The 70270-nt window shown below is 39.0% G+C and overlaps 5 protein-coding genes and 2 long non-coding RNA genes across 14 annotated transcripts; 4 read left to right on the forward strand and 3 right to left on the reverse strand.

Moving 5' to 3' along the window:
* Positions 1-1451: 1451 nt before the first annotated feature.
* Positions 1452-3448, forward strand: LOC133737557 (uncharacterized). Its single transcript, XM_062165085.1, has 4 exons — positions 1452-1719; positions 1843-2566; positions 3101-3162; positions 3282-3448. Exons 1-4 carry the CDS (start codon positions 1452-1454, stop codon positions 3446-3448), a joined length of 1221 nt encoding a protein of 406 aa, XP_062021069.1.
* Positions 3449-14624: 11176 nt separating this feature from the next.
* Positions 14625-19151, forward strand: LOC133736584 (protein MITOFERRINLIKE 1, chloroplastic). 3 transcript variants are annotated; one of them, XM_062164127.1, is made up of 4 exons: positions 14625-15872; positions 17026-17255; positions 17336-17488; positions 17564-19151. In XM_062164127.1, the coding sequence occupies exon 1, from the start codon at positions 14669-14671 to the stop codon at positions 15776-15778; it is 1110 nt and encodes a 369-aa protein (XP_062020111.1). In that variant the 5' UTR covers positions 14625-14668; the 3' UTR covers positions 15779-15872; positions 17026-17255; positions 17336-17488; positions 17564-19151. The 3 variants fall into 3 exon arrangements, with proteins under 3 accessions (XP_062020111.1, XP_062020109.1, XP_062020110.1); XM_062164125.1 differs by having other exon boundaries at positions 17336-19151; XM_062164126.1 differs by lacking the exon at positions 17026-17255 and having other exon boundaries at positions 17336-19151.
* Positions 19152-25446: 6295 nt separating this feature from the next.
* On the reverse strand, positions 25447-33309 carry LOC133735227 (uncharacterized). The gene is made up of 4 exons (XM_062162636.1): positions 33093-33309; positions 32454-32541; positions 26498-26607; positions 25447-25570 (listed from the first exon to the last, which is right to left on the reverse strand). Exons 1-4 carry the CDS (start codon positions 33300-33302, stop codon positions 25454-25456), a joined length of 525 nt encoding a protein of 174 aa, XP_062018620.1. The 5' UTR covers positions 33303-33309; the 3' UTR covers positions 25447-25453.
* LOC133735601 (uncharacterized) lies at positions 30117-32159 on the forward strand. Its single transcript, XR_009859163.1, has 3 exons — positions 30117-30438; positions 30963-31023; positions 32063-32159. It is a non-coding gene; the product is annotated as an uncharacterized LOC133735601 (long non-coding RNA).
* A 584-nt stretch (positions 33310-33893) lies between the features above and the next one.
* LOC133735228 (uncharacterized) lies at positions 33894-35362 on the reverse strand. The gene is made up of 5 exons (XR_009858848.1): positions 35163-35362; positions 34952-35049; positions 34626-34668; positions 34240-34314; positions 33894-34020 (listed from the first exon to the last, which is right to left on the reverse strand). It is a non-coding gene; the product is annotated as an uncharacterized LOC133735228 (long non-coding RNA).
* A 3184-nt stretch (positions 35363-38546) lies between these two features.
* On the forward strand, positions 38547-44181 carry LOC133739303 (TMV resistance protein N-like). 5 transcript variants are annotated; one of them, XM_062167051.1, is made up of 7 exons: positions 38547-38720; positions 38826-38972; positions 39411-39958; positions 40147-41272; positions 41384-41659; positions 42065-43159; positions 43285-43432. In XM_062167051.1, the coding sequence occupies exons 3-7, from the start codon at positions 39444-39446 to the stop codon at positions 43294-43296; spliced, it is 3024 nt and encodes a 1007-aa protein (XP_062023035.1). In that variant the 5' UTR covers positions 38547-38720; positions 38826-38972; positions 39411-39443; the 3' UTR covers positions 43297-43432. The 5 variants fall into 5 exon arrangements, with proteins under 5 accessions (XP_062023035.1, XP_062023032.1, XP_062023031.1 ...); XM_062167048.1 differs by having other exon boundaries at positions 38550-38720; positions 38826-39015; positions 43241-44181; XM_062167047.1 differs by having other exon boundaries at positions 38550-38720; positions 43241-44181.
* A 9821-nt stretch (positions 44182-54002) lies between these two features.
* LOC133741315 (ABC transporter G family member 22-like) lies at positions 54003-58683 on the reverse strand. 2 transcript variants are annotated; one of them, XM_062169251.1, is made up of 11 exons: positions 58569-58683; positions 58079-58411; positions 57141-57238; positions 56802-57031; positions 56399-56554; positions 56117-56312; positions 55753-56022; positions 55311-55628; positions 54923-55207; positions 54608-54715; positions 54003-54493 (listed from the first exon to the last, which is right to left on the reverse strand). In XM_062169251.1, exons 2-11 carry the CDS (start codon positions 58398-58400, stop codon positions 54227-54229), a joined length of 2250 nt encoding a protein of 749 aa, XP_062025235.1. In that variant the 5' UTR covers positions 58401-58411; positions 58569-58683; the 3' UTR covers positions 54003-54226. The 2 variants fall into 2 exon arrangements, with proteins under 2 accessions (XP_062025235.1, XP_062025236.1); XM_062169252.1 differs by having other exon boundaries at positions 55311-55601; positions 56129-56312; positions 58569-58682.
* Positions 58684-70270: the final 11587 nt, after the last annotated feature.

A 70270-nucleotide genomic window follows, 5' to 3' on the forward strand; every position in this document is an offset into this window, starting at 1 on the left:
TCTACTGTGGCTGCTGTGCAGTGATTTCAACGAGATTGTGGATAGCAATGAGAAGTCTGGCGGTGGGGTTAGGAGGCTTGGGCAGATGCAAGCTTTCCGGGAGGCCGTTACAGATTGTTCTCTGATTGATATGGGGTTTTACGGCAGCCCGTATACATGGTCTGATCATCAGACAAAGGAACGATTAGACCGCAGTCTGTGGAACGTGGAGTTGAGCGATTTGTTCAGGCATTCATGCACTACACACCTCCACCCGAGTTCCTCTGATCATAGTCCACTCTTGATTGATATTTGTAATGAATCTATAACTCAGACAAGTCGGAAGAGGCATAGATTTCAATTTGAGTAGTTTTGGGCACGACATAGTGATTGTGAGGCTGTGGTTCAGAATGGATGGCAGGGGGCTACTGAAGGGGACCCTATGCAAAAGGTTTGTCAGCAAATTAAGAAACCAGGGAAGCAGTTGGCTACATGGCAGCGTAATACTTTTCTCTTTCGACAGACGGAGATGCGAGCTATTAGGGCGAGGCTGGATGAACTATTACAAGCCCCCTTTGATGCTGCAATGAATGTTGAGAAGCAGGAATTACATAGCAGGTTACAGGAGATGTTGACAGAGGAGGAAACTATTTGGAGTCAACGATCCAAGGCAATGTGGTTGAAAGAGGGAGATAGGAATACAACTAATTTTCATAGAAGAGCATCAAACAGGAGACAACGGAATACGATCAAGAGGTTGAAGAATGCAGATGGAGCTTGGGTAACGGAACCAGATGATATTGAGAATGTAGTGACTCAGTATTATCATCACCTGTTCTCTACGGAAGGCACAAATGAGGCAGCTTTGGAATTGATTTTGAATATTGTCCATCCCAAAGTTACATTTGAGATGAATCAGCAATTATTGGCAGCATATATAGATGATGAAATTCGGGCAGCATTATTTCAGATGCATCCTTCCAAGGCCCCGGGTCCGGACGGCATGTCTCCTTTCTTCTTCCAGAAGTATTGGGACATTGTTGGTAGTGATGTCTGTAGGGCAGTACATTCTTTTCTGGTTTCTGGAAATCTTATCAGAGAGGTGAACTTTACTCATGTCACTCTTATTCCCAAGGTGAAGGACCCAAAAGATATGACTGAGTTAAGGCCTATTAATTGCACTATGTAATGTGGTCTACCGAATTTGCTCTAAAGTGTTGGGCAATAGATTGAAGAAGATTTTGGGAGAGGTTATATCTCCACTAAAGAGTGCATTTGTACCTGGCTGATTGATCTCTGACAATACTTTAGTGGCAACTGAGGTGGCTCATTTTCTGCATAAGAAGAGAAGCGGGGAGGAGTATTTCTCTCTAAAACTTGACATTAGTAAAGCATATGACAGGCTGGAGTGGAATTTTTTGAGACAGATCCTTTTAAAGTTAGGGTTTGCAGAAGTGTGGGTGGATCTAGTGATGGCTAGTATCCAAACAGTCAGTTATTCCTTCTTAGTGAATGGAGAAGTTCGGGGTTATGTTCGACCATCTAGGGGTATTAGACAAGGTGATCCATTGTCACCTTATCTATTTATCTTATGTGCTGAAGGGTTGTCTTCTCTGATTGAGTTTTTTGCACAGCAGCAATGGATTCACAGTATCAAGGTTACTCCTACTGCACCGATTTTGCATCATTTATTGTTTGCAGATGATAGTTTTTTGTTTGGCTCTGCAACTGAAGAGGAATGTCAGCAATTCAGAAATATTTTATATGCATAAGAGATAGCTTCTGGGCAGAGAGTAAATCTACAGAAAAGCAATGTCGCTTTTAGTAAGAATGTTAGTATGGACAGGCAATTGTATCTGGCAGATATCCTTGGGGTGCAAAGGGTGGATAAACATGAGAACTATCTTGGCTTGCCTACCCATGTTGGAAGATCAAAGACAGCTGCACTCGCTTACTTGAAAGAGAAACTTACAAAGAAAGTCGTCAACTGGAGAGCCAAATTATTAAGCGGTGCAGGTAAAGAAATTTTAATTAAAGCTGTTACTCAAACCGTTCCAATGTATGTGATGAACTGCTATATGCTCCCTTTGGGTCTCTGTGATGATATGCATCAGTTATGTGCTGGTTTCTGGTGGGGGGATTCCGAGGAGAAAACTAAAATTCACTGGAGATCTTGGGAACGGTTATGTGTTTCTAAGAAGGAGGGTGGTATGGGCTTTAAGAACTTGCATTGGTTTAATAAGGCTATGTTGGCTAAACAAAGTTGGCGGTTGCTACAGAATCCAAATTCATTGCTAGCTAGATTGTATAAAGCTATTTATTTTCCTAATGATGAGTATCTCACAGCTGGTTTAGGGGATACACCCTCATTTTCATGGAGGAGCATTGTGGAAGCTAGGCAGGTGTTAGTACAGGGTCTCAGATGGCAGGTTGGGAATGGTGAGCGTATTGAGATATGGAATCATAATTGGATTCCAGATGTGTACCCCAGAGGGCCATCTTCACCTCCTCCGTATGATGCACCCCGTTTTGTTGAGGAGCTTATTGACCCAATTACTCGGAGTTGGGATGTAAATCTACTTGCCAGGTACTTTACCCAAACTGATATTGATTTGATATTAAGCATTCCATTGACAAGGCATGCACAGAGTGATAGACAAATTTGGCATTTTCACAAGAAGGGTTTCTTTACTACAAATAGTGCATACTTTGTTGCTCGTGATGTGGCTTTGGGTTTAATTTTAGCCCCCCCCCCCCCCCCACCACCTGTTGATTCTTATAAGGCAGTGTGGAAGGCAATATGGGATGCTAAAGTACCTAGCAAGGTAGCTTTACATGCATGGAAGACAGCGGTTAATATTCTTCCTACACGAGTGGGATTGAGTACTAAAGGCTATAATGGAGAGATGGGGTGTTTATTGTGTCCTCATACTTTGGAAAACAGTTTGCATGTTTTTGTTGATTGTCCATATGCACAGGAAGTTTGGCATAGAGTTGGGTTACAGCTGCCTACTGGGCCGAGCGACAATTTTATAGATTGGTTTTTGGGTGCAATCAATAGTTTGACAAAGGAGCAGGTAGCTAGGTGTTTGATGCTCTTGTGGGGGATTTGGAAAAACAGGAACAACCAATTATGGGAACATAAGAGACAACATGTATCTGAGGCTGTGTTGCTCACTATGGGTTGGTATGAGGAATTCAAAAAAGTAAATGTGCAGCCAACGGAGATTAGGAGACAATCGGTGAAATGGACAAGACCACAAGAGAATTGGGTGAAGGTTAATTGTGATGGTGCATTCCAGCCGGCAACAAGAAAGGGGGGGGTGCTGGAGTTGTGATCCGAGATGCTAATGGTGATTTTCAAGTTGGTGCTGCTAGACCTCTCCCTTTAGTAACGTCACCTTTCCATGCAGAATTGATGGCGTTAAAGGAAGGGATCAATTTGGCAGTGGCATTACAGAATGAGTAGGTACTGTTTGAATCTGATTGCTCTTTATTGGTTCAAGCTTTGCATTCAACTTAACCGGATTTATCTACAATGAGTATGTTGCTTGATGAGATTAGACTAGTGCTGCAAAATCATGGTGGTTATAGAATTAATTATGTACCAAGAGAAGCAAATACAGTAGCTCATGGATTTGCTTCTCATGCATGCTTTAAGAAATAGTGATAGTCAAACTTGGTTTGTCATAGCTCCCGAATTTATAAGGGATGCCATTAGAAACGATTGTAATCGTTAATTGATTCAATGAAATTTCTTTTCAAAAAAAAAAAAAATATATATATATATATATATATATTACATTGGAGGAAATCAAACTTAACCCAATTCTAAACCCCTTTCCTAAATAAAGAGTAAAAAATTAATGGGAGAATTTTTTAAACAATACATGAACTTTCGGCCACTGATAATTAAGGTTCCTCAATTTAGACACAAACCCGACCCAATTATTGTATCTGCTGTTAATAACACCGTTAACCTTATGTCATTTTTCATTTTTCAAAGGGTAGTTTGGTACCTCCCCTCCCCCCCCCCCCAACCAGCAACCCATATGGGAACTTTGACATTTTTGCTACTAAATTGATTATTACAAAATCTCTCCTAATTGATTCACCAACACTAGGATGTCTAACCTTAATTGCAACTACTATGGGCTTCACCTGTTGACCAGGGTATCGAAATTTCAAAGTAGCCCGATGCACTTGAGCAATACACCCAGATGCTACTGGTGTCTCTTCAAAAATTTCAGCCAGCCTGCAGCCAAATGATTTTCCAATAGTCTTCTTCGTGTAGGCAAAGCTATGTTGTTGGTGACGAAAAATTCCTTAGAGGATTTAGACTCACCAATGAATGCAGACTGGAGCGGGAGCTGATCAGGAACGATCGAGAAGCTTCCTTCGAGCTTGACTTGGAGTTTGACCACCAGCTTGAAGAGGAGGGGGGTACCTGCAGAAAACCCTCTGATGCCTAAGTCAGTAGCTTTCTTAGTTGAGTCAAGTCAAATGTGTCGGAATCAGATATCATACATGGTCGTCTTGCCCCCCCTGCTTATAGGTGTGAGGCGACTTGGGTCATAAGTCGTGATTTATTACCGCCTTTATACTTGTACTTGTTTTCGAGCTTTACGATCGTCATCATTGCCGCCCTTAATAACCGTCATCATTGTAGCATTTACAATCGTAATTATCACCGTATTCATGATCATATTTACTCGTATATTCATGTAATGGTTCAATCGTCATGATTGTAAGTCAAATTTATTGACCACCCCCACAATACCCCCAAATTTTCTCTCTGGACACTCGTCCTAAGAGGAAATTTCTAAAATCTGGCCCTAACCTGAGCCCAACTCAGAGGTCCTCTCTTTTTTGACGACGTACGATCTTCTTCTCCTTAAGTGTTCAACGCGGTCGCCTCCTTGAGAATTTTCCTTTTCGAGTCTACGCCTCCTCGAAAGTTCGCTTCCTAGAGCTTTCGCCTCTTCGAGAGTTCACCTCCTCGAGAGTTTTTCTTCTTAAGTCTTCATCTCTTCGAGAGTTCACCTCTTCGAGTGTTTTTCTTCTTGAGCCTTCATCTTCGTTTCTTCGAGAGTTTCTCTTGAGCCTTCATCTGTTCAAGAATTTGTCCCCTCGAGAGTTCACCTATTTGAGAGTTTTTCTTCTTGATCCTTCACCTCTTCGAGGATTCGTTCCTCAAGAGCCTTTTTATTCCCCATCTTGTCCTTTGTTTTTCTTTGTTGTGAACTTATAAGCACAGGAAGAAAAATAATTCATTGCCTATATATCACTGCCGCCCTTACTAAGGACCAGTGTTTACAAGAAGTTCAAATAATAATGAAAAAAACGAGTACATCCAAAGCACAGAGTTCGAAACTAAACCGTATATATTGAATTCTTGGGTTGCTTCTCAAGGCGAAGAGTTAGTCTCTGCATGGGATACAATGTTGCCCCCGCTTCAACTTCTCAAGGCGAAGAGTAAGTCTCTCTATGGGACACAGAGTTGCACCTATTTCCTTTCGAGTCTGATAGACAACATTTATTCATTTTGGCCACCGGCCTCAGGTATCTATTTCGGCCACCAACATCATATATTCATTTCAGTCACCGACCTCACACATTCCTCTTGGTTCCTCTTGGCCACTGGCCACACACATGCATTTCGGCAACCGGCCTCATGCACTCCTCTCGGCACCGGCCTCACACATACATTTGGCCATAGGCTTCCTGCATTCATTTCGGCCAACGGCTTCACACATATTTTTTGGCCACCAGCCTTGAGTTCACATTTTGGCCACCGGCCTCATGTATTATTTTCGGTCACTAGCCTTGCGTTTACATTTCAGCCACCGGCCTCATAAGTTTGTTTCGGTCACCGGCCTCATAAGTTTGTTTCGGCCACCGGCCTTGTGTTTACATTTAGGTCACTGACCTCATGTATCCATTCTGAAATGTGACGCTTATTCCGTCGGTAAGCGAACAATATTTCAGGCATTTCGGCCATGAGCAGCAAGCGAAATTTAGAAAAACGATTTCTACAAGAAAGAACATTAGTCTACATTTTCGGGATTTTTCCCTTTCGATGCAGAAAACCCTCCGATGTCTAAGTCAATAACTTTCTTAGTTAAGTCAAGCCAAATGAGTCGGAATCATATATCAAAACTGATCGTCTTGCCCCCTACTAATAGGTGTGAGGCGACTTGGGTCATTGGTCGTGATTTATTACTGCCTTTATACCTATACTTATTTTCGAGTTTTATGATCGTTATCATTGCCGCACTTAATAGCCGTCATCAATTGCAGCATTTACAATCGTAATTATCATCATATTCATGGTCATGTTTACTCGTATATTCATCATATCATTATTGACCACCCCCACATATGTTCAGGAGCTTTGGTATGAAGCTCGGAAAGCTTGGTGCATATATCTCTGGGGAAGAGTCAGCCAAGTTGACGAACAATGAATGTCAATTTCACGTGAATTAAAGGCCAAAGCATCTTCGCATTTCCACAACCAGGTGAGAAACTAAAATTTATCAGTTCGTTTGAGACGACAATCGACGTCAAAACACTTCGAGCCAATCTGTGGTTGCACATCCACAGAAACATGTCCTTCATCGCCCCTAACCTCATGGGTATTTTCTTCCAATTCTCTCTCTCTCATTGTCCGTCAAAGAACCAAAAATTTATTTGGTTATTTATTCTTATTTTCAATCGGAAACGTTGATCCAGATCCGGTCGAATCTGGAATACCTCAAGTTATGTCGTCATCGTCCTCCTCGGCGCCGATCGCCTTATTCAGAAATCCGAATCCACTCGGTATGGGTCGATAACTTCTATGACTGGCTGAATCTAATCCAAGTCGGCCTGACTCTCTCGGACCGCAGCGGGAATTTGCCGGATTTAGGATCAGAGAACAAGTATATTTGGGAATTCAATTTCAGAACAAGAACAGTATATGGATAAGTACTATATATTTATATGTGATCTTGTTTTGGTGTTTTGTCTGTACTAGTTTTGAAAACAAAAAAACAAAGAGAACATATGAAGAAGACAGAGACAGACCTTCAAGAGGTGAAATGAAAAAAAGAAATAAAAGAGAGGAAAAAAATAAATTTTAAAAAAGAGTAAGTGAGGGCATAATAGACATTTTCAGCAACTTTAACAGAAAATTTTGACGGCAGAGACCAATTGGGTGGAAATTGAGAGTTCAGAGACTTTTTAGGTTAAATTCGAAGGTCATAGACTGAAATGATGAAACTCTATAAGTATAGGGAGTAAAGGATATTTAATCCAAAAAAATTTCCCAAATAATTAATGGCATTGCAATACTGTTTTTCTATGGATATGCCTAACTTTGACAAATAATGTTTTTTAGGGTCAAATTAAAAAATGTAAATTAAGTGATATGAATATATGCAAGTGGATGCACTTTGCAGGACCCAAATAACGGTGATCTGTCTGCCTTATTCCTTACATATATGAACTTTCCTCTTTGTTTTTTCGATACATACTTCCCTCTTTGTTTGGTTATATTTAAAGATCAAAATTAACTTTAAATTTAGTATATTCACTTTGGAGAAAAATATTCCGCTTAATCGTAAATATCAGTATGAAACAACATTTTTCAAAAGTATAAGTAACAAGATTATGAATTAAATTAGGATCAGAGAACAAGTATATTTGGGAATTCAATTTCAGGGTCTGTTTTGGTGGTGGTCGAGGTTTTCGAAAGGATCTGCTTGTTCTAGGATTCTGGTGGACGGGTCTTGGTGCTGTGAATCGAGGCAGATCAGTCGTAGGTTTCGTCGGACTGGTACCGCCGTGCCTGGGGTTTGGGTGAAGGGCTAACACGGCGGCGTTGGACGATTGCTGGCGGGTTAGCAGATCGGATTCTCATCTAGTCTGGGTGCAGTCGAGGTCGAGGCGATCGACAATCGGAGTTGGAGGTCTACCGATCGGTAGGCACTGGTGTGGTAGTGCAGTGATGCTTCTGAGGATGGCTGTCTGAGGTGGACGACCCCCGGACAGGGCGGAGACGGTAGCAGCGACAGGCTGGCGGCGACATGATGCTCAGGCCAGCATCTTTGCTTGGGTTTGGGCCTCTGGGCCTGGGCCTGGATCAAATGGACCTAATCTCTCTTGGGCCTGTTTCAGTAGGTTTGAGAAGTGGGCTTGGGTCATTGGGCCGCTCCAACTTGGGATGGTTGAGTCTGCTACAGTTGCTTTGGACAAGAAGAACAAGACCAACCTGTTGCCGAGGTTGTTGGCTCCTAAAGAGGCTAAGGATGGTGCTGGCTCCAACCCTAAGGGGGAGGAGCTAGTATTTTCCTAAATCTCTGCTATTAGACATCTGGTTACAAGCCTTGTAGAGTTAGAGTAATCTCTATGTGTTGTTCTAAGATGTTTCTAGTTGTTATTTGTACCACAATGGCATGCTGGCAAATTAGACTGGATGAATGATTTTGCCTTAGAATAGCGAGGTTGTTTTTGCTCGTTGTAGGCTTGCTTTCCGGCGAGCGTCCCTTTAGACTCTAATGAGTTTAGTATTGGCTTAGATAGGTTCTCCGGATTTCACCGGATTCTTATGTAAGTGCATGTTAGACTCTGGCCTGTATTCATGGCTTTGATATCTAATAAAATCAAATCCTTTCAAAAAAAAAAAGATTATGAATTATATAATATCTCTTTATTACGAGAAAGAATTATATGTTTTCTTGATTGTCTAAAATTTGGCCACATTTTTGACATTGGCCAACAAATTCTGAGGTTCCCTTGCATCTGCACTCTTTTGATGCGCAAATTATCCCACTATCACTGTTCTTTGACAATATTTTTCCAACGGTGATCACATTTCGTGTTAAGTTCGATAGTAGGCTGATGATAAAATTTGTTGTCGCAATTTTGCTAAAGATGGTTATTTTGGCGGCAATGGAAGCAGTACATAGGCATATAGCTGGTGGTGGCTTGGTCGATGGTCTTCTTTGGGAGTTTTTAATTATATTAAGCCGTTTATTTTGTTGCTATCATATTTTAAGCGTATCATTATATTGTAAGTTAACACTATTATTAAATTAACTAGACGTCCTTGCTAATTATATATGAAATAGTATTGAGGCAGCAGTGTGTACCCTATCCTATATAGATAATCTAATATTATATCTAATTAATATCCGTAATATATGTGTGGAAAATTCTTCAATCTAGGATTCTAGAATATCTAGCTCTTAATTTCAAACACCTCCGGCCAAAATTAACATGTTTTCAATTTTGTGCTAGATTAAATGATTCCATTATCGATCCAGTGGTCCAAGTACATAGTAAGTTTCCAATTTGGGATGATGGTGATACTTCAATTTTTCTGCATTATTGAGTAGTTTGCTGGTTTTCTGGTTGTGTGCTGTTATCTTTAATTTGAATTAACTTCTTTATTAAAAGTGAAACACATGTAGTAGTAGCTAAAAGAACAATGACCTTGATGGTATTAGCCCTCCCACTCATGCCTCTTCTGCTTACCTTGATGACCTTGATGGTATAACCCGGCAAAGAAGAATCTCTGCCAGGCATGATGATAGGCCAAGCTAGTTAGCCTTCTTTTCTGTTTCTTTGTTTCTGGGTCTTTTGACCCCTTACTTACCAAAAAAAAAAATAAAAGAACAAGATTCCATTATGGAGGCACAGACACAATGTTCTGGCTTTTAAGCCTTTTATTGTTGGTAGAGAGAAACACAATCAAATGCGCACCAAACTCCAAAAGACAAGCAGACAAAACCTCAGTTTAACCATAGTTTGCCATAATGCCCTATTGATCACTCTCTTTCATTTAGGGCACGTCTTAATTCATTTTCTTGATACACCTTCCATCTTTTCCGTTGTCTCTTTTTTTCTTAAGGTTTCCTCTGCCCTTTCCTCTCTTTTCCTTCTCTTCCTGCCTTCCCGGCCAACTGCTCCGAGCCGCCCAGTCGCTCAGGTTTTTGGTGAGTCACGGGTAAGGGTTAACTGAAACGGTCGGGCCATGCATGGAAGAATCTCCCTCTACTTGCAAAGCCTTATTAATTAGTTCGCAATAATAACATGATGCCTCTATATCCAAAGCAGTTGCATTCTTCAGTAGAATAACTATGCATGCGTATCCAAGATAATGACAGAACCTAACACGATAAGACGGATAATACTTTAGCTAGGTTTAGGTTTGTAACTGGATCAGGAAAATCCAGAAATACGGTAAGTGGATAAAAAGAAGGACCACCGTTTGTCATACGGCGCAGGCACAGCTAACAGTACCTATACCAGGAAATCCAGACACCATGGACGAAGCTTTTGGCAGAGTACTTTGCCTCTGAAAGTTACTGGCTGACGTACATCACGATCAATCGATTAAAGAGAACGAGCAGCATGACGTAGCAATTTCAGTAACTTCATCTGCAATTCGGACTTTCAGTAATGAAATACATGCCAGCTAGGTTTTTTATTTGCGTAACTGTAACTATAACTCTGAACTGAATTTAGGTGTTTTAATATATAGGAAAGGTGTTAGTATTAAATATATATTGGCATTCCTTATTTTAACAAAACAACTCTACCCTTTAAGCCTAAGAGTTAGAAGCACAAGTATGAAGCCCAAGACCATGTTGTTTAATTGCAATCTTCTTCTCTATTGTGGTTGTGTTGCTGTCGAAGACCAAGTTTGAAGAACAGTTTAATTGCAGCTTGCTTCCCCATTATGGCTTGCTGTCTTGTCGAAGATCAAGGTTAAAAAATAAAAGACATTCTTCATACTCATGGCCAGTGGTGTAGCTAGAAATTTCATTTAGGAGGGTCAAAACATAAATAGATATTACATTGAAAAAAAAAAATCATAATAATTGCTCCATGTAAAATCTTTAAATAGTTGACTTATGCCTAGCTTTATAAATTACCTTATTAGATTGATTTATTGGAGAATATCGATTATGATTTCCTCTGTATTAATAGAAATTGAAAAAGGAATGTATCAAACATTAAAGGCAAAATAGCCAAATTACCCCCTGATTTTTCCCATGGCTGCCGATTTATCCCATGACATTTCAATTTTGATTATCTACACCCTCACTTTTCTAATTGTTGCCAATTTACACCCTATCGTTATTTTTTGGACTTTCCATCCAATTTTCCGTTAACTTGGTTAGCACGTGAGGGCCTTTTTCATCTTTTCAACTATCATAAAAAAAATAAACAAACCAACACATGGTTAAAGAAATAAAAAAATACAAAACTGTTCTTCGTTAAAAGAATGAAAAAAAAAATTGCCCTTTGTCGCTTCTTCATTGTACATCTCTTCTTCTTCTTCACTCCCTTTATTTCAAGGTTAGTTATTAGCTTGCAACTGATCGCTTAATTAATATTTGCTAGTCACATCAAATGATTGGATGGTCATATCACTCAAGGAGAAATTAACCATCTTTGATCATTTAGGTTTCTGGTTTTCTTTTTCTTTGAAGGCCAGACTGGATTAATATTTCAAACATTCATATGAGAATTTGATCTTCCATGTTTCCAATTGGAGGGGTTTGTATTGTGTATAAGATTGAGGAGCCATCGAACAAACTAAAATATTTATATGTATGGAATATGAAAATTAAAATTACAGCAAGCATGTGAAGGTCATCTTGATTGATCCAAGTTGGGATTGTGTTATATTGATCTCGATAAAAGGAACATAGAGGAAGAGGTCATGCTGAGAAGAAGATAATTGAGAGATAGACAGAGAAGAAGAGGAGAGGATGAGGAAAAAAAAAACAGTTGTGGGAGACGAATAGCAATATTTTTTTAATTTTTTAACAAAGTAATTTTGTATTTTTTTTCTTGATTTATTAATATATGAGGGTAATATTGGAATATTAGAGGCAAAAAAATTTACAGTTGGCCGGGGTGTACTAAGATTTTTGTTCGGTACAAATAGCAACACTCTTTTTTTTTTTTTTTGGGTGACAATTGCAGAGACGAAAAGACCTCTCACGTGCTAACTAAGTTAACGGAGAAATTGGATGGAAAGTCTAAAATTTAACTGTAGGGTGTAAATTGGCAACATTTAGAAAAGTGAGGGTGTAAATAATCAAAATTGAAATTTCAGGGGGTAAATCGTCAGTCATGAGAAAAGTTATGGGATAATTTGGCTATTTTGCCAACATTAAAACCGGAAAGTAAAGAGATAAAATTATGCATTTAATTGGGTTTTGTAAAGTTGAAAAAGCATTATTGTCATTTGTTAGGACTTAATTAGGAGGGTCATTATAATATTATATTATATTTTTATATAGAAAGTTCAACTAATAAACAATTAAGATGAAAATATGAGAAGGGTTAGCTGACCATTCTTGGCCCCCTCTCCCTACGCCCTTGCTCATGGCTCAGGTAAGCTCATGCATAGCATATGAAGGTTCTTAAATTGCCACAAAGTTATGGGTTTTTCAATGGCTTCCATTCTTGTGTCAGCCATGATTAAGAGATTTGGGTGTTGGCTTCTAAAATTGGTTTTTCCAATTGAAATTAGGGGTATGGGTTTACCTTTGCAATCTGAAATTAATTAAGGTTATGGTTTTACCTACTCCAACTGAGTTTAAGGGGCTCTTATGTGAACTGATTTTCTTCCTCCTCTATATATATAGAAAGTTTGTTCCTTCTTTGATTTATTGAAAATAGTTTTGGAATTCAATCCCTTTGTTATTCAAGAGTTATTCTCTCTGGTTTTCTGTTTTTAAAAGTGTCTTGTTCCATGTTGAAAACAATTTGAAAAACACAAACCATTCATTCATGCATATTCATCTCTTGCATCCTATGAGGTAATTTGGGTACTACAAACTTCAAAGGTGAAATCTCCAAGAAGAACTTGCTGCATTCATAGCTTATGTCTTTGCTGAGATTTTTAGGTGTATCACTTGTGTAAATAGTTACCAAGGAATGAGTTCACACGGTCTAGTAAGTTAGTCTAGTAAGGATTGCCACGGTCAGTGCAATCCTTGTGTTGTAAACTTGTAATTTGTTTTCCATTAGTGATTTAGTTTTAGTCTTTCAAGAGTTGAAAGCCACGCATATGTTTTCCCTCGATAAGGTTTTTACTGCATTAACAAAAATTTGTGTTTATTACTGCTTTAGTTGGCTTGTTTGATTTAACGTTCATTCTAATCAATATCAATACTCATAATTGATCATCCACTTGCAATCCCTGAAAAAATCAGGCTCCATCTAGGATCCTTCAAAAGGAATAGAACCCGTGAAGCAAGAAACAACTTAGACTACTTGATACCAAATGCTCACACTGGTTCTCTGGTACATGGCTCGATCGAACGTGTAGTGGGTGCACGATCAGTGATAATGAAAGTATATATGTTGTGATGAGAAATATCATTGTACACCAACTTAATTATAGTGAATTATTTCATTGTTGTTGGCATTAATATTTAGAATACGGTTAAACACTAGAAAATGAGTATATCCTCCTAACATGCACATTTTGCAGATCGAGGCAAGGAGGACAATATTGACGAGTTATGAGTAATTAGCCGGGCAGCAAATTAACCTTGCTAATTATTTAACATGAAATGTTAATAAGTTGGACAGTGAGAATATGAAGTGTTGTTCTAAATTGGTGTGTTGATTTCACGATCTATCAATTTTCAATTGATTTTATGTTGGATAGCCAAATTTCTTTATCATGTATTTGAAAAATTCAAAACATGACACGATGTTATGCTAAACAATTATTAGACTTCAAACATTAATAAAAGGATAGGTACATGTGATCGAAACATATAACTCATTAGTTAGAATTCCCTCCCACTATACATGTACACATGACAAAATAAGACTCGAAAAGTTATAATACTTGAACAGTGCCGCATGGAAGGATTTCTTTGTTCTCACATAGAGAAACTCATGTCTGTATGAAATGCATGCCACATAGTGAACTTAATACACCACCATTTAAATCGATCAACCATATGTATTCTCCACTTCAATTACTATTGTATGATTTTAATGATGCAGCAGATCCCACACTAGCTATCTGCTAGTACGTACCACATATATTATGTGGTTCCTAACATAAACACATATCTTTCGTCCATTGATTCTTTTCCAATGGAGACTACTGGCAAACAGAATTGTCGAGTTTATGTTGATGTCCATATGTATAAAACACAATATTGACCAAGAAAATAATCAAAATATATAACCTTGGCATCGAGTGATTAGGCCTCACTGCTTACCAGGGTATATTGGTGGGGATATAGCATTCTCTTTTATTGAATCCCGACTTGATCTTGATCGGATGTTACGATAATGATCTAGTAATTTTGGAATCATATAATGTATTGGGAATCCGAACAACTTGTGAACTTGTGGAAAGAAAAATAAACTTGATGGTTCCAATTAACAATCATTTTTCGTGGTCCAAGGCATAAACGTGGATGTCCCAAAGGTGTTTCGATCTCTTCATCTTTTTTTTTGAATCTTTTCACAACAACGTTAAGATATGTCTATGGATCAACAAAAACAAAACCAAAATATCGGCCCATATATGGCCATCACAAGCCCACTAACAACATCTAATGCTACACGCCGTACAGCAACAGAAACGACACCGTATCTATCCCATTTCCACGGTGCTTAAGATGACACCAAGATAGGAAAGGAAACTCGAGTCCCAGCCATGGAGAGCAGACTCTCCGCCTCTCTAGGCCTCCCCTCTCCAAACCCAGGCCACCACCATTCTCAAACCTCCGATGACTTCCACAACCTCTTCACCCACTTCGCCTCCCCAACCACATCTCACATCCCATTCTTCGCCTCCACCACCACCGCCACCAAATGGGCCTCCAACACCCGCCCGCCCAAGGCCAAGTCCATAATGAAGAACCTCTCCGTCTTCGAGCGGGCCCTCATCGGCGCCGGCGGCGGAGGCATCGCCGGAGCCTTCACCTACTTCTGCCTCCACCCCCTCGACACCATCAAGACCAAGCTCCAGACCAAAGGCGCCTCCGAAGTCTACGCCAACGCCTTCGACGCCGTCCTCAAGACCTTCCAGACCAAGGGCGTCCTGGGGTTTTACAGCGGCATCTCCGCCGTCATCGTCGGCTCCACCGCCTCCTCCGCCGTCTACTTCGGCACCTGCGAGATGGGGAAGTCGTTTCTCTCCAAATTACCCAACTACCCCCCGATCCTCATCCCTCCCACCGCCGGCGCCATGGGCAACATCGTCTCTTCGGCCATAATGGTGCCCAAGGAGCTCATCACGCAGCGGATGCAGGCCGGGGCCAGAGGCCGGTCCTGGCAGGTGTTGCTGAAGATCCTCGAAAACGACGGCGTTTTGGGCCTCTACGCAGGCTACTCCGCAACCTTGCTCAGAAACTTGCCCGCCGGGGTCTTGAGCTACTCTTCCTTCGAGTACCTGAAAGCCGCGGTCCTGAGCAAGACGAAGCAGGCCCAAATGGAGCCCATTCAGAGCGTGATTTGCGGCGCCTTGGCCGGAGCTATCTCGGCCTCCATTACGACGCCGTTGGACGTTGTGAAGACGAGGCTGATGACTCAGAATGTGAATAAGGTGGCTGCTTTCGTGCAGAGTGGGGTTTCGGAGACGGTGAAGCAGATTCTGAAAGAAGAAGGGTTGGTGGGATTCACAAGAGGAATGGGGCCGAGGGTTCTTCATAGTGCCTGCTTTTCGGCATTGGGCTACTTTGCTTTCGAGACGGCTAGGCTTGCGATTTTGAATGAGTATATCAAGAGGAAGGAGTTGCAAGAAATTGGTGATGCTCCGGCTTGATGATGTTTTTATGGGGTTTGAAATCTTCTCTTCCATATATCCCTTTTCGATTTTCGTTCTCCTTCCTTCTTCTGCTGGTTACATTTTATTCATAGTAAGTGAATTCTTGTTGCAATTTTCACTATCGGTTCATTTTCATTTTCTATGAGTAGAACCATTACCTCATTTTGTAATTCCAATAGGTACTATATATATATAAGTTCCTTCTTTTTAATGAAATGTTTACGGTAATAAAGGTCCTAATGCCTATCAATAATTCAATCTCATTACATTTATGACTCTGTATGCTTAAGTAAGAAGCATTTGTTTCCTCTTTTCTTTACTTGAGTAGCTTTGTCCATAGATGCTTAATTTACCTCAGGGAATGTGACTTTGTATTTCTGGATTCCTGGTTATTTTAGTAAGAGAGATATGGGTAAATGATTATCATGGCAAACGATTGAATTCGACCTCAGGGCCTTGTGATGTGTGGACTGTAGATGTCTTATAGGGAACTAATTAACCTGATTATATTCAAAACAGTTGTCAATGGTACAATTTCCTCATTATCTTTAATTTGCCGTACCAAATTAATTAAGGATCTTTCCAAATGGATTGCCCCGAACAGAAGAAGAAAAGAGTCAAACAGAAGAGTCTTCAGTTTAATTGATTCCTTAGCTGATCTCCTGCTCTCCTTTTTATATTCTCTACCTCTTCCCATTAATCTGCATTATATCTCTAATTACATTACCCTCTCAAGGAACACCTTTCTTTTCCAGTTATGTACTTGTCTGCCATTTGTTATGCATGTAGAAAATTTAATACGGTATTTGTGTCATTTTTTAGATCAGTGAAATAGTATTCAAGTATTTACTATCTTTGGGGAATATTGCTCTCAACCAAAAGTTTGGCAAATTGCTTACATAGTATTTTGGACAAAACTAATTGCATGTAATCAGTTTCTAATGGCTCTGAGTAGTTAAAGAGCATCATAGTCTAAGCTACCTGATTGTGTTATACAAACAACTATATATAGATAGGCCTACTGTTGTGTATGGTCAATGTCTTATAGAAAACTAATTAACATAGTTGTTTGGTACAATTTCATCATCTTCGATGGTATATTTTATCTTTTATTAGTAATGCAGCACATATTTCTGTGGAGCTATGAACTTTTGTAGGATTTGATACTGTAATAATAATAATCAAAAATGGAAAAGTAAAATTTATTTCATTTTCCCTTCGGGAATTTTCCAAAACTTGAAAAGGCTGAACTCTTTTTCCAAAACTGGAGCTCTTTAGAAGAACATGGACTTCCTTCACTGTCCTATTGTTAAACTATGCTTCTTCTATCTGGTGCGTGGATGAATTTTATTACGTGCATCCCTCCTACTCCCATCCCAGAAAACAAAGAGGGCCTATGATGAAGCCTTCAAAAAAGCACTCATAGTGCAATGGTGGGGAGCTGCCTTTACACAATGACCCAGTATGGCTATAGGTATTCTTGCATGATTAATTGTTGAGTTAATTTATGTCTTATAAACCTCGCCTGATGATTACTTTCTTTCTTGGTTGTAGGCATGAAACTGAGCTTATCCAAGAAACTATCAAGACAGTGCTGTAACAAAATACTCCTGCATTCAAATTGTGGTCGTTCTAAAAAGAAGTCATTGGAATTGATTTCAGTCTAAAGATGGTGCATTTTATATGAGGAATCGTGGGACATTTGGGGTACGTATCCCCTTGCTAGAGTTCCTTGTAACCAATTTCCCATAATTTAGAGTTTACTTGGTAATTTCTTGCCAGTGTCAAGAGAGGTTTTCTGCAACACATGGTCATCTGCAAAATCAACTTCTTTCCTCAATCTTGAAGGAAAATGTTATGGAACTACTAAAAGGTTCTCGTTGATCAATTAAAACAGCTGGGAAAATTGGCCAGAAAGACTACTTGGTTTGGGGAGTAAATTGTCTATTCAACCAGAAATAAACATTTTGGGGAAGGTGATACAGAGAAACCGTATTGTCAGCTAATCAATTGGGAAGCTTTCAGAAAATCTGCCTGCGGAAGGTTGTGATTTGGGATTGTGTAATGCTGCTTGAGGGTGTGAATTTCAACAAAAGGTTGATGATGAAGAACCTACCAAACTAGTTCAGTCGAACAACAATTTTGTTTGCCAAAGTTCAATCCAACGAAGATGTACAACTTGCAAGGGATTTTTAAGTTTGAACGTGAATTCTTCTCTTAAATACGTGCAAGTACATTGACTACATTCTGACCTAATTATGCTCCATTCAAGGTTTCTGCTGGCTGCAGAAGGGGGATTGACCACGCGCATCTGCCCTGCTGCTTGGTATCCCAAAAGTCTTTGTTTCTGTATTTGCCATCTTGCAGTTACTGTTAAAATGCTTTGGGTGGTTTTGGGCTCATCCTTACTGTAAACTCTGCTATAAGGTACAGGTTGGTTTAGAGAACACTCTAAATCCTCTCATCAGCATGACAGGACTCTGTTATAGCTCTGCAAGAGTGGAGCCAGGGAACACAAGATTGTTTTGACTTGATGTTGATCTAAATCTATGTCTTGTGTGTCACGAATCAGCAACTATGGATACTGAAGGAGGCTAATTTCTATACCTTCAAGTAAATTATATGAAGAATATGAAGTAGAGCAGCAAATTTATGTACAGTTGGTCGACAGACAAACATTTAACATGATCACGGAGGGAGTAAATAATGGTCACCACCACTGGCTGGTTATTAGAGCGCTCTCTGATTGTCGGAAGAGCGGATTGTTATTATTTCTCAGAGATAGAAACAGGGTGTGAATGAACAGGTATTCTCATATGGAATGGCCTTCCTAGGTTGCTGAAATGCCACTGGCTGCTTAACAAATGATGCATACATGGGTAAGGCTTAGCCGCTGTTTGAATCTGAGACCAGATAGAGGACTCATATGTTGCTCAAGTCTAAGATGTATTCTGGGTTTGAACAAAGGTCACTATCAGAAAAAAGTGGGAGAATTTAAGAAACATGGAATGCAGTCTTCAGTTTATGGGGCGAAGCATTGAGGATAACTGGCAAAGCAGTGGTCTTGACGATAATGCTTGCGAAGAGAAGAAGCTTGCCACTTCTGGAGTACAAATAACAGATTAGTATTCTACTGTTACCACATCAGTCCATCCTTTTTGACATCAGTCCATCCTTGGCCTGTCAAAAACCAAAAAAAGGAAATAGAAACTCAGAAATGCTTGTACGGTCAATTCCCAGTTTCTTGTTCTTTTTTTAGTTCCTGCCTTCTTGGTTATTTTTCTATCTTGTACCGAAGAGGTCAGGCCTCATAGCCTGTACTGTAATTTGCATCTTTAGTGCTAATAAGTGTTTCTTATGAAGTTTGATATGAATGGTTCCGTCTAGCTTTTATGAAGTATCTAGTTTTTTTTGTTTTTTTTTTTCTTTTGTTGTGCGACTAAAGCTCGAGATGTTGCAGAAGATTGAGTTTTAATGTGCCTTTACCAAACGAGGTTGTGTAGCCTAATTGTAATAGGGCTCTAATATTCTAAGATTAATTCTAGTAGGATTCTGTATTCCAACCAAACATGTGTAAACCTCTATTTTAGAGGTCTTTATCATGAATGAAATACAAAACGATTTCTTCCCGAATCATGTTCTCTTAAATACGTTATTAGCAACCCCGCACGGCCGCACCACGTCCAGCCTCGCCCTGCTACCTCCTTGCTGCCTAGTCTCGCACAACCCCTGCCCAGCTCGCCTAGCACCTGCACGCATAGCACAGCAAGCAGACTACGACGCCCAGCAGCTAGCCGCGGTCCCAGCATACCCAGCACCCTTGCGCTAGTCCTGCTCGCACGACAGCCCGCCTGCGTCGCATCTGCACGCTTCCCCTCGCTGCCTCACTGTTGACCACGCTGCTCGCGTACTGCACTCCTCCAGCCCTGCACACCAGCGCCCAACACCTCGCTCAAGCAGCCCAACGCTAGCAGCTTCTGCCGGACACAGCCCAGCAGCCCCTGCACGACGCCTGCGTATCCTCGGCCTCGCCAACAGCTTGTTTGCCTCGCCAGCAAGAAAGAAATTTGTTCCTGACCATTTATAAACATCATTGTTTTGGTTTAATCCAATAAATTCTTGGAAATCAATTTCTTGGCAGCGAATTACGCTTAGAAATTTATTTTGTTTTTCGAGGAAGCTTTTTTGAGCTCTGAAACTAACCTGTTCTTGTTTCCCTTCGCAGAATGTCAAACTTGAACAAGCTCGAATTTGCTCCATTGAACTCAACCGGTGTTGGATATCACAAATGAGTTCGTGATGTCCAGAATCATCTGACCGCCCAAGGGATCTTAGCATCGATCCAAGCGCCTAATCTTGATGTGATGGCGCAAAATGTCCCACCTATGGCTGTAACAAACAACGCCAAGGCACTCATTCTGATTACGTGCCATATGGACAAATCACTTCAACTTGACTATATGAATGAGTATAGTGCCAGAAACCTATGGGTTGCGCTTCAAGAACGTTTTGGGAATGTTTATGACTCCCTCCTTCTGGATTTGGAAGTGCAATGGCACAATTTCCGTTTCTCTGATTACAAGACTGTTATGGAGTTCAATTCGGAAGCTCTCCGCATCAGAACAAGTGATGTGGAAAGACTATCACAGAAGCTCAATTGATTGAGAAGACCCTCTCTACCTTCCCTGTCTCTACACTGATGGTTTCTAAGATCTATCAAATTGAAGTAAATGCGAGAAGGATCACAAGGTCACAACTATGTGTGTTGTTGAAAAACATGACAACATCGTTGTGAAGAATTATAATTTCCAATCCGTTGGCACTAAGGCTATCTCAGAGTCGAATTATAATGACGCCTATAAGGGAGGCCGTCGCGAGCGAAACCCTGAACATAAGGGTAATCACTTCGGACGTGCTGGTCCATATGATCACTCTGCTCTGGAAGGAAATCGCCGGAATGACCAGCGCAACAATCGCCGCTGCCGCGGACAGAGAGGAGCGGATGGCCATGGTGGAGTCGCCGCCAGCCTTAGGGGTCGTGGTTCTCGCGCGAATGCGCCTCAACCAAGGGAGAATCCTCCAACTCATAATGAAGTTTGTTTCCGATGTGGAGCATCTGATCATTGGGCCAAAATTTGCAAAGCACCTGAGAATGTAGCTGCTGCCTACAAGGCATATAGAATTGTAAGGGAAGCTCATCTCATGGAATATAAGATGAAGATGTCGAGCTGAAGGTTGGCGACTTCAAATCCGGCAATGAAGACATGGATATGGATGCCCAGGATTTTGATTAAAGTCTATTTATTTTCGAAGAACTATTGTAATGACATTTGCCATAGTTTTTTTTTTTTTTTAAGTTGCCATTGGTATGAACTCTTCTTCAAATAGGCTCATCCAAGAGTGGATACGATGTCTAGGCTAGAGGTGAGATATGGTACTTAAGCGAGCCTCGCTCCACCAACATCTCTTCTTTCTTACCTGGTCATGTTTAATTTGGAATTACCGGAAGAAGTTGAGTGACTACCTTTGTTTGCATAGATAGTTATTTTTTTGGATTAGGTCTTGTTTAAGAAACTTTGATATAGTTTGTTGACCTTATTGTTGAATAAAATTTAATTTTTTATTCTATCTCTCTCGATTCTACTTTAATTCGAGCATTTATTTATGGGAATGGACTCCAGAGAACTAAAATGTCTCGCGCGGATAGTGCAATTATGCACACTATATTTCGCCATTGGCAATTATGTTTAGAGATGTTGCCTACACATTGGTAGGAGTATCAACTTGGTTTAAGGTCATGGAATGTCCCAATTCTCTTGCCCAACGACAGCTTGATTACTGTCACACATACTCTCTATGCTCCTAGAGCTGGAAGAACCCTCTTGAGCTTTAGATATATTCGAGCCAACAAATATCATGATGAAACGCATAGTGAAAATGGGAATGAATTCCTTTACATAACCTCTAATGATTGCGGACATAAGCGCCCTTAGAGAAACTTATGTGTCTTTCTAGTGGATTTTATGTCACCACTATTTGAGCCATCGAATCTAACAATGTCATACAAAATGACTTATGAGATTCAGACACATATTGGGTTTGGCACAACAGATTAGGATATGCTGGTCGTGATATGATGATCCATATTTAAAAGATTTCACACGAACATTATTTCTTTCGAGATATGCGAAGCAAGGATCAAAAGTTGATCCAAGAGAGCTCTTGGACCGCCGCCATCCCCTTGCAGCCCACCACTATTATTCTTAACCCCAAAAATGGTGCCATCACCTCCCATTATGCTTCCAACGCCAATAATAGCGTCCTGACCCAACCAAAATCCTCATTGGTTGTTTCTAAGGGCCATTGCGTGTTCTGCAAAGTCTGTTTCTTAGGAAAATTAGGACCGAGACCATCCTATGCAAAGGATACTAAAGAACTTATCTCATTTTTACACAGAATCCAAGGGGATAGTTGTGGACCTATTCAACCACCTTGTGGACTATTTAGATATTTTATGGTATTGGTTGACGCGTCGACACGCTGATTACATGTCGCACTATTGTCCACACATAATGCTGCATATGCTAATCTCCTAGCACAAATTATTCGACTACGGACTCATCCTATTAAGTCAATATGTATTGACAATAGGGAGAGTTTACATAAAAAAATTTCGATGATTATTGCATGTTCATCGGCATCGATGTTGAGTATCCGGTTCCCCACATACACTCTCAAAATGGTCTCGCAGAAGCCACCATTAAGAGACTTCAAATGGTTGCTAGGACATCGGTAATGCGCACCAATCTCCTTATTTTGCTTGGGGTTATGCAATTTTGCACGCAACTGTCCTCAGGGGCAGATGGAGGTAGGAGTCCAGTGAGTCCTGTGTTCCACTCAATTTTTGTGAAAAAAATTATAATATATAGTATATTAATATTATATTAGAATATGATTTTGTTATATATTTTTAAATTAATTTTTCAACTTTGACTAGTCCATATGGACGTTCACATGCTTTTTTTTTTTTGTTCTTTTTTTTGGGATTATTTGAGGAGATGGACCAGCCAGCTCCCAACCTTCATAATTAATCACATTAATTTTGTATATAATATTTTTCTTTCCCAAATTATTTTAACATCAACAATGCAATTAGTTATTAGTTAATGATTCTTATTTTCTTATTACTTACAGATTTTCAAGTCCAATACAAAAACAATTAAAAAAATATTTTATTATATCAATAACATGTGTGTATATATATCATCAAGTAATGATTCTCAATTAAATTTTTTGTGAAGAGTATTTTCTACTATAAACATTGTGAAGACTCGTTTACGCAGTCAAATGAGTGACGAGTGTATGAATGATTGCTTGATTTCATATATTGAGAAAGACTTTTTTAATAGTATAGATGATGAGACTCATGCAACGATTTCAAAATATGAAATCTCGTTGAGGATAATTACTATTGTAATAGATAGAAATTATATTTAAAAATTTAGTATGTTTTTATATTATTATTATTTTTTGTGTCTGTAAATTTAAATTTCTGGCTCCGCCACTGGCTGTACTTATTCGTCTACGATCTACTGCCACCCAATCATCTTCTGCGTCACAGTTGGTGACTGTGTACGAGTCTGATGTCTCACACTACACATATTTGTGTGCGCGGTTTATGTGCCAATTATGCTGCCACAGTGCACCAAAATGGGTACTCAACGATAAGTGGGTATCTATGTTAGCTATGAATCTCCAACTATGGTTTGATATATAGAACTTTTGACAGGTGATTTCTTTACCGTTAGATTTGTGGATTGTCACTTTGAGAAGACAGTCTTCCCGTCGTTAAAGGGAGATAAGAATGTCAACGTTAAACAAGAATGACAAGAATTGTCGTAGTCTATCCCCACTTTGTCTTATCTTGATCCTCATATCGCACAGTTCAAAATTGAGGTGCGAAGAATTATAGATCTTCAAAACGTAGCAGGTTCTATGCTTGATGCGTTCGCTGACATTACTTAAGTGACGAGATCACATATACATGCTGCAACGTGCCTGCAAGGATTGATGGCCCCACAAGAGAACATGGCACCGTCAGAGATGGTGCCATTATGGCCACACAGGCTGTGGGTCTCGCTAGGAAGCGTGGGAGACCTATAGATGGATTCTTGCCCTAGGAAGAGAACAAGTTTGGCAAAACCCGATCCATTATCATTAATACTTAAAATATGTCTCATGAGAATATTTCGGATTATGGTTATGTCCAAGAGACATTGTTGGGGGACGCTGCAACGTCAGAGCCAATTCCTGAGATAGAGAGGTCTCTGTAAACTAAACTAGTAGACTTGGGACATGGGGTAGAAACTCCATAATCCTTATGATGTATTAGCGTAGTCTGTTGCACATGAGATTATTTATTTTAATGATATCGAAGCTCGCTCTGTTGAAAAATGTCAACGAAGAGCAAACTGGCTTAAATGGAAAGATGCGATCCAGGCGTAAATGGATTCACTAGCGAAAAGGAAGATCTCTGGGACAGTAGTGTCAACACCTCCTAACATAAAACCTGTTGGATATAAATGGGTCTTCGTTATAAACACTATGCCAAAAAAGCAATCAGACGACAGAGGAGATCTGTCGTCTGATGAAAAAAATTTCTGTTGTCTAGTACGATGCCATCTCTTGGGGCATCAGACGACAGATTTCCTCTGTCGTCTTATTTATCAGACAACAGAAATTTGTTAGGTCTTCTGTTGTCTGATGAAATCAAGACATGTGCTAACTGTTTGTACTAGTGAATTCAAATGACAGATAAATGTCGTGTGATCTGGAAACAAATAACAGTTCCTTATAATTTGTATGATCTAATGCTTATTCCAAAGACAGAAAAATGGTCATTTATGTGGTTTGAATGCACCAAAGTAGAAGATATGAAATCCTATCTGTTGTCTGAATGGAATTATAATAACAGTTTAGTGTTGTTTTATTCAAATTCCAATAACAGTTAACTGTTATTAGCATTCAGTTCAGATTACATTTATCTATCGTCTTTAGTAGCCTACAATAACATTTGTCTGTTGTTTTAGTGCACAAGTAACAACATATTTTTTCTTGTATCTGTTGTTCTTAGACATGTCCAACAACATATTTGGATTTCATTTTGTTGTTGCTTTTTATTTCAGATGACAATTTTCTGTTGTTTGAGTGCACAAGTAACAACATATTTTTTCTTGTTTCTATTGTTCTTAGATATGTCCAACAACATATTTGGATTTCATTTTGTTGTTGCTTTCTAATTCAGATGACATTTGTATTCTCGTTGTGCCACAATTATGTAAATCTGGAAACTACCCAATGCATTCATCAAATATGGAATCCATTCATAAAAATACCAATATTTGATTAATCTGTTACTGCAGCTATACATACATTCATAATGGAGCTAAACTTAGTAAACATCAGTTCAATAACCCATAGCAGTTGGCATGATCAACAAATGGAACCCAAAAAACACTGATATCTCATACTATTGATCATGTTTGGTGAAGGCAGATTTGAACTTGAAGCAACTCTGGCAGATCAGCACATCTTGGTGCAGCAAAACACACACTGGATATTGCTTCTTTCAAGTGTAGAGGGCACTCCTTATATCAAATCAAAGTTTAATTCTTAAATATCTAAAGATTGGGAAGTAATCAATAGCCTCCAAAAAGCAACAAAATTTACAGCAACTGAAACCATGGTTAAATCGACCATGCGGCAATGATTAATGATACCACATCTGTCCTGCAGAGTAAAAAGTAAATCAATATTTCTGCTACAGAGACTTTTGAAGATCAGAGCAATTATCCCATATATGCCACAGCGTAATCTTCTGTTAACCTTTTAGAACAAGATCACACCATATAATGCACAACTGAACAAAAAGCATGCTAGCTGAAAACAATGGTATTTGAAATCTCCCTTGTAAAACAAAGAGCGCCATTCTAAAATAGAAATTAAATTTCAAACAGCACTAAACAGCAGTGTATATTGCCATAGGTAAAAACAATTTTAGGATGATTTTGAAGGCCTCTAGTCAATTGATGACCCCAAAGTAACAACCAATGCAAATCCAGAATCTCGTCCTTGAGAAGCTAAAACAGAAGTTGTAATTTTAGTGTGAAGGAAGAAACATAGCAATAATCTTCTAAAGTTGAGGAGTGCAGGCTATGCAGCAAACAATAATGTCAGTAATTGCTCCTTGTGTCTATTTAGAAGGTAAAGATTAACAAGTTGAAGATAATTTGATTAAAAAGTTTAGCTTGGCACATACAGCATCGTGAGAGCATTGCATATAGTAAGCACTGATTAACAAAAACCAATTATGTAACTGATTATAACCAAATTACAGCAAAATATTCAACTGATTAACTCAAACACCAATCATTCTCAGCAACCACGGTGAATTTCAAGTCTGAACCAACTCTTTAATCAATACTAACCAAAACCCAAAATCACAAATCACACAATGGACTATTTTCCATTAGAAATAGAACTACAGTACTCACAAATGATCAAAAGAAAGCCACTTCTCCAACATAACATGCAACAGGTCAAAAGAGAAGAGAGAACACATAGAATCTGATTAGTATTATACATTTGGTGCATGTACAAATTGAAAAAGTGAATTTTGAGTTTAGGGTAGAATCTTGGTAGAGAAAAGGAGCTTACTTTCTTTGATATGTTCTCATAGCTAGGCCTACTTATGAGAGAAAAGGCAAGAAGAAAAATATCAGCTCCTCTGTAACTAAGAGGCCTCAACCTTTTATAATCTTCTTCACCTGCATAATATAGGTTACATTATATTCTTTAAGTAATACTAATTAACAGTATCAAGCACTCATTGATTAGAGAAGTGCTTTATAACTACTTCAAACAATATGATCATGTATGCATTGTATCCATATATGCTAGTGTTAATCAGCTCAGAAAGGTACTATATATGCATTAGGTGACAAGACCCGCCCCGGATTTCACCCCGAAATCCGAAGTGGCCCTGCGGGGCCCACTTTAGAAGAAATTCTACCAAAAATTTGGCGGAACTTCCCCTAAAAGTAGGCTACCCAAAACCTGTAGGAAAACATTTACACTTCTAAATCATCCACCCTTATTCTCCTGGAGCCATCTGCTCCCCAAATCACAACTCCAATTTCATCGGATGTCAGTCTCAACCCAAAGACAATATTAATCTCATAGATTATCAGAGCAATACTAATCCCCTAAGTAACAAAGAAAACAGAAATAGAATGAGTACGCGGAAGCAATGCTGTTGGCTATGCCTTGACTCCATGTACGCCCGACCTCAACTAATTTCGCCTGCAAACTGGGCATTTGAAACCGAAGGGCCCAGGGGAAAAGTATATAAAAACGTTAGCGTGAGTGGACAAAAATAAATAATTTAATATGAATAAAACAAAATAAAACTTCATACTTTCCCACATTTTTCGATATATAAAATCCGGATGCATGCAACATTTATAGAACACTTAAGAAAATAATCCGAAAAACGTTGAACTCCAGAAAACCGACTAGCCCCGCTAGTCAAAACAACAAAGTAAAAGATTGAAATTTCAATACTCGAAAATATAAGTCCAGCCCCGCTGGTTAAGAAAACTCAGACTAGTCCCCTCTAGTCAAAAATAGTATAAGTAGGGGAAGATGATAGCCATACGAATAAGCCACGCAGGCTTGGTTGGGTGATAGCCTCCCAGGCTAAAGAACTCCCATAACTCCCGTAATATACCCTTACGCCACTAAGTGTAGCGATAGGATACTGGGCTACAGAATTACTGTCACAGAGACAGTAACCTGCGCCACAAAGGCGGAAGGGCTACGGTGATCCCATCACCGCGCCACAAAGGCGGAAAATCAATGCTAGCATGATAAAATCACCCCTCAGTATGGCACAGGGTAACATAACCGAAAATCCAGTAAATCCAAAATACATAAGGCTTCCCCCATCTCTCGTAAAAGAATTTCCAACGACGTGTCCCACACGCCAAAGTATCTCAAATCAATAGCAAAAGCGAGAAATAATAATAAATCGTAATCCCCGTAAACCGAAACAAAACAAATTCTAAAATCATCATCAAGGCATTCCCAATGCCAAAATCGAAAGTCAATAAATAACAAGAAATATAATTCCATCGAAATCTCATTTTGAAAAATATTCCAGAAATCTCAAAACAACGAATAGAAATATAATTAATTCCGGAAATCACCTCGGAAAAATAATTCGTCGAAATTCAACATCAATTATAAATTCGAATCCGAGCATAACAAATTAATAACCGAAATTCACAACCGAGGTAAATCATAATCCATCTCAGAAAATCATTATTGAAAGCAAATCCATGAGATAGACCAAAATCAAATTCCAAAATCAATTCATATGCTCGAAAAGTAATATGTTAATTAAATAAAGCATTAATTCAAGGAAATAAACGCATGCATCATTATTTAAAACAAAAGTCCACTCACAGTACTATTCCGACGATCACGTATACGAGTTCCTTCATCGAGCCAGGGCTCGGTACGACATCCTGTACACGATTATATTCCGTGAATAATTATTCAACAATTTAATATAATTCCTAAACTCAATTCCTCATAATTTACATCTCCCATTCTCCTCGGATTCAGCCCAAATTATACCACTAATACCAATTCGTTAATTTAAAGGTTCCAAAGCAGAACCGAGAGATATCCGACGGTCGGATTCTCGTAATTCGATAATCGAAACCCTAAACTTCAAAAATTCATAATTAATTCCAAGTTTCTCCAAAAATCACCAAACTTCACATACAAGCTCTACAACATTTATAGAATTTAATGGGCTAAAAACTGGAATTAAAACACTGCCCTACACGCCTCCACGCGCCACCAACAGTGGCGGCGCGTGGGCCCCACGCGCCGGCGGCCACCACCTCCGATGGCCACCCAATTTTGGCAGTAGCTGCAAAACAACAAACCTAACCTCTTTCTCAACTACAACACATCCAAATAACAAGTAAAAACAGCCGAAATCATTTGATGAACACAAACCCAGAAATTTCCAAGAACCCTAAAATTTCATTTCGTCAATTCGACTTCTACACAATAAATCATGATACAAGGCCATAGGGGAAATGATCAGTGATGAAAACCAAACCTTCGACGGCGATTTGGTGGCCGGAGGTGGTCGGAATCGCCGGAAATCGCCGAAAAACCCCAACTGCTACAGTGATCTTCTTAGGTCAATTCCGAGCTTTTCCGGCCAAATCTTCGAAAACCAAGGTTACTAGCGTGTTGGGAGGGAGGAGGCGCTCCTCTGGTGACCGGTTGCACGCCGGCTGGTGGCCGGAAAGTGAAGAATCGAAGGGAGGACGAAAATGGCCGAACCGGAAAAGAGAGAGGTCGGGGGAGAGGAGAGAGAAAGAGCCGGGTAAGTTTCCCAAATTTGGAAACTTACCACAGTAACTTCCTATATTTATAGAAACTTACCGTGAACAGTAACTTTCACAATTTCGCTTATAACTTTCGCATATGAGCTCCGATTTTTACGTACCACATATGCACGTGCTCGGTTTAACGTCCTCTACAACTTTCATAAAGAACATTTTCTCAAATTTTGACCCGAACAAAAAGTCAACTTTTAGGGCCACTAAAGTTACCGAAAAAGAGTAAAAGTAAATCGAATTGTCGTTTACTGTCCAAATGACTAGTAACCGGTGAATTAAGATACGGGATGTTACATTAGGTGATTTTTTTTTTTCCTCCAAAGCAAAAGAGAAAGTTCATTGACGTTGTCTTTGATGGTTGTTATACATGGATGAGCTACCATCGAAATGCATTTGTTTTTTCCAATATATGATAAAAATTTCATTATGTTTTTCCTAGTTGGGACCTATTTCGGGATCTCCTGCAAGTGTGGTGTTCACTCCCATTTTTTCTCACATTACTCAAGCTTTGACATGTTTGAAACATCAAAATATCATTGTTACGTCCCGAACCCAAATTCACCCGTTTACTAGTCATTTGGACGGTAAACGACCTTTACTTTCACTTTTACTTTCGGTTTAGTACTTTTAGTGGCCCTAAAAATCGACTTTTTGTTCGGGTCAAAATTTGAGAAAATGTTCTTCATGAAAGTTGTAGGGGACGTTAAACCGAGCGCGTGCATATGTGGTACGTAAAAATCGGAGTTCGTATGCGAAAGTTATAAGCGAAAAGGGTAAATTTACTGTTCATGGTAGATAGTATAAATTTGAATTTTTACTGTGGCAGCCGGTAACTTTTCATTTCTCTCTTTCTCTCCTCCTCCCCGCGTCTCTCTCCCTTTTCTCTGCAACTCCGGCCACCTCACGATTCCGGCCACCTGGGGACGAACGAGTGGCACCGTTGGACTCCTCTACTCCTACCCAACCTCCCCACGGCGGTAACTCACGGCGGCTTGGCCGAAAAACGAAGCATCGGGTCCTTGAAGTTTCACTGTAGCAAATTGGTCAACGCCGGTTTCTCCCGATTCCGGCCACCTCCGGCGACGAACCATAATCATTTGGAAGCGGCTTGCGATGTAGATGATACTCCCCAAATATTTTGCAGCGATTTGAAGCATGGAGGAAGAATTGAAGGTTTGAAATTCTTGCACTATTCACGGTTTTGGGTTCAATGTTTACCTTAATTGTTGAACTAGTTCTAGACGTTTTCTGGCTTAGTGGTAGTTGAATAAAACGTTGGGTCCGTTGAGTAGGTGCTGCTGCCAAAGTTTGGTGGCCATCGGAGCTGGTGGTGGCGGCGGCGGCGCCGCCACTGTGGGCGGCGGTAGCGGCGGCTAGGGTAGCTTTTTAATTTCATTTTCTGGCTAGTTAAATTCTATAATTATCATAGAGCTTGTATGTGAAGTTTGGTGAATTTTGGAGGAGTTTGGAATTGTTTGTGAATTTCCGAAGTTTGAAGTTTTGTGATGGAAATTGTGGGAAATCCGGCCGTTGGATTTCCCTCGTTTTCATTGTGGAATATGTAGATTGAGGAATTGGTGTTGTGGAAGAGATTTGGGTGGAATTTGAGAAGTATTGGAGATAGAGATTTTCGGGTTTCGTTTAGGTTCGTATTTATTTTATCCGATTGCCGTTTACGGAAATATAATTGTGTACAGGGCAATGTTGCGAGCTACGGCTAGATGAAGGGACTCGTTTGCGTGGTCGCCAACTAGTACTGTGAGTGGACGTTTGTTTTTGAATATTGATGCATGCATTTCTTTTTCGAATTAATGTTTTATTAATTATCATATTATTTTAGTTTCGGATATGATTTCGGTTTTGGAATATTGCTTGGATTTTCCATCATGATTTTTGGAACGTGAGTTTTATTCGCTCGGATTTGAACTTGTGATTTAAGTGATTTTCGACGAATTATTTTCCGAGGTGATTTCCGGAATTTATTAATATATTTTATTCGTCGATATTGAGATTTCTGGAATATTTTTCGAAATGAGATTTCGATGGAATTATATTTTTTGTTTATTTATCGATTTACGGTTTTGGCATTGGGAATGCCTCATTGATGATTCTGGATTCAGTTTGGTTTCGGAACTGCGATTTATAATTGATCTAATTATTTTCTTAGCGTGTGGGACACGCTGTCGATTTATACGACGTTTTACGAGAATTTCCGGGTACGGTTGGGAATCGTACCCGCGTTTTTCTTTATTCGTGGGACATGGGGAAGCCTTAAGGATTTATTGGATTTTATTGGTTTTTACCCGCCATACCTGGGTCGTCATATTTATTGCTAGCTAGCCTATTAGTACTCCTCCCTGCTTACTATGTGTTTGTGGGTGAGTAAGAGCAGAGCATGGGATGCTCCAGAGTGTGGGACACTCCGACCCGAGCCTGGGAGGCTCCCTTCTTTCGTATGGTGAAACTTCTTCCCCATATTTTATCGTTGCTTGACTAGCGGGGCTAGTCCGATTTTCACTGTAGCCAGCGGGGCTGGTCTTATCTTCTTGAGAAACGAGATTTCGGTTTTACGATACATTATTTTCGAATGTTTTGACTAGCGAGGCTAGTCGGTTTATCGTTTTGAAATCGTTGCATTTAAAGCTAAATGTGTTTTACCATTTGTGCATGCATCGAGGTTTTTAATGAAATAAATGTGGGAAAGTATGAAATCCTTTTTTAAATTGTTTATTTTTGTCCACTCACGCTAACGTTTTTCGTCTACTTTCCCCTGGGCCCTTCGGTTTCTAATGCCCAGTTTGCAGGCGCTATTAGTTGAGGTCGGGCATACATGGTTCGAGGCATAGTTGATGAATAGCTTCCGCACTTCTTTGTTTGGCTCTGATCTATCGTAGCTTACTGTTTTGGGAAGTCCACTTTAGGGGTGACTCGACCAGTTCTCGGTAGGGTTATCTCTAAGGTGGGCCCCGCAGGGCCACCTCGGATTTCAGGATGAAATTCGGGGCGGGTCCTGTCAATCATTATGAAGGGAGTTGGAAAATTTATAGAATAGCATTAATCAATTACAGTTTTAATTATTCTTTGACTAATATCTAAACTTGGGATTATCAACTTCTACGGTTGGCTATGAAAAAGTACTTAACCTCCTTAAGCATCAAAATTCTAAGAGAGGTAGAAAGAAATAGTACCAGCAGTATCCCAGAGACCCAGATTCACAGTCTGCCCATCAACCAAAACATTAGCACTGAAGTTGTCAAATACAGTTGGAACATAATCCTGTCAAGAAAAAGAAAAAGTGAATGAAAACAGAAAGAACAAAGATCCTTCAGGAATTAAAACAATGAAGAAAACAACAATAAGGGAAAAGACATGAAGGAAAGAAACACAGTGCCATTAACAGAAATGACAGGACTGGGATTTATATGGGAGTTGAAGGTGAGAAACTTTATACAGTAGGAAAAGTGTTGCTAGTGTAAGAGATGAGAAGGCAAGTCTTTCCAACAGCACCATCTCCAACTGTGACACTAGATATTGAAAAAGCAGAGAGCAGATATTTTGACAAATTCTCTTTTCAGTGTGCCACATAAGTTTACTAGTCAAACATATAACAAAGATGTTTAAGTACAAGTATTCAATTGCCCTCCTACTATATATATATATATATATATATATATATATATATATATATATATATATATTAATCTTAGTGCATTTGCAAGATTTGAGTCATCAAGATCATAATATTTTCTTTGGATATTCCAGCATGTATTCAAATAACTCTCTAAACTGACTATTGTAATTAAGGGTATATAACACCAGAATAATACCTTTAAAATCCTCAACCCCCAAATCTTCATCCCAAAGGAATATGTAATCATAAATGGACACAACATCTGGATGTAGAAATCGTTTTGCAAACCACCTACAAAGACCCAAAAAGAAGAGAAATGAGAAAATCCAAGAACAGCAAAAGTAGGACCTGCTCTTTGATAACTCCAACTGTAAGAGGAGACAAATTGCATTATTTTTAGATACATTACCACATTTCAGCAAGATGATTCACACTTGAAATATTCAGACTGCTGCTAAACTTCAGATAAAACTAATATATATATATATATATATAAAGAATAAAAAGAATAGTTGCTTAATGCCAGAGAATTTCACAGAATCATGTTGCAACTGCTAACATACCACTTTGTTTGGTTTTGGGCAACTATGTGTATGGCCTGGTTACTCCACTCAAGATCCCACCACCCTTTAACATTCCCATCATAATGGAATAGTATAATCGTAAAGTTTTCTGGAAGAAACTGAAATTGGTAAATTTAGGTCAAGCATGTCTCTTGATAGCATTTTAAACACTGTGTAGAAAAATCTATTACCTTTTGCACAATATCATCAACACTATGTTTCTGCTTGATACCAGCTGCAATAGCCAGTAAATTGTGATTGCTTAATCAACCTGAATCATTATAACCACCCCAAAATCAGAGAAGTGTCATCATCAACACAATAATTACAATAAAGAAATTTCTGTTTATCCATTAAAGCCTACCAATCTAGCAATCATCTACCGGTGTTCAATTAAAGAGAGTACGCAGACATGCAAGAAAAAACATAAAAACAAGACAATTAGAGTATTACCGTTAACTTTGAACTAGTCAGCCATAAAGGCCTCAGTTCTAAATCCGACCTAGCTTGTATTATGCCACGAGGCAAACCGTCCAACTTTCTGGAGCTCAAAAGAATTTCCTGAAGGCAAGCATCAGAAGCACCTTAGAATATAATGAAGACAGACATACATCCAACATCTGATCGACATCCAAGAATTGTAATTGGTCTAGTTATTGCAGTGATTTCATATATAAGTCAATGATGAATAACTAATGAAGCCTTACTTTAAGGTGTTACAAAACACAGATGAAACGAAGCAAGAAAAATTGATTTGCATACAAGGATCTGAGCATTTACCTGATTAAAGGGATGCATTCTTTCTTCCATCCAATTCAGCAATGCTATAACAAGCAACAACACAAATCTGAATCCCTGAATTCATAAACCACAGCACCAAATCCATAAATTCAAAAACAACAAATTTCACTACCAAGACAAAACCCGAACACCTTAATCTATTTCAATATCCCCCAACCCAAATCAAAGAAAGACACCTAACAACTAAATGGAATTTTAGGAAACCCCAAATCAATTTCCAGAAAAAACCCTAAAATAGAAGATTGAACCCAACCAAAAATCCATGCTCGCATACAATCTCCTTGATAAAGATGGTAGACTTAAAAATTCTATTGCTAATTTCACAAAGAAACTCATATAAAACAACAAAATCGCAACAGCCATACCTAAAAGTTAACAATGTTTTCCGCTACGATACTCAAACTTTTCCTACAAAAGCAACATAAGAACAAACATAAATTACAAACCAAGCCAAAGTAGAAAGGAAGACCCACCTTACCAAATGAAAGTGAGCAGAAATACCATAATACAGAAAGCAGTGACCATAATACCATAACACTTTCTAAATCTTACGTTTATCTGTCTGCAACATCCATTGCACACAAAGGTTTTCAATAGGCTTTGAACTTTCTCAAAGTTATCGCACCCATTCAAGCCATAAAATGTAGAAGCCAAAATCTAAAAAACATAAGAACCTACATACCGAGATTACCTTTTAATTCAAATATTGCAGCCGCTATTGCAGTGTTGGGCTCCAAGATCCGCAAACATAAACTGATAAAGACACCCAGATTTGCCCAAATCCGCACTCTAATCATGAGAAGAAGAAAGAATCGCAAAAACATTAACTCAGAACAAAAACAAAAGCAAAAAACTGAAAACCCAAACTTCTAGATGAAAATCTAATTTCGAAAATCCCTCACCTTGACACTGTCGAATAATTGATGATGCGAATTGATGGTCTGATATGATTTCCGAACACTCGATGCTTGGATAGTTGATGTCGCTCTACCTGGTTTTGGCTTACCAATAACCCAAACGAAAAAATAATAGTCAAACCTCCTCTAATCTCCTGAGTCACTGGTGGAGAATTCCATTAAGCCAGACGCAAATGGAAACAGCAAGTATGTCGGGGTTGAGGGAGAGACTAGATTTGGGTAAGGATTCTCAGATTTGAGGAGTTTTGAGAGATATCGATGGCTGAGTTTTCCTCGAGACACCGTGAGCTTCGAGTTTTTGGTTGATGAAAGAGTTTTAGACAGAGTTAATGTTTGTGGGAATGAAAAACACGAAGGTTTTGTGTTTTGCCAAAAGAGACTTAAAATCAAAACAGTCAAACTCACCTCATTCAGACAACACAATTTCTTAGATGTGTTGTCTGAATATCACCCATTGACTAGTCAGCTATAGAGTTTGGGCAATTGAGAGGGAAAAAAATTTAATTTGTTGGAGGGAAATCTAAAATTTTTGCTAGGGTTCATTTTAGAAAATTTCCATCTTTTCAGACAACATTTATGTGTTGTCTGAATCTAACCATATATTTGAAATGGAACAAGTATGGTTTCTCATTGTATTCAGACAACACATTTAATTTATGTGTCATCTGAATGTCGTCTAAAAAACTCAGACGACAGAAAATGACCATTCTGTCGTCTGAGCTCTGTTGTCTGATAGCATTTTTGGCATAGTGAAAGCGTAATGAGTAAAACAAGATTGTAAGATATAAAACTGGCCTTGTGGCGCAAGGCTTCTCACAACATTCGACTATGAGGAGATATATTCTCCCGTAATGGACGTCAAAATGGTCTGCTACCTTGTCCAGTTTGGTAGTTTCTAAAAAATATGAACACGCAGCTTATGGATGTGGTTATAACGTATCTTTACAGGGATCTAGATACTGAAATATATATGAAAGTTCCTGATGGACTTCAAATTCTTGAATCAAGTACCTCTAGACCACAAAGTGCTTTTTAAATTAGATTGAGACGCTCACTGTATGGGTTAAAACAATCCAGACTCATGTGGTATGACCGTTTCTAGTGATTACTTTATCAAAAGGGGATATGTTAACAATGAATTATGCCCATGCGTTTTCATCAAGAAAACTAGTTCAGGGTTTGCTATTGTTGCGGTATATGTCGATGACATGAACCTACTTAGAACTCTAGAAGAATTAGAGGAAACCTCAAAGCAACTCAAATCCGAATTGGAGATGAAAGATCTTGGGAAAACACGGTTTTGTCTCTGTATAGAACTTGAGCACCGTGGCAAAGGAATTTTATTCATCAATCGGCTTACACTCAAAAGATGCTTAGGCGCTTTAATGAAGATAAAGTGAAGCTTGCTAGCACTCCCATGGTTGATCGGCCATAGTCTTACCCCTAAAAATGATCTGTTTCATCCCAAGGATGATGACGAAGACTTGTTAGAGGCTAAAGTGCCCTATCTAAGAGCAATAGGTGCATCACTGTACTTGGTACAATGCACAAGGCCGGATATCTCATTCACTATTAACTTGTTAGCTAGATATAGCTCTACACCAATGCGACGCCATTGGACTGGTGTGAAAAATATCTGAAAAATATCTTTCGATATCTAAAGGGTATGATAGATGTGAGTTTTTCTATCCATATAGAGAGAAAACAAAGAATGATATGATGAAATCAGACTCTCTTTTTTTTTTTTGAAAGGGAAACTAGACTCATTATACCCTAGAAGTGTCGCCGCCACTTCCACAACCGCCACCACCGCAGGCAGGTGATCTACCTCCCTCCACCAAAATTCAAATGATGTTTTGGTGGGTTTTGTTGATGCAGGGTATCTCTTTGATCCGTATAAAGGTTGTTCCAAAACTGGTTATGTATTCACTATGGGAAACACCACAATATCTTGGAGGTCTACAAAACAGACCCTTGTTGCTACTTCCTCGAATCATTCAAAGATTATAGCTCTTCACGAAGCTGTTTATGAATGTATATGGCTTAGGTCCATAGTTAGGCATATTCAAGATACATGTGGTTTATGAAATCTACCACAGATGAACCTACATGCATTTATGAGGATAATGCTGCTTGCATTGAACAAATGAAGTAAGGTTTCATTAAGGATGACAATACCAAGCATATATTGCCCCTAAGTTATTCTACAATTAGCAACAACAAACTCTCCATAAGATCAGAGTGATTCAAGTTCGATATGAGGACAATATGATTGACTTATTTACAATGGCCTAGCTAAATCCACATTCGTGAAACATGTGAAAAATATTGGTCTGCGAAAATTATCTGAATTCCCATGATCACTGCCATCAAGGGGAAGCTCAATGTCTACATGTTTTGATCTCAAAATATGAAGGGCGTGTTGTGCTTTTTTACCATTCGACCGAGCTTATTTTTGTCCCACTAGATTTTTGTTACTCGGCAAGGTTTTTAATGAGGTAACGTGAGGAGCGCTATCGACATTACGTTTGGACGACACAAGGGGGTGTGTTGCAAAATACTGAGTTTTAATGTGCCTCTACCAAACGATATTGTGTAACCTAATTGTAATAGGGCTCTAATATTCTCATTGATATCCTATTGATATGTTAGATTAATTGTATTCCAAGCAAACATCTATGTAATCTTCTATATATAGACTCTTATTTTAAATGAAATACACGACAATTTCTTCCCGAATCATATTCTCTTCAGGGGAGTGAAATTCAAACTCCTCATTTTACAATCTATACTCCATATTTCCTTTAGGGATTGAAATTCACACTTCTCATTTTACAATCCATACTCCAGGTTTCCTTTTTTAGTACGTTTTGTCTTTTTGTAGTGTGGATTGTAAAAATGTGATGTTAAGATACTCAAAAAGGAAACATGGAATGTGGATAGTAAAATTAAGAGTGTGAATTTCACTCTAATTTCTTTATTAGTATCTTACGTTTTGTCATTTTGTAATGTAGATTATAAAAAGTGATGTTAAAATATTAAAAAAAGAAACATAGAGTGTACGTGGATTTCACTTTCCAAATTTATTACAGAAAATGTCCTCTTGAGATTTTAACAACAGTTTATCAACAGCAGATTATCAAACATTATATGTTGATACACTTTAGGTGGAAGATGATTAAACTAAACAGAAAAGTGACTCTGAAGTGGTAAATGATTAAACTAGGTGCTAGTGTGATTGTGATCAAAAGCAATATTTGGAAAGGTATCCTTAGTCGGATACATTCATGATTTCTCTTTATTTTCTGTCACCGTGCATGTGAGGCAATCAATTCCAAGGAAACAACTTTGTCCAGACTCCAGAGCACTAAAGAAAAGAAAAGAACAGAGAAAGTAGAGAAGAAAGAAATATAGTTTCATGCACTATATCATCGAATCATACACACCGCACATATACTTATTGACCGACGCATTAACGACTTTCAAGTCCACCACACTGGAGCAAGTTGGATGATTGAGTTGAGGAACAGCAACAAGAACTAGGTATGTACAGACGTTTGTCTAACTCTAATCTACGTTTGATCTGTGTTTAGTGATGTCAATGGAGATATAGTAGCATATTTCTAATATAGTCAACTCTCATTCTAGCCGCGAATAAAGGATTAGATAGCCAACAACACTTCAACCTCCATCTTCATCCAACATATCATCTCCGGTCCAGCGAACTTTGGCCACCTGATCCGTAGACAGTGCCTATCTGTTTCCGGAACAAAGACTTCAACCTCCTCGTCGACGGTGGGTCTTCTTTCTCGCTGGAGTTCTGCACTCAGATCTCACGGTTTGATTTACAGTTTTTGTTTTCACATATAGATTCTAATTTCTTTTCCCTTTGTATATCAGCAATCTTTAGTGTTCATCACGTATCTTATCTTGTGGATAGCATGAAATGTTCCTCATAGCTCTTATTCCTATTCTTATACTCTGAGCCTATTGTTTTGTTAAAGTTGGAAATTCTTATTCCTATTTCCATCTAGAATTGCATGCCTTGTTTTGTTAAAGTTAAAAGTTCTTATTCTTATTCCCTTCTAGTACTGCATGCCAAACGTGTCCTCAAGTTTGGATATTTTGTATCAATTATTTCGTTTTACGATCGAGCTTACGACCTCTCTCTCTTTGGTCTTTGATATCTAAAGCTTGTCTCAAGTCACGATTGTCTTTTGTATTTATTTTCAGTGTGATATCTGCTTGACTCCTGGTTAGATTTCAATGGCATTTAGTACCCAGAGATCCCTTGCATCTCTTCCTCCGGCTGAATCAGGTCCTCGGTGGAAGCACGACGTCTTTCTGAGTTTCAGGGGTGAAGACACCCGCAAGGGTTTTACATCCCATTTATATCACGAATTGCATTATTGGCAAGCAATCAAGACTTTCAAGGATGACCGAGAGCTTGATATAGGATCACGTATTTCTCCGGAGCTCTTGAGCGCAATTCGAGAATCACAACTTGCAATTGTTGTTCTCTCCCCTCACTATGCTTCTTCCACCTGGTGCTTGGATGAACTAACAAAGATTATCGAGTGCATGGAGGCAAGAAATGCAATTCTGCCAATATTTTATGAGGTAAATCCCTCGGATGTACGAAAACAACGAGGGAGTTTTGCAGAAGCCTTCACCATGCATGAAGAGAAGTTTGGAGAGGTCGACGCAGAGAAGGTGAAGCAATGGAGAGTCGCATTAACAAAAGTGGCCAATCTTTCAGGGTGGGATTCAAAGAATTACAAGTAAGCAAATGAATGAATAACAACCATCGTTTAGATTTATTCATTTCTAATTTATAATAATCTAGTCGTTCCTCTCTTTTTTTTTGTTTTTAACAGATACATAGATAGATGACACATACATGTATATATAAATATATATGATTAGTTTACCTTTCTTTCTTTCGTTTTTTTTTTTTGGTTTCCTACAGGTCTGAAAGAGAGCTCATCGAAGACATTGTAAAATATGTGTGGAGAAAAGTCCATCCTAATCTTAAATTGTTAGATTCCACAGAGCCGTTAGTCGGAATTGACTCTACACTTCAACAACTAGGTTTGCTTTTAGCTCAAGAGGCTAATGATGTACGCTTTATAGGAATATGGGGGATGGGTGGTATAGGGAAGACCACCATAGCTAAGTTGGTTTTTCAGAAAATTTCTCATCATTTTGAACTTGCGAAGTTTCTTTCTAATGTCAGAGAGGTGTCTGCAAGACATGGTACTCTAGTTGATTTACAAAAACAACTTCTTTCTCCAATGTTGAAGGAAAGTATTACAGAAGTTTATGATGAAATGCAGGGAACCTTGTTTACCAAGAATTGCTTGAGTAATAAAAAGGTTCTTCTTGTTCTTGATGATGTGGATCAAGTAAATCAACTAGAGAAATTGGCTGGACAAGAAGATTGGTTTGGTGCAGGAAGTAGAGTCATCATTACAACTCGAGATGAACGTCTGCTAGTTGAGCATGGCATAGAGTTGATTTATAAAGTTGAAGGGTTAAATGATGAAGAAGCTCTGGAGCTCTTCAGTCAAAATGCTTTTCAAAAGGATCAATACGACGAAGGTTTGCTAGAATTGTCCAAGTCTTTTGTAAATTATGCTAGAGGGCTTCCATTAGCTCTTAAAGTTTTGGGACGGTCTTTATATAAGAGAGGCCGAGATGAATGGATTAGTGCATTGGGCAAACTAAAGAAAAGTCCTGGTAGAGAAATTTTTACTTCACTCAAAATAAGTTATGATAGACTAGATGAGACAGACAAGGACATTTTTCTTGATGTAGCATTTTTCCATAAGGGGAAGGACAAGGAGGAACTACTTGAAATACTAGACAAAACTTATGACTTTTCCAGTCTTCTTGGGATAAATGTTCTCATTGAGAAGTCTCTCCTGACTATTAGTAAATCCCTCTATAATAATTCACGCACCAACGTGGAGATGCATGATTTGATACAAGAAATGGCATGGGAAATTGTTCGTCAAGAGTCTCCCGATGAACCTGGTCGACGCAGCCGTTTATGCCATCATATGGACATATTTCATGTATTCATAAACAATTCGGTAAGATGTTATGTAGAAATATAAAGTTAATAAGAAAAAGAATGATTTGTGTTTTTTCTTCTCCTTCTTGAATGAGGTATTAATTTTCCATATATTTATTATTAATTTTAGGGAACACAAGCACTCAAGGGCATTGTCCTCCGCTTGCCCGAATTGGAAAAGGCGTACTGGAATTGTGAAGCCTTCTCCAAAATGTCTCAACTAAGGTATGTTGAATTTCAGAATGTGAACATACCTTCAGGCCCAAGTTTTCTTCCCAAGTCTCTGATAACTCTCAAATGGAGTTGGTATCCTTCCAAATGTCTTCCATATGACTTTCAACTGCATTTCCTTACTGAGCTTAAGATGCCTAAAAGCAACCTTGTTCAGCTTTGGGAGGGAGCACAGGTAATTAATTAAGAGGAACCCTAATTGAGCTAAACAAGCCTGGTTGCTTTTCTTTTTTCTTTTTGAAAAATGCCTGGTTTCTTTTTATTTTACTTAAGATGCCATGTCATTGTGCAAATTATATATATATATATATATATATATATATATATATATATATATATATATATATATATATATATATATATAGTACTGAGGAGGATGTTTTACCCAGATCTAAAGGCTAGGTTCATTTTTTTCTAATAGATAACCAAAAAAAGAGAAACTTCGTATCTATTTACCTAAAAAAATTGGGGATGTATATTGAGTAAATAGGCTTGTGTATAAAATTTCCCACAAGAAAAAACAGAGTTTTTTTATTTTTTTTTAAAGCTTATTATATTACCATTTCCATGTATTGGACAGGATTTGCCCAACTTGAAATATGTGGATCTTGTATACTCCGAAAACTTGACCAAGACCCCAGATTTCACACGCACTCCTAATCTTAAGGAGCTGGTACTTCGACATTGTACAGATTTAGTTGAAATCCACCCTTCCATTGCAATGCTCAAAAGGCTTGAAAGATTGGATTTATCAGACTGTACAAGTATTACGAGTCTCCCTATGGAGTTTGAAATGGATTCTCTTCAGTTTTTCAGTGTTAAGCATTGCTCAAAACTGAAAAAGATTCCAGAATTTGGGGAACAGATGAAAAATTTGTTCCAGCTTTGGCTAAGTGGGACTGCTATTGTGAAAGTCCCTTCATCAATTGACCGCCAAGTTGGCCTTAAATATCTTCAGCTAGATGATTGTGAAAGTCTTTTGTGTCTTCCCAATGCCATATGCAATCTGAAGTTTCTCTTACAGCTGGATATCTCCGGATGCTCAAAATTTGAGAAACTCCCAGAGAACTTGGGGATGATGGAGAGTTTGGAGTATTTTCATATGAATGGAACTTCTATAACAGAGTTGCCACCCTCCCTTTCACTTTTGAAATATCTCCAAGTACTAAAGTGTCGTGGATCACCAATAAAGAAGCAAGATGGGGGCTTCTGGGGTTTGTTTGTAAGAAAGAGTCCAGAACCTTTGGGCTTGGTGTTGCATTCTCTAAATGGTTTACGCTCCTTGAAGCAGTTAGATCTAAGTGATTGTAATATTTGTCAAGGAGGTATCCCCAATGACATTGGTTGCTTGTCCTCTGTACAACAGTTGGATCTTAGTGGAAATAATTTTGTTACCTTACCTTCAAGCATCAAAAGGCTTTCCAATCTTCATGAATTCCAGTTGCAGAGGTGCCAAAGGCTTCAGCAATTGCCAGATCTTCCATCAAACAGTTCATTACATATATCTGCAGACGATTGCAGTTCTTTGGTAATGTTGCCACAACCATCAGAGTTGAGGAGATCTTCCATCAAATCACGGGGCTTTTCTTTCACTTCTGCCAATTGCTTTGGACTGGTTGACAATGAAGGCTGTAATAATGAAATATTTTCAATGCTGAGACGATTGGCCTCTCAGGTACTCTCTCTCTCTCTCTCTCTCTCTCTCTCTCTCTCTCTCTCTCTCTCGTATAACACGTTTATCCTTTGGTACATACAGGGGATCTCCACCGATTATGGTAACTTTTCTTTCAATATTGTAAGTCCTGGAAGTAAAATTTCAGAGTGGTTCACGTTCCAAAATGAGGGAGATTCACTAATGGTGGAGCTTCCTCCTCCGGATTCATGGAGATCATCAAAGTGGATGGGGCTTGCTTTTTGTGTCATGTTTGCAGATGATCCAGCAGCTTCTCTTGAATATGACTATTCAGTAATTGAATGTTCATCAGAAGGGATTGACTCTCTATCCTGGCAGTTGGGGAAAAAGGGCAATCTTGTGAAAGATCACTTTTGGGTATTTTATTTGCATCGTCAAGAATATTGGAACAATACCACAGCCAGTAGTCATATTAGGTTTTCATTCCAAACGTATTGCCGTTCAAACCAGGTACCATTAGTCTTGAGTATTGATGAGCTCAGCAAGTATGGGAATCTTGTGACCAAGGGTGCATATAATGTGAAGAAATGCGGGGCACGTTTGGTGTTCGAAGATGATTTGGACGAACTCCTCAACGGAACGATGAACAACATCCTTCAGCCAACAAGTGAATACTGTGACGAGGAGGAGTCAGGTCCAGGTAGAAGTGGCGGTATCTCTGACAATGAATATTACTCTGCCGAAGAATGAAGCAAGAGTACGAACTAATTAATAGTAGCTGTTGTGCTTGATGCTTCTTTATTCATTAAAACTCAGCGAAAGCTGATAATGATGATGGTAAGTTACCATCTGAAGATGGTATATAGCTAATTAATGGTCTTGCTGGTTCTTAATTAGTTATTGTAAACTATTGTTTTGTTCAGATTCATGTTAGCCTAACTGAGGCTTTATTCTGAAAGTACCTTTTTTTTTCTTGTTAGAATGGTTCCTGTTGTAAGACAAATCTTTGGAAATTATTAATTAGGTAATAGTCCCACTTAACGTTAGAGTTGCTGCAAAAAATGACTCGAATTCAATTTTGCTACAAATAATTGACAATGTCCAGGTGTCCAACTACATGCTTTTTTTTTTTTGAATATGAAATTTCATTAAACTCAATAGTAATTGCAATCATCCTTGGCCTTCTAGTGGGTCGTTCCTTTCTAGCTTCGGGTTGGAGGTGATGGCGATTTGGAGCATGTATGGATTGCCGGTGTTGACATTAAGGTGGCACTGGAGTTGGGTTTAGTTTAGTCTCAGGTCTGATGGTCCAGCTTTTCAATTTGGTCGGGTTCGAAGTCACAATGAGTGTAGACTTGGTCGATCAAAAGCAGGTCAGGAGGACTCTGGGTGGCGAGTTAGTGTTGACAAAGTTGTGAGTTAGGCATTCACTGCTCCTGCGCATGTTGTCTCTGCCTTTTAGTTGATGTGCAAGGCTTGAGTCTGTAGTTGAGTCGAGGTTTTTTTGACTCCATCAGTCAGTCATTATGGAGTTCTAGTGTGAAGTCCAGTGGCCATTTCTGTGTAAGAGATGTTGCCAAAACTCGTTGTAACCAGTTCATTATTAATGAAGTTTCTTCTTGATCAAAAAAAAAAAAATAGTAATTGCAATCACTTAGAATGACATCTCTGATACATCGGGGAGCAATAACAAACTATATTTGACTTTCTAGAGAAATCGAAGCATACCTTTGCAAGGTTATGGACTACTCTATTAGCTTCTCCGGTGACGCACCTTAAACTCTAGTTTTCGCCATAAGAAATCCCTTACCTCTTCCAATATCAAACCCAGGCTAGAAAGATAAGTGGCTTCTCTGTTGAGAGCTTGGGTTAACACTAAGTAATCAGTCTCGAAGATGATCCTCTCCAACTGTAGAGTCTCTGCAAACTTCATGTCTTCCAATAAGGCCAATAACTCAGCAAATGAAAAAAAAAGGGGAAAAAAAAGGGGGTTTTGACCATTTACCCTAATTCTAGGGATTTTCCCCCTTACACCACCTACTTAATTTTTTTCTTACTTACCCATAATGACTCTAATAAGGTTTTCCCTTATACCCAATTAAGTTTTTTTTTTCTTCTTAAATACTATTTTGCCCTCACCCATTTGTCACATAGCTGCCACCCACCAGACTTCTCTAAAAACCTAGCCGGAGGTCGTCGGAGATCTCATAGGTCACCGGAGATGTTTATTCCCCCCAATAAACCTTTATAGGGGGGCAATAAAAGTTTATGAAATCTCGCCGGAGGTTCCCAAAGAGGTCGTCGAAGATCTCATAAGAGGCCGGAGAGGTTTATTCCCCCCCCCCCCAATAAACCTTTATGGCCCCCCAATAGACCTTTCGGTCGCACAGAATGTGAACTAATCTCCCTAAAATTAGACAAATAAAACTTTGATTAAGGAAAAAACGAGGTGGTTACATCAATTTAATACATTTATTGCCCCCCAATAGACTTTTATTGCCCCCCCCCTCCCCCCCAATAGAATTTTATTGCTCCCCAATAAAACATTTTTTTTTTCTTTTTTCTTTACTTATGGGCCTTCTGTTACAAAACAGAAGTAGCACGATTTGATTTGCAACACAGAAGTAGCATCATTTTGATTTGCAACTACGAAGCTCCATCCAAATTAAAAAAAAAAACTTTTAAATCAAACAGGAGGCACAATTAGCTTCGTCTTCTTGAAAGAAATGGCATTTGTGCAATAATCGTCACCTCCGCCCAAAACTCGGCGTCGCCGTCGGCCACGTGTTTCAAACACTTGACCGCCACCACCCTTTGATCCGTCAGCTCTCCTCTGTAAGCATCCCCAAACCCACCTTTGCCGATCAGATTCGAGAAGTCTTTAGTGGCTGCTTTCAGCTCGAGAAGTCTTTATTGATATTGTGATTCCATGATGCTGTTGGATTGACAAAGGTGGCCTACATCCCTAAATGCTGGAGTAAAGTGACCGACATCCCTGGAATCCTGGCTTAAATCATGCCGGTATATTAGAAATATTCTTTTGTAATAATAGTGCTCTTGTAATAGGACTTGTGTATATATATGCTCTGTTTATGGAGAAGAAAGAAATAATAGAAAGTCACCTTCAATCTGATATGGTATCAGAGCAGAGATCCAATTTGGACTCTGTCTGTTCCGCGGCGTTTTCTTTGCTTTTCGGGTTCTTTTGCTCCAGTTCTCCGCATCTTCTGTCCAAAATCTGTAGCAGTTCGGCCCATTCCAAAATCCGCACCAGAACCCGACATCGTGTGCAGCAGCAGATCCGTCCATCCAAATTTCGACTCTCTGTTCCGTTGTGTTTTTGGTTCCTTTTGAGTTCTTTTGGGTTCTTTTGATTGGTACAGAGAGAAACACAAGCAGAGCTATTTCTTACCTCACCAGAATTCCGCCGCTGCCGCCGCCGCCGCTCTGCTCCGTCAAATCTCTTCTTTGGTTCTTAGGTCCTTCCTCTTTCTTAGAGGTTGCTTTCCCCGAAAATCACAGTAGAATTTTGTAAAAGTCTTGGCCCAATTCATCAACAGCTGTGGGAGTGTCTTGGCTCAATCCCTTTGTCAGCTGCCGCTCCGCCAGCCACCGCACCACCAGCAGCAGGACAGTCACGTCTCAGCCACGACGTTTGTTGACGAACGCACTCGACACACGGCCTGCCGACCCAGATCTGGACCGCTCGACGCCGAACAAGAAAATACCTCAATCTTCTCGTTCTTTCTGAAATTTGCGAGGTTGTTGAGGAGATTTTGGGTTTCAGTGGCTGAGTTTATTTGGTGGAATCTGTGGTTTGTGTTTTTTGAAGGGTGAGAACATACCTGATTGGTATCATCACGTGCTGCACTAGAGATGTCGTCCTGCAGCAGCTTTGCAACCACATTTTGATTAATTAAACACTTTGCAGCAAACCCCATTTTAACATCCTCATTTAATTAATCTTTTTTTCCAATCATTCAAAACCTTCCCACCTAACCCACCACTTGCTCCCTTGTCCTCTTCAGGAGGAGGGATTTTTGCCTGCCACCAACCACCCTCCTATATTCAATTTAAAAAAAAAAAAAAAAAAAAACTTTGCTTTGGTTCTTTTGTATTTGTAATTTGTCTAACTGAATATGGCTCCGGTCAACATTCAAATGACTTGCAACTATTGCAAGGCAGTTGGTCATTTCAAGAATCAATGTCCTAAGCTGCGAAGGTTCAATTTCAACAATTCCAGTTGGAGAGGAGAGAGTAATATTGGAGGAAGCAGAGATCAGAGAGGCAAAGCAACAGTCCAACTAGCGCCCAAACCTCATTTCTACAGCGTTGAAGGGCACGATCTCTCTAAGCGTATTGTTTCACTGACTAAGGAATCTCGAAGTAAAATTGGTATTGCTTTACATGCTTCTGATTTTACTGGTAGTGATACATGGATAATTGATTCTGGTGCGTCTGATCATATGACCTACGACAAGTCTTTCTTTGTGTCTATGTCATCTCCTTCTATATCTCATGTCTCTAATGCAAATGGTGCGTCTTTTCCGGTCCTAGATATTGGGTCTATTCAGGTTACACCGTCCATTGTTTTGCATGATGTCCTTTATGTACCCTCGTTGTCTCATCATCTTTTATCTGTATCTCAACTGAATTCACAGAATAAGTGCTCTGTAACCTTTTATCCAATGTATGTTGTTTTTCAAAATCTGTGCAATCGGGTGATTATTGGCAAGGGAGACCTGAGGGGGAGACTGTTTCACTTGGATTACATGTACGCAGGACAAACACAAGTACCGGAACAGCCTTTGGCCCTGACATTGAGTTCTGATCGATTGAGTGAGGTATGGTTGTGGCACAGACGTTTGGGTCATCCATCTTTTGGGGTTATGAAAAAGTCTATGCCTTCGTTATTTTTGGGAATAAGTGATTCTAGCTTGCATTGTGAAACTTGTGCTTTGGCTAAGAGTCATAGGTCTAGTTATCCTTCGAGCTTTCATTCTAGTATCATGCCTTTTGAGTTAATTCATTCAGACTTGTGGGGTCCTTCAAAACATTCTACCCTTTCTGGAATGCGATATTTTGTGTTATTTGTCGATGACTTTACCCGACTATCCTGGGTTGTCTTACTTAAGTCCAAAGATTCTGTTTTCTCTGCCTTTACAGCATTTCATAGTCTTATTCGTACTCAATATGATGCTAATGTTAAGGTCTTTCGTTCCGATAATGGAGGTGAGTTTGTTAATCATTCTTTTCATGAATATTTCCAACACCATGGCATAATCCATCAAACTTCTTGCCCACAGACACCTGAACAAAATGGGGTGTCTGAACGGAAAAATCGCCACCTTCTGGATATGGCTCGGTCCCTTTTGCTTAGTGCTAACATGCCTAAGTACCTTTGGGGAGAGGCTGTTTTGTGTGCTTCTCATCTTATCAATCGCCTTCCATCTGCTCCTCTTCAAGGTCGTGTCCCACTTGAGGTCTTGTCTGACTACGTTTCTATCCCATCATCTAATACTCTTCCTGCTCGTGTCTTTGGTTGTGTTGCCTATGTTCATCTGTATAAGAATCAAAGGTCAAAATTGGATGCTAGAGCCCTTAAGTGTGTCTTTGTTGGTTATAGCTCTCATCAGAAAGGTTACAAATGTTATCATCCTCAATCCCAGAAATTTTATGTCACCATGGATGTTACTTTCAGTGAAGATGCTTGTTATTTCTTGCCTCCTGTGACTCCTCCTCAGGGGGAGAGGTCTTATTATTATGAAGATTTGTTCAATGGGCAAGATGAGAGTCTGGCATCTGAATCCTCAAGGTTGGAGTGTTTAGGAACAGAGCTGGAAAAGGAGGATAGAAGCTTTACCGACACATCATCCGAGTTGGAAACGGAAAACAGGGGTTCGGCAGGAAAAGAAACCCCGGGCAATGTGTTACCGACTGGTCAATTGGATCAGTCTGACCGGTCGGTCGAGGAGGCCGTTTCAGACCCTATTTCAGATAAGGTTCTGCAGTCTTCTGATGGTGTTTTGAACAATTCTTCTGTCTCTCCCTCTCCTTCAGCGGTCTCACCTGCTCAATCATCACCCGAGGTATGTCCTAATCCTTCCTTGTCTAATAGTCCTTCTGTGTCTGGTAGTGTTCCCACCAAAACCTTGCCCAGTCGTTCAACCCGTGGTCAGCCTCCGAAACACTATGAACCTGTTCTAAGTGCTAAAACTAAATACCCTATTGCTAATTATGTGTCGACCCATAGGTTATCTAAACCGTATGTAGCCTTTGTGAATCAATTATCTTCTGTGTCTCTTCCTAGTAAAGTGCAGGATGCCATGAAGGATGAGAAGTGAATGAAAGCAATGACAGTCGAGATGGATGCTCTTGAGAAGAATCGTACGTGGGAGTTAGTGTCATTACCACCAGGAAAGAAGACAGTTGGTTGTAGGTGGGTGTACACAGTGAAACATAATTCAGATGGATCGGTGGATAGGTACAAGGCAAGATTAGTGGCTAAAGGCTATACTCAGAAGTATGGAGTGGATTACGATGAGACATTTGCACCAGTGGCCAAAATTAACACAATTCGGGTACTTCTTTCATTAGCTGCTAACCTTGATTGGCCTTTGTAACAGTTTGATGTTAAGAATGCATTCTTGCATGGTGACCTGCATGAAGAGGTTTATATGGATTTGCCTCCTGGATATGGTACTTCCACTGGAGAGCAGATGGTGTGCAAATTGAAGAAGTCGCTTTATGGCTTGAAGCAGTCTCCCAGAGCTTGGTTTGGCCGGTTCACCAAGTTCATGAAGAAAATTGGATACCGACAGAGCAATTCAGATCACACCTTATTTCTTAAACATCGGTGTGGTAAGGTGACTGCCTTGATTATTTATGTTGATGACATGGTTGTGACAGGTGACGATATTGAGGAAATTCAAAGGTTACAAGGTCAGTTATCCTCTGAATTTGAGATGAAAGATTTGGGTAATTTGAAATATTTCTTGGGAATTGAAGTTGCTCGTGGAAAGGATTGTATTGTGTTGAGTCAGAGGAAGTATGTCCTAGACTTGTTGGCAGAAACAGGTATGCTGGATTGTAAACCTGTTGATACTCCTATCGAGCAAAATCATCGGTTAGTAGAGTACGTGGACCAAGTACCTACAAATAAAGGGAGATACCAGAGGTTAGTTGGACGGTTGATTTATTTGTCCCACACTAGACCAGATTTAGCCTATGCAGTTAGTGTGGTGAGTCAGTTTATGCACAATCCCAGTGAGGTCCATATGGATGCTGTATTTCGTATTCTACAGTATTTAAAGTCTGCTCCAGGGAAAGGATTAATTTTTTCAAAACACAGCCACTTGGATGTTTCTGGATACACAGATGCAGACTGGGCAGGTAATATTACAGATCGCCGGTCTACTTCGGGATACTTCACGTTTGTGGGTGGTAACTTGGTTACTTGGAAGAGCAAGAAACAAAAGGTGGTGGCTCGCTCCAGTGCAGAAGCAGAGTACAGAGGAATGGCCCGAGGACTTTGCGAGATGTTGTGGTTGAGAAATTTGTTGAGAGATTTGGGGTTCAGGCAGGAAAAGGCCATGTCACTTTATTGTGATAATAAGGCTGCAATTGAAATTGCTCACAATCCTGTTCAGCATGATCGCACGAAACATGTGGAGGTAGATCGACACTTCATTAAAGAGAAGTTGGATGGGCAGATCATTTTGTTTCCCTTCGTTCCTACTGATGAACAGTTGGCGGATATTCTTACAAAGACCCTCTCGAGAAAAGCTTTTTATGACTCACTTGACAAGTTGGGCATCCGTGATCTGTATGCACCAACTTGCGGGGGAGTGTTGGATTGACAAAGGTGGCCTACATCCCTAAATGCTGGAGTAAAGTGACCGACATCCCTGGAATCCTGGCTTAAATCATGCCGGTATATTAGAAATATTCTTTTGTAATAATAGTGCTCTTGTAATAGGACTTGTGTATATATATGCTCTGTTTATGGAGAAGAAAGAAATAATAGAAAGTCACCTTCAATCTGATAGATGCATCTCAGGATTTGAGCACTGCAAAACTTCTGAGTGAAAAAACCAAGGAGATTGCTAACGTGGCGTACGCCTATGCCGTTCAAGGCTGAGTAGCTGCACTGACGGCGCTGCTCATCGCCGCTGCTAAGAAGGTTAACGATTCCGTCTTGGAGTTGCGTGATTCCAAATCGAGACCAAGGAGAAGGTGACTATCTATAAATGGCTTATAAGGGAGGCTTTGGCGTTGGGCGGCCGTACAATGACGCCGTTTAGGGCGGCCAAACACACCTCCACGGCGACGGAGGGTGAAAACTCATAGAGGAGGAAGCTCGTGCTTCGAGAGATAGAGCTGCTTCAGCACTTCGAACTGTTGCTCAGAGCGGTGGTGGGGACAAGAAGGTGACTTCGCCCACTCATCCGTGAAGCTCACCAAGAAGATGCACCGTACGGATTGCAGTGCAAGAATCGAATTGATGAGAGAGAGAAAGAGAGAGATCGGCGCTGAGGAGAGAAAGGAGAGAGACGACACGGAGGAGAGAGATCGGGATGAGAGGGTGGCAATATTAACTAGATTGAGGGCAAAATTGTCATTTCATTTTAAATTGAGTTAATGAGAACAAAAATCTGTTGTTTGGGTAAGTGGGATAATTTTGGCTCATTTTAGTGCTTCAGGTCAAGGCCCCAAAAAAGAAAGCTACAAATTTTTTTATCCCAAAATTGCAAGTGGAGTAGCCTACGGGGAGGGTCGAGAATTGAGTTATAATTAAAATAGATTAGAGGCTCAATTACCCTGCATTATAACAAATAAAAAAAAGTGCAAGCAGAGTAGGATCCATGTATGCTCATCTCCCTACAAGAACATAACTTTACTTTAAACTAACATAGTTTACACTATTATAAAACATCAACTTTAATAAGAAGTTGATACAAGCAGCAGATTCGAATCTAGTTCCGGAGAAAAGGGTGTACGTACAATGCTACGAGTGCAAAGAGTTCATTCACATCAAACGGTATTGTCCAGAAGAAAGGATATATATATGGTACTGGTCCGAATAATAATGTTGGGGCGGCGGAAGATTATGGAGATGTTCTCACAGTCTCTGAAGGTATAAACACTTCTCCTTGTGATGATTGAATTTAGATTCCGGTTATACTATGCATGTTTGCTCTAAGAGAGATTATATATTTTGATACATTTCATGAAATTAAGGGAGGTACATAGTTTGTTTATGGCTAATGGAGTCCCTTTAACATTGATGGTGTTGGAATAGTGAAAATAATCATGCATGATGGAGTGGTTCGCGGTTTAGGCGATGTTGCATATGTATCGGAAATGCGAAAGAATTTAATATCGCTTGGTTGGACGGACTCCATGACATGCAATTGATGCAAATATACGGTTGCGGGTGGAGCCATGGAAATCACACGTGATAATATGGTCTTGGTGAAAGGAAGAAAGTGTGGTGGTTTATATTATCTGGAAGGAAGTACGATACTTCCGAACTCAATGGGCTGCTGGAAGCAAAAAGCCCTAACAGGTTTAATCCTGCTGGTGGATAGGGTGCATCGAGACCCTTCTCTGCAGTAAAATTAGCTTGGTGCAGTTACACATGGTTGGCCGAAGTGTTGAATCAAGGTGGAGCACATATGATTGATTTAGGGTGTGTAGCTGGTCTATGTGAAGGTCACTGAGTTTCTGGTGATAGTGCAGGTTTTGCATGGGATTCTCATCAGGGTAGATGTTGAGATTGGTGTTCATTCTTATACAAGAAGAAGTAATGACTAATGACCCACAAATATTAATGTGGCAACTATGTTTGACAATGGTCATGGTTGATGTCAAAAACATTGTTGCATGTTACACGGCGTGCATATGTGGGTAAATTGGCAAGGTGAAAAAAGTAGGTGAATTTATATATAGTTGTAGTCTATTAATGGTGGTAGCATGTTGATGGAGACTAGTTTGGTCTTTGTTTGCTGCTGCATATTATTCACAAGAGTAGGAAGCTTGCCACCACTCTCATGCACTACCCACAAACTATTTCCATGCTTGCCACTTTGGGTTATGAGATTTGACTCATATATCTTGTACTAGTTTTATTTTCATAGTGAAAAAGCAAATATCTTGGGTGGATGTAGGGAAATTTCCATATTGAATCTCGTGTCAACTGCTTTTCAACTTTGTTTGTCTATTAATTTTGCTTTATTGTGGTTCTTGTGGAGGTGTGTCTATTCCTAAATCTCGGTTCAATCATGGGTTAAAATCTCAACATAGGGAATCCCCCCAATGTTTATCATGAGATTCAATATTGTTACTTTGTTAGTCCTGGAAGTCAAATTCCAAAGTGGTTCAGCAATCAAAGCGAGGGAGAATCACTACTTATGCAGCCTCCGGATTCATGTAGCAGATGGATGGGGGTTGCATTTTGTGTTGTTACTGCTGATCCGGGAAATCTAGTGAAGGTATTTGGCACACGACTTCTTACTCCAACTATAACAAAAGATGGCTAACAAACATGGTAAATGCTGAGTTTTCATTTCCAAACCACCTACCAAAACTATGGGAAGGAAAAATCTTTTGATGTGAAGATATGTGGGGCACGTTTGTTGTGCGAGCAAGATTTAGAAGAACTCCTCTACTATACAGTGAACAACCTTGAGCGCACTCGTGAATATAGTGAGGAGGCAGGTCCAAGTGAAAGTCGTTGTAGCTCTAACAAAGAATCACTTCTCAAAAGATTAAGTCTTAATACTATTGACTTCATGTGTGATGTTGAGTCTTCTTTATTGCAAAATGAAACAGAATCCATCATGGATTGTCTCTTACTAGTTAGAAACTGCATTGAGTAGATATAGAGAGACACAATTCAGATGATACTTCAATTCAATGCAAATCGCCATATAGTTTTTGAATAGCAACTGGATCAATGCTTATTGAATACAAACTTCAGGAGATCTTGGAACTCTTTCAAAGTTCGGGTAAATTTATTTTCACTTCAATTCCAATGAAAGACAAAGGAAAAACAATACACTAAGAAAGGCTTTCCCCCCCTGTAATCAAGTGGTTATATATGACTAACTATATCATTGTCCGGAGCTTCATTGTCTTGAGTAATAAATAGGCCAGTAATCGGTACCCAATGATCATTATCATCATAGCTCCCACTTCCATGCCACCTGAATCAAGTCTTAGTTCTTTGATGAAGGGAGACTCACAAGATTCATACCCTGCTGTGCCTGAGCCTGAATCTGAGCCGGAACAACCATACTGAATTTTCAGCAGTAGCCTGTATGTGTGATAGTTGAACGAGATATAGCGCACCCACGAAATAACTGATGGAACTTTCTGCACATATAGTGACAAATCTACTTCATCAAGTCACAGGTATTCTATATATCACTAGCTACGCAATGTTATTATCTTCATGCATTACACAACCACACAACACATATATCGTACCTGGATAAAAAATCCACCAGTCAACATGAAGGTCATAACAATGATGGAAGCAAGAGTTGTTGCCTTCTTCAAATCAATAAATGCTGCACCTATGCTCAGTCCCAGGCCCTGCAATTTTAAGGCTTACAATCTCTAACAATGACAACAAAAATACATGAACAAGTATTGCCAAGGACATGGAAATGGTCATCACGATGATAAAATGGTCAGGTAGTTTCCGAGAATTGTTGATTGTTGGAGTCAACATAGTTTATATTAAAAGATCTGAATTGCTAGTTTCATAAACAAGTTATGTGTATACTCATGTGTCCTTACCTGAGCGGCTACAATGCTGAGGAAAATTGTAAGCATTGTTTCAAAAAATGCAGCAAAAGTCCGCTTCAATCCCACCATCATATAAACTATCAACAGGAACACTATGGGAAGCAGGAGATCCAGAGGAAGATCACTAATGTTTCTAGCCAAAAAGTAAGAGCTCAGTTTGTACATCTCCACTGATCTCTCTTTAACTAGTATTGCTCTTTCTTGTGGAAATGTGAAAATTGCAGTGAATAGAGGGAAAAAAGCCCAGAATACTGAAATGAAGAACAATATCCCTGCCTGCATGTGATTATATAAACAAACGTTGCACTATAAAAACACCACGCTCGGATTTATTCCAACCGTAATTGAACACCAAATTTGTAAGACATGTAATGCTTGCCTGATCGTGAAGGTGTTTTGGGGTTGAAGCATTGGAGTGCCACCAGAGGAGTCCTACGATTATAGCAGTCGATATAACTTGAAGTACACGCATGCTGCTCAAGTATTCATGGCGTCTCTCCTTGAGTCCCCTCCGGAAAAGAATTGAAAACTGTTCGCACCAAGTTGCCTTTGATGGCTTTAAATAAGACTTCCCCTGCATCTGGTTCTCACCATGATGCATCATTACAGAGTTTAGGAACTTTTTGTTCTCCATTTTTGTGAGTCTGTCTTGATTGGCTTCAACTAGAAACTGCATCAAATAAGGTTGTGCACAGTGCTAACTATCATAGTTAAATCTCGTCAGACAGTTTTGCATGTTAGATAATAATTCAGTCTAGTACTATGACATGTGAAATACCTACAAGAGAATGTTACTTGAGAGTTCAGTTTTAGTTACCAACCTCGTGGACATCAACTGCAGAAGGCCTTCTATCCTCCAATTCAGTTGGAAATGATTTATCATTTGTGTTGCCATTTGCAAGATCAATGAGAAACTCGGCTGGATTCATAGCTATAAGTGGAGCATAACCAATGGAGGAGAAGTACATCATTGCTTCAGAGGCTTTTCCGAAGTACAAGGAGCTTCCTCTACCCAAGAGTATAAGTTTGTCAAACTTGCTAAAGATTCTACTTGATGGTTGATGTATTGTAGTCACCACTGTTTTGCCAGCCTGATAAAACATGAACAAACCACACATCTTACTTTTCTTGTTGTTATCATATGCATATAACCAATTAATGTTGCTGTTCAAACAAATACCGTACCAATACCAGTACCTCTGCAATTATGTGAAGCATCTGCAGTATTCGAAATGCAGCGGTTGAATCAAGACCAGATGTTGGTTCGTCTAAAAACAGAAGTGATGGGTTGAGCAGAATTTCGTTGCCAATGCACACTCTTTTTCTCTCACCACCAGAAACTCCTCTAACAAATGTTCCACCAATTATTGTATCTTGACACCTGAAAACCAATATGAATATCACTAGTGTAATGGTAAAAGATGCGCACGTAATGATACATGAATTTATTTTGACAAAAATGCATACCTTTCCAGGCCTAGCACATTGATCACATGCATGGCTCTTTCTTTTTTCTGGTTTTTGGTTAAGGTAATGGGAAGACGGAGCAGAGCAGCATAAGTAAGAGTTTCTTTGACTGTGAGGTGAGGGAACAAAAGATCATCTTGCATTACATAGCCAATCCTGGTTTTTCAAAATAAGTACAAGAAAACCAGCATTCTATCAATACATTTACACATGATAACACACATGCGTAATGAAATATTATATTGTAATGTGCTCTTGTCAAATATCTGGCATGATGTGGATTTCCAGACTCTCAATCTGATCGGTACAGAGGCAAGATTGCAAGATATCAGGATTTCTTTCCAGTATGACAATGTAACATGCCGAACTATGTGGCAAAAGAAATTTCCGCTGAAGTATATACCTTTGTTTTAGAGACTTGGTGTACGGTTGGTCATTGTAAGTAATGGTACCACTGTTGAGTTTGGCCCGTCCACTGAGGAGATTAAGCAAAGTTGTTTTGCCCCCTCCTGATGGTCCCATTAGAGCAAGAATCTCCCCTGGATGCACTGATCCAGTGACGCCTTGCAGTATACAGTTTGCATTTGAGCTCTTCACACCCTTTGCAGCTACCTTATACTTGACATCTTGGAACTGCAACACAAGTTACGCTAACCAAATTAATTACCCTTTTGCTTTGAAACATTTATGTACTCAGTAATGTCACATAGCTTGTATGCATCTCTGGTGTTCATATGTTCACCTTGAGATAAATTGGCAAGGTAGGTTCTGTATGTATTATTCTCCCTTCATCTGTATCTTCTTCTGTTGCTGTAGGTCGAGCTGTTGAAATATTGTTTTCTGAGCATATAAAAATAGGAGCCAATCAGCTTCACTTTGTCATTTTTTTTCTTTTACTTAATTTGTTTTGTGTGGTATATGGAAATTCTATGTTGTTGGAGGAGTTGTGTGGCTCAATACAAGCCAAGGATTTAAAGGGCGGAAGTCCAACAATAGGGGAAAGCGAGACCACTATCTACAATAAAGAGCTCTTCTAATGAGGACCACTAAAATGAAGACTAGTTAAGGACAACAGTTTGAGGGACCTACTTTTCAATTACATTATGGTAAATCAATCATTAGATGTTTATGTATGCATGAGTAGATCACTTCTGAAATTTTCTTCCAAATTGTTAATCGTTAAGGTACCAAATTAGATCAAATCAATAAACGAACCAAATCTATCAAACATGAACCGTTCATGTTCATAACTGATAAATCATGATTAGAAATGCCTTAACAATTTTCAATTTGGTTGAAAAATTGCATAAATGATCTACATATAAATATCTAAACATCTAACGGTTGATTTGCAAAAATGTGATCGAAAAAAGTCTTCAACTTGTCCTCATTTTAGTGGTCCTTATTACAAGGGTTCCCATCTACGGTATATACCTCATGTGCTTGTATAATGTATATTACACATTCCGAAGCAATTTTAGGGAATCTAGGAACTTTATAAATGAGCCTTCCAATTTTTTTTTCTTTTCTTTCCTTTCCTTTTCCTTCCATCACTTACGAATGACAAATAGTCTGGTTTTTAGTGAAAATGTCTTTACCGTCTATAGGTGATTAAAAAATGAACTGACGAAGCAAAAATTAAGCAAGTGATCTTTGTGCAAAACAGAATCAGTATCTTACTCTGTTTTGGACTCTGGCTCTGCACTCTCAAGGCAATATGATCTGAGATTTCTCCTGCAGCAAGAGAAAAAGAATAACGTCGCAACCCATTACTGCTGGAAGCCTTGCTGAGAATGGAAGCTGATTTCATCTCATACCCAACATTAATAGGACCCCTGTTAGTAAGTCCTTCATCAAAATTGTCTAACAGTTGGGAACCTAATGAATGTGTTTTTTGAATCACTTTTCCAAGACTTGGTGATTCCGAATTCTTCTCAAAACTTCTCCTAAATTTCCTCAATATTCCAGCAGAGTCCAACTTAAGATCTCTTCCCATCTCCATGCCTGCTACAACTGCTTCACAGATAAAACAAGTGCATTAGGGAAACCAACGAACTGTCGAAAAAGAAGAATAAAAACTTCAGAGTTAAGTTGTGATTTGACTAGAGAGAGAAAACAATGAACTAGCTTCTGGCAATAATTGAAACATGACAAGTAGATTAATAATTACTTGAGAGCTAGCAACAAAGAAAGGAGAAGTGGAAAGCTTAATATATTCATGCATTGGAAGGTATGGTTATGGTCATTATATATAGACCTATTCTAAAAGACTTATAATGTCACATTGCAGTCGATCTACAGTTTCCCAATTAATGCATCCGTATATGAACATGTGCATGAAAGGACCAGCTATTGATCGTCTGCTTCATGCTATTCTCTTCGATTAATGGACTCATGGTCCAGATGCAATTTGTCTATATCAGTATATGTGTAGTCACATATCGGTATATATTTTCGAATTGAATTGATCTCTCACTTGAACTCAGCCAAGTGATTAATTAAGTTGAAGGACAACATTAATGACACAAACCTAAGATATAGAAGATTGTACGTTAAGTCAAGTATTATATCAGAAAACTAGCTAAATCTGAGGGTTCAGTGTACTAAACTAGTTAATACTAGTTAATAGCTCATGCAACTTCGCATGGGTTGTTGTTCTTGTTAACGGTATGTTTCTAATTAGTGAATCAAATACTCAAATGTGAATCAACCTGTAGGGATTGCGCTAGCTTCTCCGCCACTACATGGTGCTATCATTGATGTAGGACGAGAATGGACCCAGTTTAGCCGAAAAACCATAAAAGTAAAGAAGCGGTGTAGAATCAAGAAGAGTGATTGGAAAATAGGTAACTCACGCGTAATCAGGTTACTAGCCGCTGGAATATTCAAGAAGATTTGGTTTTGGACTTTTCGGGTTTCTCGTGCGAAAAGTCAGGTTTTGATTTTGAATCAGATTTGACTAACTTTTGGCCAGAATGTCCGTTTGAGATGCATGATACCTTTCCGGAATGGGAACGACGAGATCTTCAAGACTCACTTTAGTGAGCTCTATCAAATTTAGGCCAAAATGTATCGCCTTAATTATCCGATTCGTGATTTAGTATTTTTAGGCTAGTTTTACATTATTTTTATTTTAGGTTTTCTAGTTTATTTTGGATTTGTTTTTTTTTAATCCGTGGGCTTTAGGGTTTCATTGTTAGTCGCCCTAGGGTTTGTTTTCCCATATATAAGCAACCTTAAACGGTTGCAGAACTATCTTTTATCATATTATCAATCAAAATTGAGATTTTTCTCTCTTTCTCTGGTGGATTCCAGAATTATGTCTTTTAGGGTTTATCGCTTGTAAACCCCGTTACTTCCGCCCGCGTCAGTTGGTATCAAAGCGGGTTTCGCCCGCTTCTTAGCAGACGACGATCCAAGGGAGAAGTTCACTACCACCAACCTCAACGACGCTGGTCGTAGAGTATCTATCAAAGAAAGTTTCGTTGAAGAGGAACATACCAAGGGATTTGCCCTAGGACAACCTCATCAATCAAAAAAAAAAAAAAAGGAAAAAAAAAAAGAAGAAAGAAGAAACATGGAACATTGGATATTCACAACGCCGGATTATGACGACTTCCGAACTACATGTGTCATCAAAGACAAGGTATGCTCTGTAATAATTGACAGTGATCTACGAGAGAATTTTGTAGCAAACAAAATTGTGGATTATTTTCAATTGCCGACAGTGAAGCTGAGTGATCCATACTGGATTCCATTTGGAGAGGATGAATATGCACAAGTAACAGAGGTTTGTAAAGTTCCTGTCTCTATGGGAAAATTTTATAAAGAAGAGATTACTTGTCATGTGATTGACATGGATGACACTAATGTGCTTTTTGGAAGGCCATGGCATGAAAGCGTCAAAGGTGGTTATTGCAAAGATGACACATATTTATTTAGGTGGGAGTCACACAAAATTAAAATCAAGCCTGGAAGGAAGAACATCAAGAATTATCCTCCTAAGGTTTTCGAGAAGAAGTTAGAGTCCAAGTTTTCTTTGCCGGTTGAGATTAATAGTTTAATTGAAGAAAAGCCAGAAGAATTTCTAATGGAAGAACCTCCACAAGAATTCATGGATGAAGACCAAGAAGAGGTTAAAGATGAAATTGATCATGAAGACATGGTTATTTGTACGGATGAAGTCTTGGAGCCTAAAATAAATCATTCAGAGCCAGATGTTATTCAAGAGTACAACCTTGAGAGCTGTGAAGAATCTACTAAGGTTGCCTATAACAGACTCATCTATGGTGTTGGGTTCATGATTGTGTCATCAAAATATGCAGAAGATCCAGCCAATAATCCACATATCCAATTGTCTAATTTTTTCTCAGGTCTTTTGTCTACCTATTCCTGTCCTTTATTCAAGAGGAACTCGAGGGCGAGTTCTTTCATAGTGGAGGAGAATGATGTAGGACGAGAATGGACCCAGTTTAGCCGAAAAACCATAAAAGTAAAGAAGCGGTGTAGAATCAAGAAGAGTGATTGGAAAATAGGTAACTCACGCGTAATCAGGTTACTAGCCGCTGGAATATTCAAGAAGATTTGGTTTTGGACTTTTCGGGTTTCTCGTGCGAAAAGTCAGGTTTTGATTTTGAATCAGATTTGACTAACTTTTGGCCAGAATGTCCGTTTGAGATGCATGATACCTTTCCGGAATGGGAACGACGAGATCTTCAAGACTCACTTTAGTGAGCTCTATCAAATTTAGGCCAAAATGTATCGCCTTAATTATCCGATTCGTGATTTAGTATTTTTAGGCTAGTTTTACATTATTTTTATTTTAGGTTTTCTAGTTTATTTTGGATTTGTTTTTTTTTAATCCGTGGGCTTTAGGGTTTCATTGTTAGTCGCCCTAGGGTTTGTTTTCCCATATATAAGCAACCTTAAACGGTTGCAGAACTATCTTTTATCATATTATCAATCAAAATTGAGATTTTTCTCTCTTTCTCTGGTGGATTCCAGAATTATGTCTTTTAGGGTTTATCGCTTGTAAACCCCGTTACTTCCGCCCGCGTCAGTTGGTATCAAAGCGGGTTTCGCCCGCTTCTTAGCAGACGACGATCCAAGGGAGAAGTTCACTACCACCAACCTCAACGACGCTGGTCGTAGAGTATCTATCAAAGAAAGTTTCGTTGAAGAGGAACATACCAAGGGATTTGCCCTAGGACAACCTCATCAATCAAAAAAAAAAAAAAAGGAAAAAAAAAAAGAAGAAAGAAGAAACATGGAACATTGGATATTCACAACGCCGGATTATGACGACTTCCGAACTACATGTGTCATCAAAGACAAGGTATGCTCTGTAATAATTGACAGTGATCTACGAGAGAATTTTGTAGCAAACAAAATTGTGGATTATTTTCAATTGCCGACAGTGAAGCTGAGTGATCCATACTGGATTCCATTTGGAGAGGATGAATATGCACAAGTAACAGAGGTTTGTAAAGTTCCTGTCTCTATGGGAAAATTTTATAAAGAAGAGATTACTTGTCATGTGATTGACATGGATGACACTAATGTGCTTTTTGGAAGGCCATGGCATGAAAGCGTCAAAGGTGGTTATTGCAAAGATGACACATATTTATTTAGGTGGGAGTCACACAAAATTAAAATCAAGCCTGGAAGGAAGAACATCAAGAATTATCCTCCTAAGGTTTTCGAGAAGAAGTTAGAGTCCAAGTTTTCTTTGCCGGTTGAGATTAATAGTTTAATTGAAGAAAAGCCAGAAGAATTTCTAATGGAAGAACCTCCACAAGAATTCATGGATGAAGACCAAGAAGAGGTTAAAGATGAAATTGATCATGAAGACATGGTTATTTGTACGGATGAAGTCTTGGAGCCTAAAATAAATCATTCAGAGCCAGATGTTATTCAAGAGTACAACCTTGAGAGCTGTGAAGAATCTACTAAGGTTGCCTATAACAGACTCATCTATGGTGTTGGGTTCATGATTGTGTCATCAAAATATGCAGAAGATCCAGCCAATAATCCACATATCCAATTGTCTAATTTTTTCTCAGGTCTTTTGTCTACCTATTCCTGTCCTTTATTCAAGAGGAACTCGAGGGCGAGTTCTTTCATAGTGGAGGAGAATGATGTAGGACGAGAATGGACCCAGTTTAGCCGAAAAACCATAAAAGTAAAGAAGCGGTGTAGAATCAAGAAGAGTGATTGGAAAATAGGTAACTCACGCGTAATCAGGTTACTAGCCGCTGGAATATTCAAGAAGATTTGGTTTTGGACTTTTCGGGTTTCTCGTGCGAAAAGTCAGGTTTTGATTTTGAATCAGATTTGACTAACTTTTGGCCAGAATGTCCGTTTGAGATGCATGATACCTTTCCGGAATGGGAACGACGAGATCTTCAAGACTCACTTTAGTGAGCTCTATCAAATTTAGGCCAAAATGTATCGCCTTAATTATCCGATTCGTGATTTAGTATTTTTAGGCTAGTTTTACATTATTTTTATTTTAGGTTTTCTAGTTTATTTTGGATTTGTTTTTTTTTAATCCGTGGGCTTTAGGGTTTCATTGTTAGTCGCCCTAGGGTTTGTTTTCCCATATATAAGCAACCTTAAACGGTTGCAGAACTATCTTTTATCATATTATCAATCAAAATTGAGATTTTTCTCTCTTTCTCTGGTGGATTCCAGAATTATGTCTTTTAGGGTTTATCGCTTGTAAACCCCGTTACTTCCGCCCGCGTCAGTTGGTATCAAAGCGGGTTTCGCCCGCTTCTTAGCAGACGACGATCCAAGGGAGAAGTTCACTACCACCAACCTCAACGACGCTGGTCGTAGAGTATCTATCAAAGAAAGTTTCGTTGAAGAGGAACATACCAAGGGATTTGCCCTAGGACAACCTCATCAATCAAAAAAAAAAAAAAAGGAAAAAAAAAAAGAAGAAAGAAGAAACATGGAACATTGGATATTCACAACGCCGGATTATGACGACTTCCGAACTACATGTGTCATCAAAGACAAGGTATGCTCTGTAATAATTGACAGTGATCTACGAGAGAATTTTGTAGCAAACAAAATTGTGGATTATTTTCAATTGCCGACAGTGAAGCTGAGTGATCCATACTGGATTCCATTTGGAGAGGATGAATATGCACAAGTAACAGAGGTTTGTAAAGTTCCTGTCTCTATGGGAAAATTTTATAAAGAAGAGATTACTTGTCATGTGATTGACATGGATGACACTAATGTGCTTTTTGGAAGGCCATGGCATGAAAGCGTCAAAGGTGGTTATTGCAAAGATGACACATATTTATTTAGGTGGGAGTCACACAAAATTAAAATCAAGCCTGGAAGGAAGAACATCAAGAATTATCCTCCTAAGGTTTTCGAGAAGAAGTTAGAGTCCAAGTTTTCTTTGCCGGTTGAGATTAATAGTTTAATTGAAGAAAAGCCAGAAGAATTTCTAATGGAAGAACCTCCACAAGAATTCATGGATGAAGACCAAGAAGAGGTTAAAGATGAAATTGATCATGAAGACATGGTTATTTGTACGGATGAAGTCTTGGAGCCTAAAATAAATCATTCAGAGCCAGATGTTATTCAAGAGTACAACCTTGAGAGCTGTGAAGAATCTACTAAGGTTGCCTATAACAGACTCATCTATGGTGTTGGGTTCATGATTGTGTCATCAAAATATGCAGAAGATCCAGCCAATAATCCACATATCCAATTGTCTAATTTTTTCTCAGGTCTTTTGTCTACCTATTCCTGTCCTTTATTCAAGAGGAACTCGAGGGCGAGTTCTTTCATAGTGGAGGAGAATGATGTAGGACGAGAATGGACCCAGTTTAGCCGAAAAACCATAAAAGTAAAGAAGCGGTGTAGAATCAAGAAGAGTGATTGGAAAATAGGTAACTCACGCGTAATCAGGTTACTAGCCGCTGGAATATTCAAGAAGATTTGGTTTTGGACTTTTCGGGTTTCTCGTGCGAAAAGTCAGGTTTTGATTTTGAATCAGATTTGACTAACTTTTGGCCAGAATGTCCGTTTGAGATGCATGATACCTTTCCGGAATGGGAACGACGAGATCTTCAAGACTCACTTTAGTGAGCTCTATCAAATTTAGGCCAAAATGTATCGCCTTAATTATCCGATTCGTGATTTAGTATTTTTAGGCTAGTTTTACATTATTTTTATTTTAGGTTTTCTAGTTTATTTTGGATTTGTTTTTTTTTAATCCGTGGGCTTTAGGGTTTCATTGTTAGTCGCCCTAGGGTTTGTTTTCCCATATATAAGCAACCTTAAACGGTTGCAGAACTATCTTTTATCATATTATCAATCAAAATTGAGATTTTTCTCTCTTTCTCTGGTGGATTCCAGAATTATGTCTTTTAGGGTTTATCGCTTGTAAACCCCGTTACTTCCGCCCGCGTCAGTTGGTATCAAAGCGGGTTTCGCCCGCTTCTTAGCAGACGACGATCCAAGGGAGAAGTTCACTACCACCAACCTCAACGACGCTGGTCGTAGAGTATCTATCAAAGAAAGTTTCGTTGAAGAGGAACATACCAAGGGATTTGCCCTAGGACAACCTCATCAATCAAAAAAAAAAAAAAAGGAAAAAAAAAAAGAAGAAAGAAGAAACATGGAACATTGGATATTCACAACGCCGGATTATGACGACTTCCGAACTACATGTGTCATCAAAGACAAGGTATGCTCTGTAATAATTGACAGTGATCTACGAGAGAATTTTGTAGCAAACAAAATTGTGGATTATTTTCAATTGCCGACAGTGAAGCTGAGTGATCCATACTGGATTCCATTTGGAGAGGATGAATATGCACAAGTAACAGAGGTTTGTAAAGTTCCTGTCTCTATGGGAAAATTTTATAAAGAAGAGATTACTTGTCATGTGATTGACATGGATGACACTAATGTGCTTTTTGGAAGGCCATGGCATGAAAGCGTCAAAGGTGGTTATTGCAAAGATGACACATATTTATTTAGGTGGGAGTCACACAAAATTAAAATCAAGCCTGGAAGGAAGAACATCAAGAATTATCCTCCTAAGGTTTTCGAGAAGAAGTTAGAGTCCAAGTTTTCTTTGCCGGTTGAGATTAATAGTTTAATTGAAGAAAAGCCAGAAGAATTTCTAATGGAAGAACCTCCACAAGAATTCATGGATGAAGACCAAGAAGAGGTTAAAGATGAAATTGATCATGAAGACATGGTTATTTGTACGGATGAAGTCTTGGAGCCTAAAATAAATCATTCAGAGCCAGATGTTATTCAAGAGTACAACCTTGAGAGCTGTGAAGAATCTACTAAGGTTGCCTATAACAGACTCATCTATGGTGTTGGGTTCATGATTGTGTCATCAAAATATGCAGAAGATCCAGCCAATAATCCACATATCCAATTGTCTAATTTTTTCTCAGGTCTTTTGTCTACCTATTCCTGTCCTTTATTCAAGAGGAACTCGAGGGCGAGTTCTTTCATAGTGGAGGAGAATGATGTAGGACGAGAATGGACCCAGTTTAGCCGAAAAACCATAAAAGTAAAGAAGCGGTGTAGAATCAAGAAGAGTGATTGGAAAATAGGTAACTCACGCGTAATCAGGTTACTAGCCGCTGGAATATTCAAGAAGATTTGGTTTTGGACTTTTCGGGTTTCTCGTGCGAAAAGTCAGGTTTTGATTTTGAATCAGATTTGACTAACTTTTGGCCAGAATGTCCGTTTGAGATGCATGATACCTTTCCGGAATGGGAACGACGAGATCTTCAAGACTCACTTTAGTGAGCTCTATCAAATTTAGGCCAAAATGTATCGCCTTAATTATCCGATTCGTGATTTAGTATTTTTAGGCTAGTTTTACATTATTTTTATTTTAGGTTTTCTAGTTTATTTTGGATTTGTTTTTTTTTAATCCGTGGGCTTTAGGGTTTCATTGTTAGTCGCCCTAGGGTTTGTTTTCCCATATATAAGCAACCTTAAACGGTTGCAGAACTATCTTTTATCATATTATCAATCAAAATTGAGATTTTTCTCTCTTTCTCTGGTGGATTCCAGAATTATGTCTTTTAGGGTTTATCGCTTGTAAACCCCGTTACTTCCGCCCGCGTCAGTTGGTATCAAAGCGGGTTTCGCCCGCTTCTTAGCAGACGACGATCCAAGGGAGAAGTTCACTACCACCAACCTCAACGACGCTGGTCGTAGAGTATCTATCAAAGAAAGTTTCGTTGAAGAGGAACATACCAAGGGATTTGCCCTAGGACAACCTCATCAATCAAAAAAAAAAAAAAAGGAAAAAAAAAAAGAAGAAAGAAGAAACATGGAACATTGGATATTCACAACGCCGGATTATGACGACTTCCGAACTACATGTGTCATCAAAGACAAGGTATGCTCTGTAATAATTGACAGTGATCTACGAGAGAATTTTGTAGCAAACAAAATTGTGGATTATTTTCAATTGCCGACAGTGAAGCTGAGTGATCCATACTGGATTCCATTTGGAGAGGATGAATATGCACAAGTAACAGAGGTTTGTAAAGTTCCTGTCTCTATGGGAAAATTTTATAAAGAAGAGATTACTTGTCATGTGATTGACATGGATGACACTAATGTGCTTTTTGGAAGGCCATGGCATGAAAGCGTCAAAGGTGGTTATTGCAAAGATGACACATATTTATTTAGGTGGGAGTCACACAAAATTAAAATCAAGCCTGGAAGGAAGAACATCAAGAATTATCCTCCTAAGGTTTTCGAGAAGAAGTTAGAGTCCAAGTTTTCTTTGCCGGTTGAGATTAATAGTTTAATTGAAGAAAAGCCAGAAGAATTTCTAATGGAAGAACCTCCACAAGAATTCATGGATGAAGACCAAGAAGAGGTTAAAGATGAAATTGATCATGAAGACATGGTTATTTGTACGGATGAAGTCTTGGAGCCTAAAATAAATCATTCAGAGCCAGATGTTATTCAAGAGTACAACCTTGAGAGCTGTGAAGAATCTACTAAGGTTGCCTATAACAGACTCATCTATGGTGTTGGGTTCATGATTGTGTCATCAAAATATGCAGAAGATCCAGCCAATAATCCACATATCCAATTGTCTAATTTTTTCTCAGGTCTTTTGTCTACCTATTCCTGTCCTTTATTCAAGAGGAACTCGAGGGCGAGTTCTTTCATAGTGGAGGAGAATGATGTAGGACGAGAATGGACCCAGTTTAGCCGAAAAACCATAAAAGTAAAGAAGCGGTGTAGAATCAAGAAGAGTGATTGGAAAATAGGTAACTCACGCGTAATCAGGTTACTAGCCGCTGGAATATTCAAGAAGATTTGGTTTTGGACTTTTCGGGTTTCTCGTGCGAAAAGTCAGGTTTTGATTTTGAATCAGATTTGACTAACTTTTGGCCAGAATGTCCGTTTGAGATGCATGATACCTTTCCGGAATGGGAACGACGAGATCTTCAAGACTCACTTTAGTGAGCTCTATCAAATTTAGGCCAAAATGTATCGCCTTAATTATCCGATTCGTGATTTAGTATTTTTAGGCTAGTTTTACATTATTTTTATTTTAGGTTTTCTAGTTTATTTTGGATTTGTTTTTTTTTAATCCGTGGGCTTTAGGGTTTCATTGTTAGTCGCCCTAGGGTTTGTTTTCCCATATATAAGCAACCTTAAACGGTTGCAGAACTATCTTTTATCATATTATCAATCAAAATTGAGATTTTTCTCTCTTTCTCTGGTGGATTCCAGAATTATGTCTTTTAGGGTTTATCGCTTGTAAACCCCGTTACTTCCGCCCGCGTCAGTTGGTATCAAAGCGGGTTTCGCCCGCTTCTTAGCAGACGACGATCCAAGGGAGAAGTTCACTACCACCAACCTCAACGACGCTGGTCGTAGAGTATCTATCAAAGAAAGTTTCGTTGAAGAGGAACATACCAAGGGATTTGCCCTAGGACAACCTCATCAATCAAAAAAAAAAAAAAAGGAAAAAAAAAAAGAAGAAAGAAGAAACATGGAACATTGGATATTCACAACGCCGGATTATGACGACTTCCGAACTACATGTGTCATCAAAGACAAGGTATGCTCTGTAATAATTGACAGTGATCTACGAGAGAATTTTGTAGCAAACAAAATTGTGGATTATTTTCAATTGCCGACAGTGAAGCTGAGTGATCCATACTGGATTCCATTTGGAGAGGATGAATATGCACAAGTAACAGAGGTTTGTAAAGTTCCTGTCTCTATGGGAAAATTTTATAAAGAAGAGATTACTTGTCATGTGATTGACATGGATGACACTAATGTGCTTTTTGGAAGGCCATGGCATGAAAGCGTCAAAGGTGGTTATTGCAAAGATGACACATATTTATTTAGGTGGGAGTCACACAAAATTAAAATCAAGCCTGGAAGGAAGAACATCAAGAATTATCCTCCTAAGGTTTTCGAGAAGAAGTTAGAGTCCAAGTTTTCTTTGCCGGTTGAGATTAATAGTTTAATTGAAGAAAAGCCAGAAGAATTTCTAATGGAAGAACCTCCACAAGAATTCATGGATGAAGACCAAGAAGAGGTTAAAGATGAAATTGATCATGAAGACATGGTTATTTGTACGGATGAAGTCTTGGAGCCTAAAATAAATCATTCAGAGCCAGATGTTATTCAAGAGTACAACCTTGAGAGCTGTGAAGAATCTACTAAGGTTGCCTATAACAGACTCATCTATGGTGTTGGGTTCATGATTGTGTCATCAAAATATGCAGAAGATCCAGCCAATAATCCACATATCCAATTGTCTAATTTTTTCTCAGGTCTTTTGTCTACCTATTCCTGTCCTTTATTCAAGAGGAACTCGAGGGCGAGTTCTTTCATAGTGGAGGAGAATGATGTAGGACGAGAATGGACCCAGTTTAGCCGAAAAACCATAAAAGTAAAGAAGCGGTGTAGAATCAAGAAGAGTGATTGGAAAATAGGTAACTCACGCGTAATCAGGTTACTAGCCGCTGGAATATTCAAGAAGATTTGGTTTTGGACTTTTCGGGTTTCTCGTGCGAAAAGTCAGGTTTTGATTTTGAATCAGATTTGACTAACTTTTGGCCAGAATGTCCGTTTGAGATGCATGATACCTTTCCGGAATGGGAACGACGAGATCTTCAAGACTCACTTTAGTGAGCTCTATCAAATTTAGGCCAAAATGTATCGCCTTAATTATCCGATTCGTGATTTAGTATTTTTAGGCTAGTTTTACATTATTTTTATTTTAGGTTTTCTAGTTTATTTTGGATTTGTTTTTTTTTAATCCGTGGGCTTTAGGGTTTCATTGTTAGTCGCCCTAGGGTTTGTTTTCCCATATATAAGCAACCTTAAACGGTTGCAGAACTATCTTTTATCATATTATCAATCAAAATTGAGATTTTTCTCTCTTTCTCTGGTGGATTCCAGAATTATGTCTTTTAGGGTTTATCGCTTGTAAACCCCGTTACTTCCGCCCGCGTCAGTTGGTATCAAAGCGGGTTTCGCCCGCTTCTTAGCAGACGACGATCCAAGGGAGAAGTTCACTACCACCAACCTCAACGACGCTGGTCGTAGAGTATCTATCAAAGAAAGTTTCGTTGAAGAGGAACATACCAAGGGATTTGCCCTAGGACAACCTCATCAATCAAAAAAAAAAAAAAAGGAAAAAAAAAAAGAAGAAAGAAGAAACATGGAACATTGGATATTCACAACGCCGGATTATGACGACTTCCGAACTACATGTGTCATCAAAGACAAGGTATGCTCTGTAATAATTGACAGTGATCTACGAGAGAATTTTGTAGCAAACAAAATTGTGGATTATTTTCAATTGCCGACAGTGAAGCTGAG

The sequence above is a fragment of the Rosa rugosa genome, chromosome 3 (assembly GCF_958449725.1).
Source record: "Rosa rugosa chromosome 3, drRosRugo1.1, whole genome shotgun sequence".
NCBI lineage: Eukaryota > Viridiplantae > Streptophyta > Magnoliopsida > Rosales > Rosaceae > Rosa > Rosa rugosa.

What these genes read in the sequence shown, in the direction of transcription:
- LOC133736584 (XM_062164125.1), top strand. Translation starts at nt 14,669, where the DNA reads ATGGAGAGCAGACTCTCCGCCTCTCTAGGCCTCCCCTCTCCAAACCCA.
- LOC133741315 (XM_062169251.1), bottom strand. Translation starts at nt 58,400, where the DNA reads ATGGAGATGGGAAGAGATCTTAAGTTGGACTCTGCTGGAATATTGAGG. An exon ending in ACCAAGTCTCTAAAACAAAG is followed by an intron (nt 56,555 to 56,801) that starts GTATATACTTCA and finishes TTGAAAAACCAG; the next exon opens with GATTGGCTATGTAATGCAAG. An exon ending in CAAAACACCTTCACGATCAG is followed by an intron (nt 55,208 to 55,310) that starts GCAAGCATTACA and finishes AATCACATGCAG; the next exon opens with GCAGGGATATTGTTCTTCAT.
- LOC133739303 (XM_062167049.1), top strand. Translation starts at nt 39,444, where the DNA reads ATGGCATTTAGTACCCAGAGATCCCTTGCATCTCTTCCTCCGGCTGAA. An exon ending in TGGGATTCAAAGAATTACAA is followed by an intron (nt 39,959 to 40,146) that starts GTAAGCAAATGA and finishes GGTTTCCTACAG; the next exon opens with GTCTGAAAGAGAGCTCATCG. An exon ending in AGCTTTGGGAGGGAGCACAG is followed by an intron (nt 41,660 to 42,064) that starts GTAATTAATTAA and finishes TGTATTGGACAG; the next exon opens with GATTTGCCCAACTTGAAATA.
- LOC133737557 (XM_062165085.1), top strand. Translation starts at nt 1,452, where the DNA reads ATGGCTAGTATCCAAACAGTCAGTTATTCCTTCTTAGTGAATGGAGAA. An exon ending in CTCTGCAACTGAAGAGGAAT is followed by an intron (nt 1,720 to 1,842) that starts GTCAGCAATTCA and finishes TGTATCTGGCAG; the next exon opens with ATATCCTTGGGGTGCAAAGG. An exon ending in GATGTAAATCTACTTGCCAG is followed by an intron (nt 2,567 to 3,100) that starts GTACTTTACCCA and finishes TTGGAAAAACAG; the next exon opens with GAACAACCAATTATGGGAAC.
- LOC133735227 (XM_062162636.1), bottom strand. Translation starts at nt 33,302, where the DNA reads ATGTATCTAAAAATAATGCAATTTGTCTCCTCTTACAGTTGGAGTTAT. An exon ending in GGGTCTCTGGGATACTGCTG is followed by an intron (nt 26,608 to 32,453) that starts GTACTATTTCTT and finishes TATATTATGCAG; the next exon opens with GTGAAGAAGATTATAAAAGG. An exon ending in ATGAGAACATATCAAAGAAA is followed by an intron (nt 25,571 to 26,497) that starts GTAAGCTCCTTT and finishes TTTACTCTGCAG; the next exon opens with GACAGATGTGGTATCATTAA.